General features: G+C 37.4%; 7 protein-coding genes and 1 non-coding gene across 8 annotated transcripts; 6 read left to right on the top strand and 2 right to left on the bottom strand.

The window, feature by feature from the left end:
- Nucleotides 1-8,039: 8,039 nt before the first annotated feature.
- Nucleotides 8,040-8,891, bottom strand: LOC113707083 (uncharacterized). The gene has a single exon (XM_027229245.2). The coding sequence runs from the start codon at nt 8,889-8,891 to the stop codon at nt 8,040-8,042; it is 852 nt and encodes a 283-aa protein (XP_027085046.2).
- A 5,146-nt stretch (nt 8,892-14,037) lies between these two features.
- LOC113707081 (carboxylesterase 1) lies at nt 14,038-15,057 on the top strand. Its single transcript, XM_027229242.1, has one exon. The coding sequence runs from the start codon at nt 14,038-14,040 to the stop codon at nt 15,055-15,057; it is 1,020 nt and encodes a 339-aa protein (XP_027085043.1).
- A 4,749-nt stretch (nt 15,058-19,806) lies between these two features.
- LOC113707080 (carboxylesterase 1-like) lies at nt 19,807-20,802 on the top strand. The gene has a single exon (XM_027229241.2). It carries the CDS (start codon nt 19,807-19,809, stop codon nt 20,800-20,802), a length of 996 nt encoding a protein of 331 aa, XP_027085042.2.
- A 2,044-nt stretch (nt 20,803-22,846) lies between these two features.
- On the top strand, nt 22,847-24,032 carry LOC113707079 (carboxylesterase 1-like). The gene has a single exon (XM_027229240.2). The coding sequence runs from the start codon at nt 22,930-22,932 to the stop codon at nt 23,932-23,934; it is 1,005 nt and encodes a 334-aa protein (XP_027085041.1). The 5' UTR covers nt 22,847-22,929; the 3' UTR covers nt 23,935-24,032.
- A 6,066-nt stretch (nt 24,033-30,098) lies between these two features.
- LOC113707078 (carboxylesterase 20-like) lies at nt 30,099-31,154 on the top strand. The gene has a single exon (XM_027229239.1). The coding sequence runs from the start codon at nt 30,099-30,101 to the stop codon at nt 31,152-31,154; it is 1,056 nt and encodes a 351-aa protein (XP_027085040.1).
- Nucleotides 31,155-33,605: 2,451 nt separating this feature from the next.
- Nucleotides 33,606-33,712, bottom strand: LOC113707567 (small nucleolar RNA R71). The gene has a single exon (XR_003452290.1). It is a non-coding gene; the product is annotated as a small nucleolar RNA R71 (small nucleolar RNA).
- A 10,019-nt stretch (nt 33,713-43,731) lies between these two features.
- LOC113707073 (carboxylesterase 1-like) lies at nt 43,732-44,094 on the top strand. Its single transcript, XM_027229233.1, has one exon. It carries the CDS (start codon nt 43,732-43,734, stop codon nt 44,092-44,094), a length of 363 nt encoding a protein of 120 aa, XP_027085034.1.
- Nucleotides 44,095-47,206: 3,112 nt separating this feature from the next.
- Nucleotides 47,207-51,238, top strand: LOC140013764 (uncharacterized). Its single transcript, XM_072063856.1, has 7 exons — nt 47,207-47,593; nt 47,762-48,250; nt 48,446-48,795; nt 49,902-49,984; nt 50,104-50,219; nt 50,315-50,496; nt 50,608-51,238. Exons 1-7 carry the CDS (start codon nt 47,207-47,209, stop codon nt 51,236-51,238), a joined length of 2,238 nt encoding a protein of 745 aa, XP_071919957.1.
- The last annotated feature ends 1,436 nt before the right edge of the window (nt 51,239-52,674 follow it).

Below are 52,674 nucleotides of genomic sequence, written 5' to 3'. Positions count from 1 at the left end.
AACTAAAGCTACGGTGATAAGAAAAAAATTCCTTTTTTTTTTTTTTTTTGAATCCTTACCTTTCCCGCGAACGTGACGCGGGCACGTCAAGAGGGTCAAAGAGCTCTCTGACCGTGAGCTTTTTGTTCGTCATGACACGGGCACGTCATGAGGGCAGGATAGCTCTCTGACTGTGAGCACTCCCTGCGAGATGACGCGGGTGCGGCGAGTCAGATAGACACCTACCACTCACCAAAAACGAAAATTTTAAGCCCGAAACCAATCAAACTCAAGGAAATAACAGTGAGATTATCACACAGAGCCAAACAAACAAGTAAAAGAGATTGGGTTGCCTCCCAATGAGCGCCTTTGTTTAATGTCTTTGACTAGACATGGTAAAGTGTCACTGATTAGGATACGGTGGTGCGTCTAGGCATATTGTTTCTACTTCTTCACTTGGAAAACCTTCGTAATAATGCTTGAGACGGTGTCCATTCACCACAAACTTTTTATCTGTCTTAGCACTCCGGGCCTCAACTGCACCATAGGGAAAAACATGAGTAACAATAAAAGGTCCAATCCAACGGGAACGTAGCTTACCGGGAAATAGTTTGAGCCTGGATTGGTACAAGAGGACCTTCTGACCAACCTCAAAATTTTTTCTAGAAATTTGCTGATCATGAAATGTCCGGTTTCTCTCCTTATAAATTAAAGCTTTTTCGTAGGTTTCGTTCCAGATCTCCTCCAGTTCTTGCAAATCCAACTTCCGTTGGGCACCGGTCTCCTCTAGGTTCATGTTGCAATGTTTTATCGCCCAAAAAGCCTTGTGCTCAAACTCCACTGGAAGATGACACGGCTTCCCAAATACCAACCTGTACGGTGACATCCCTATAGGGGTCTTGTATGCCGTCCGATAGACCCAGAGTGCGTCCTCCAACCGTTGACTCCAATCTTTCCTATCGGGGCGCACCATTTTCTCCAAAATGGATTTGATTTCCAGGTTCGATACCTCCGCTTGACCATTGGTCTGAGAGTGATACGACGTTGAGACCCTGTGGAGTACACCATACTTGCGAAACAACGCAGCTATGGTTTTGTTGCAGAAGTGTGTTCCCCTGTCGCTGACAATAGCTTTTGGCATTCCAAATCGCACAAAAATATTAGACCTGATAAAATTTGCAACTACTTTTGAATCATTAGTCCGAGTGGCCTTAGCCTCCACCCATTTAGACACATAATCAACTGCCAGCAAAATATATATAAAACCAAATGAAGTAGGAAAAGACCCCATGAAATCTATACCCCAGACATCAAAAATTTCAATAAAAATCAACGGGATCTGGGGCATATGATCTCTACGGGCTATATTACATACCTTTTGACAGCGATCACCTGACTTACAGAACACATAGGCATCCTTAAATAATGAAAGCCAATAAAATCCACTTTTTAAAATCTTATGAGCAGTTCTCTTGGGTCCAAAATGACCTCCACATGCAAAAGTATGACAAAAAGCTAAAATCGATTGAAATTCCACTTCACTTACATATCGCCTCATTACTTGATCTGCACATCTCTTCCACAAGTACGGATCATCCCAGATAAAATACTTGGTGTCGCTCTTCAATTTATCCATCTTTGATTTTGGCCAACCTGCAGGAAAATTACCCGTTACTAGATAATTGACTAAATCGGCATACCAAAGCAATTGAGAATTTAAGGAAAATAAATGCTCTTCAGGGAATGCATCTTTCAACGGCTCGCTCTCCTTCCCAACTGGTATGCGACTCAAATGGTCTGCTACTAGATTCTCTGAGCCTTTTTTATCCCTTACCTCTAAGTCAAATTCCTGTAGTAGCAATATCCACCTGATGAGCCTCGATTTGGCATCTTTCTTGGTCATTAGGTACCTTAATGCTGCGTGGTCAGAAAATACAATTACTTTAGCACCTAGCAAATATGACCTGAATTTCTCTAAAGCAAAAATTACTGCTAGGAGCTCCTTCTCAGTAGTGGAGTAATTCAGTTGAGCTCCAGACAATGCTCGGGACGCATAGTAGATGACGTGGGCTGCCGTTCCCATTCTTTGCCCCGGCACAGCCCCTACAGCATGATCACTGGCATCGCACATGATCTCAAATGGTAGACTCCAGTCAGGGGGCTGGATGATTGGGGGTGAGGTCAACAATTCTTTCAACTTGTCGAAGACTTTCTCACATTTGTCATTGAATTTTAAGGTCACATCCTTTTGTAGGAGTTGGAACAACGGGGCTCCAATTTTTAAAAAATCCTTGATAAACGTTCGATAAAAACCTGCATGTCCAAGAGAAGAACGCACCTCCCACACATTCGCAGGGTAAGGTAATGCAGATATAATATCTATTTTAGCCTTGTCAATCTCGATGCCCTTAGACGATACAATATGACCCAGGACTATCCCGTGTTCAACCATAAAATGACATTTTTTCCAATTAAGCACAAGATTAGTCTCTATACACCTCATTAGGATCAATTTCAGGTTATCTAGACATGTATCAAAACTATCACCATACACACTGAAATCATCTATAAAAACTTCAATAATTTTCTCCACATATTCAGAAAAAATACTTACCATACACCTCTGGAATGTTGCAGGTGCATTGTACAACCCGAATGGCATTCGTCTATAGGCAAAGGTCCCGAACGGGCACGTGAAGGTTGTCTTCTCTTGATCCTCTGGTGCAATTGCTATCTGAAAATATTCTGAAAATCCATCCAAAAAGCAATAGTAAGCTCTACAAGCCAATCGTTCAACCATTTGGTCAATGAAAGGGAGAGGGAAATGGTCCTTTTTGGTGACGGCGTTTAGCCTACGGTAGTCAATACACTGCCTCCATCCAGTGGGTTTGCGCACTGGCACGAGTTCATCCGTTTGGTTGGCTTCCACAGTCACTCCTGCTTTCTTTGGGACTACCTGGATCGGACTCAACCAAGAGCTATCTGATATTGCAAAAATGATCCCCACATCTAGCAATTTTAGAATTTCTTTCTTTACAACTTCCATCATTAGGGGGTTGAGCCTCCTTTGAGCCTGCCAAACAGGTTTAACATTCTCTTCTAGTCTAATCCGGTGCATACAGATGGCCGGGCTGATCCCCTTAATGTCTACGATTGTCCAACCTATCGCCTCTTTATGCTCTCTAAGGATCCGGATCAGTTTCTCCTCCTGGATTTTTGATAGTGCCGATGAGATAATCACCGAGAGTGTCTCATTGTCACCCAAATATGCATACTTCAGGTGCTCTGGTAAGGGTTTCAACTCCAAAACAGGCGCCTGCACCACCGATGGCAATACCCTCTGGTAAGGTTCGGGAATGAATATAGGTGAAACTTCGTACCTTTTTGTGGAGGTTGGCAATGAGTCTAGTGCTCCTATCGTACATTTTAAATCTTCACTCCACTCCACCTCAGGAGTTGTCTCCAACTCGAGGTGCTTGGTCAAAGCCACCTCCAACTCATCCCTGCCAACAGTTTCAAACACTTCCTACACCGCAGGGTCAATAGCACTCACAGAGAAAACAGAGCTAAAGTTGGAGTTTGAGGGATATTTCATAGTATCAAAGATATTAAAGTGCACAATTTCCCCATCAAACTCCATGGATAAGGTATCCTTATTAACATCAATTTTTGTTTGTACTGTACTCATAAAGGGTCTATCTAATAACAAAGGTGAGGGATCGGGGGAGTAGGAGTGGGCAAAAAAAATCTGAAAATCCGAAAAATCGATCGACTCGCTCCGACCCGCCCCGAAAATTAGGTTATCCGACCCTATTTTTATCAGCGGAGCAGATAGGGTCGGGTACCCGTAAAATTCGGATACGGATACGGATCACAAAATCTAAAACCCGCGGGTACCCGACCCGGGGGTATATTTTACAAATATTAAAAAATATAGGGGCAAATTTATAATATTTTAAAGTTATTAACCCTAAGTTCCTAACATATCTCAGTCGACACTCCAGCCTTCAGTCTTCACTTCAGCGCCGCCGCAACTTCTTCACCTTCAGTCTTCAGACTTCACTCTTCAATCCTAGTTCCAAACACTCTTCAGCTTTCAGGCTTCTGGACCTTCAATTTCTCAAGTCCTAAACACTCAAGTTGGACAAGTGCAACGCCAACGCCGATCTTCATATAAAGGTAATTTCTCAGTCCCAAATTAGTTTTTTTGTGTCGATGATTTGATGAACCCAGATGATAAAATGTTTTCTTTTACCGGTCCTTCCAACTTGGTAAAAGTTTTCTAAAGTGAATTTGGGAAGTGTTAACATGATTGCACCTACATTTGTCACAGAAAAGCTTCATATCATTACTATTACATAATTTACATTCACTAATAAAAGGAAACTAGTGTTAAAGAGCTACCAAAAAATAGACACTGGAAATGCAAAACAAAAATTAAGACTCAGATACTTAAAAGTGAAAATGTTGCTTGATTCTCATGCTTTGAATTTCACGATTGCCCTTTCTGCAACTCATGCGATGGCTCTGAGGAAGTGATCTGGAGCTGTTAACTCATGTTTTGATAGGTTTCTGATTTTGGCAACGATGTGGAGTTGGAATTTTTCTTGAGGAATGTGTGGATATTGATTAGGAACAACTTTTATTTTGAATAAATTTGTTTGGTTAAAAGCTAAAGCAGCCGATGGACATCTAATATATGTATCAGTGCCTCCTCTGTATTTGATTGGGAGCAAAAAGAAAGGATCCCTGCACTCAAATAGGGAGTAAATTACTGCCTTCAAAATGCCATTCTTTATGGAGTAGTGATATCATTTTTACTTGATTCTCTACTGTCATGCTTTCTTAATTCTTTAGAACTAGCACAAGAAAATATGTTCTTCCTATTCTCTTTCATTGATTTTATTCCTCTTCTCTTTTTTTTTTTAAAAAATAATTAACTGGCATTATTAGTATGATGATGAGTACTATTATTATACGTTGAAGGTATGCGTCCAGTTCCATTTGCCATTTGGTATGCCGGGAATCAATTGGTAGTTGTGTCCTTGTGGAAAAAAAAAATAAAAATAAAATAATGGAGGGAAAAGAATATTCAGCTCAATTCATGTTTTAGTTTTTGTACATTTAAGAATCAACCTAGTGCCGAATTGGAATTGGTTTTTGCGTTGAATGACTACAATTTAATGGAGCATCAGTGCTGATATGCACTAAACAAATGTAGGAGTATTATTATTATGCATAGCTCTGCAACTCACTAGAAAATCTTTTTAGTTGGGATTTGATTGGATTCTCTTTTAATTTGCTTTGAAAAAATGGGCTTGCAATTTTAGTTCAAGAATCAGGGGTGGATGCATGGCATTGACCAATCTTGCTTTAGCTTCTCAAGCCATTATTTGAGACTTTGACTTCTGCTTGCTTTGCTTGAATTTTTCAGATGTCAAGTACAGGGGATAATACAGCTACAACAGCTACAAGCCCAAGTGTTGATCATTCATCATCAGATCCAAAAATTGTTGCTAAAGCCTCTGAAACTGATACATGTCAAGTACCACCTCTTCCAACATCCGAGACAAAAGTGTCTAGCAAGAGTAATAGGTCTTGGGTTTGGGAGCATTACGTAGTTGTTACAGGTACGGAAACAAAAGACAAGAAAGCTACTTGTAAATATTGTGAACAACTGATTGCTTGTGCAAGCAAAAATGGTACTACTTCTTTGAGTAATCACCTTCATAGGTGTAAAAAATATCCGTATAATAGCACGGATAAGAGGCAAAAGACGCTGGAGTTTAAACCAAAAGAGGGAGGGGGAAAAGCATTAACAACCCATATGTTTGATCAAGAAGCATGTAGGAGAATGTTGGCTAGGATGGTGATTATAGATGAACTGCCTTTTAAATTTGTGGAAAGGGAGGGATTTCTGGATTTTTGTCTAGTTATGCAGCCACGGTTTGAAATGCCATCACGTAGAACTATAACTACAGACTGCCATAAGCTTTTTTTAGATGAGAAGAAAAGTTTGAAAGCATATCCTCCCGCATTTGTCTCACCACTGATGCTTGGACATCCATTCAAAATCTGAATTATTTGTGTTTGACAGCTCACTTCATTGATGATAAATGAAAATTGCACAAAAAGATTTTAAGTTTCTGTCCTATTACAAGTCATGCGGGTGAAGTTATTGGTCGGACAGTAGAAAAATGCTTGCTTGATTGGAAAATTAGTAAAGTTTTGACTGTTACGGTAGACAATGCTAGCTCAAATGACACTTGTTTGCAATATTTGAGAAGAAGGCTTATTAATTGGAAATGTATTGTCTTAAATGGAGAATACTTGCATATGAGATGTGCTGCCCATGTTTTGAATTTGACGGTTAGGGAGGGATTGAAAGACTTGGAAGACTCTATTGTTAGGATTCGATCAGCTGTGAGATATGTTAGGTCTTCACCTGCTAGAGCTCAAAGATTCAAATCTTGCATAGAAAAAGAAAGAATCGAAAGTAAAAACCTTGTATGCCTTGATGTTGAAACTAGGTGGAATTCCACATTTTTAATGTTAGAGGCTGCTCTAAAATTTCAAAAGGCATTTGAGTTGCTAGAAACTGTGGATAACAAATATGTCGAAGAGTTGACTCCCCAAAGTGAGAATGATACTCGTAAGAGTTCTAAGATGAGGGGTGTGCCAACTGAGATGGATTGGGAGTATGCAAAAGATTTGTTGCCTTTTCTTCAAATTTTTTATGATTCTACTGTGAAAATGTCGGGCTCACGTTATGTGACAGGAAATGTATATATGAATGAAATTTTTGGCATTGGTGGTCTTCTTAATTCATTTCAAGAAAGTGATGACTTTGGTTTGTCAACTATGGCTGGAAATATGAAGAAAAAATATGACAAATATTGGGGTAATGTTGAAAGGATTAACATATTGATTCTGATTGCTGTTGTTCTTGATCCCCGGCATAAACTAAGTTATGTTCAATGGGCTATTGATGAGGCATATGATCCTAAGAATGCTGAAATTTTAAAAGTTAAGGTGGAAAAGGTGTTACATTCTCTATTTGACTTTTATTCTGCTGAAAAATCACCTTATAGGAAAGTGATAAGTCAAAATCAGTTTAGGGAAATGGATAAAATGGATGTTGATACAATTACAGTTAAAGGGGCATCAGATTACATGCATGCAAAGTATTCTCAAAAAGCTGATACATTGGATAGCACTCACAATAAAACGGAATTGGACATCTATTTGATGGAAATGAAGGAAGATTTTCACTGTCCAAACTTTCATATATTGGATTGGTGGAAAAATAATGCTCATAGGTTCCAAGTTCTTGCTGCAATTGCTAGAGATGTATTAGCTATTCCAGTGTCTACTGTTGCCTCGGAGTCTGCTTTTAGTACGGGAGGCCGTGTGTTGGATTCTTTCTGAAGCTCTTTAACTCCAAGAATGGTGGAGGCTATAATTTGTGGACAAGATTGGCTTCGCAAGGGTATTTAACCAATTGATTTGGAAGAAAGTATAACTGAGCTTGAGGAAATGGAATCGGGTAATACTATTCATATCTTGTTATCATTGCATTCAAAATTTTCTTATTCATTTGAGCTTCAACTTGTGCTAATATGTTTCTTGGTTGTTTTTATTTTTTGAAATTTTTTTTTAGGTTTGACAGAGGAGCATTCTATTATTAATATTGAAGATTGATGATTCTTGAAGATTGTACTCCTTAATGTGTTGTAGAAGGTTAAGGTGATTGTAGCTGGAATTGGGAAATTTTGTTGTATTTCTAACTTTATGGCTTGGTGTGGAACTAAATAATTTGAATACTGCTATTGTCTTTGTCTCTGTCTTGGGCTGGACGTACGGCAGGTTCATCTTCTAAGATGAAATTGCAAATTTGTTTGTTTTTGCTATTGTCTTTGTCTTTGCATTCATACAGGAATTTGCATTCTTTAATAGGGGCGGGTACCCTATGACCCGCCCCTATTTTTCGGGTATCCGAAGATCGGGTACCCGAGGGCAAGCGGAGCGGATTAGGGTCAAAAAAGTAATGACCCGACATGTTAGGGTCGGGTCAGCCATTTGACGTTCGGGGCGGGTACCCGACCCGTGCCCACCCCTACGGGGGAGTGATCATCATCCATATCAAGTACATAAAAATCAGATGGAAACACCAAATCATTAACTTTCACCAACACATCTTCAACCAACCCATCAGGGTATGCATTGGTTCGATCAGCTAATTGAATAATTTTCTCAGTTTCTTTTAATGGATCTAGCTTTAGAGAAGCATATATAGATTTAGGCATGACATTAATTGATGCTCCCAGATCCAACATGGCCCTTCTAATCACAGTGTTACCTATCCTACAAGGGATAGTAAACATACCTGGGTCCCCGCACTTGGGTGGAAGCTTTCTCTGCAGGACTGCTGACACATTCTCCCCAACAATGACTCTCTCATCTCCCCTCAACCTCTTTCGGTTGACACACAAGTCCCTTAGAAATTTGGCATATTTTGGTACTTGTTTGATCGCGTCTAACATGGGGATATTTATCTCAAGCTTGCGAAAAACCTCCAAAATCTCCTTCTCCTTATCCTGTTTCTTTGATTTTTCCAACCTGTTAGGAAAAGGAGGCGGGTTAGTTTTAACTGTAATTATTGGGTCTGAAAGTACCTTTGGGTCTGCACCATTGCTGTCCTCCCTCTCAAACTCATTTTCGATCTTTTCCTCATCCTTATCCTTAGGGATCACAGGTTCAGACCCCTGAATTTCCTTCCCGCTCCTTAGGGTCATTGCGCTCACGTTCTTCGGATTTAGTTCAGGCTGAGACGGCAATTTACCTTGGTTCTGGAAATCCAAACGGTTGATTGTTGTGGCCATTTGACTTATCTGATTCCTTATGTCCTGCATTTCGGAGTCCGTCCTTTGCTGATTTTACATAATGGTTGCCTCCGTCCTTTGCTGATTTTGCGTAATGGTTGCCATCATTTGTTTCATCATCTCCTCCAAAGATGGACCAGAGCTTGGGGGCGGAGGTGGTCGGGGTTGGTACTGCTGCTGGTACCCTGGTTGCTTATTTGGCACGAAATTAGACTGCCTGTTCGGTGCAAAGTTGGGCTGCCTATTTCCTCCGTAACTGAGGTTGGGATGATCTCTCCACCCGAGATTGTAGGTACTTGAGTAAGGGTCGTACTGCTTTCTTGGCGCGGGCGCGTGGCCAGTCATGTTCACCTGTTCTGCAGTTTCTTCCTGAGGCATTGGGCACATGTCTGCAGAGTGACCCATACCAGTGCAAATCCCGCACACCCTGGCTTGAGATGCATTCCCTACAGCCAGTTGCCTAACAAACGAGGTCAACTCAGTTAGCTGCTGCTGCATAGAGGATGTCTCTACCTCATTTACCTTACGTATTGGGACGTCCTCTCTCGAATTGAATTGTTGTGAATTCTCTGCCATCCCCTCTATTAACTCCCGTGCTTCCTGAGAGGTTTTGTTCACCAGTGCCCCTCCACTTGCAGCATCAATTATGCTCCTGTCTCTGAAAAGGAGCCCCTCATAAAAATACTGCATGAGCAACTGCTCACTTATTTGGTGTTGGGGGCACATTCTGCACAACTTCTTGAACCATTCCCAATACTCATAGAGTGACTCTCCTGGGTGCTGCTTGATCTCGCAAATTTCTTTTCTCAGACTTGCAGCCCTGGACGCAGAAAAATATTTATCTAAAAATTTTTTTTTCAACTGGTTCCATGTGGTGATGCTACATGGTGGTAGGTAGTATAACCAGTCCTTTGCAGAATCCTTCAAGGAAAAGGGGAATGCCCTCATTTTTATCTGCTCTTCTGTAATGCCCGGGGGTTTCATACTATTGCACACGACATCAAACTCCTGCAGATGCTTATACGGTTCTTCACCTGGTAAAGCATGAAAAGAGGGTAAAAGATGAATCAGACCAGATTTTAACTCAAATGGAGTGTTATCATTTAAAGTGGGGAAAGTAATGCATAGAGGCTGCTGATTTAAATCAGGAGCAGCCAACTCCCTTAATGTTCGTGCATTAGCCATGGGGATTTCTTCTTGCTCCGAGTCACTCGAAATGTCACCAAATGAATCTGTTGGTTCAACTTCTGACTCAGGTCTCTGAGATGTAGCACTAGAGTGCTCCTCTCTGAGCTGTCTGGTCTCTTTTCTTGTCCTACGCGCAGTCTTCTCTAGTTCAGGGTCAAAAATCAAACCACCTGTACGAGAAGACCGAGGCATACACTAGAAAAATATCAAAAAATTAGAACAAAAATGAATTTAAAAAGAAACAACTAATAACGCCAGTCCCCGGCAACGGCGCCAAAAATTGATAGGGTGTCGAAACCTGTGCAATAATAAAATTAAGCCTAATTGCCAGTTAAAATGACCAAAACCCAATTCCAAGTACTGGAGCATGGACTCTAGGTTTGCAATGGGTTACTTGATTCACCCTGTTTCCGAAGAGTTTGCTTGATCCGATATACCCGAATGGAATGGTTATTTTTTTTCACAAATAATTATGAATTTGTAGACAGGGCAAGTAGGGTCGTATCCACAGGGACTGGGTATATTTGTTTCTTAAGAAATCCAGAGTAACACAGGGGAGTGATTTTGTAGGAACGACGACAACTAAATAAATTCAAATAAGAAAATAAAAATAAATAACTAGAAATTAAACCACAATTCACTGAACTTAGAATAACAATAATTAAAGGCCTAACTCAATTAAAGCAAGGAAACAATTAAAAATAAAATAAAGTAGGCAACTAAAAATCAAATGGCAATTCACCAAAATCAAGGTAATATTAATTAAAGATCTAGCCAAGAAATAACTTCAGCAATGGTTCACCTAATTGATCATCGATACAAAGCCAATTCCAATTATTTATCAATAAATAGGTTATAACTACCAAACAAGCGATGGCAGTCAGCCCCTCCTTACTGTGTCGGTGATCAAGGTACGCCCGTTAATCACTGTTCTAATTGAAAAATAATCCTAGGTACGCCCGTAGAATTCAATTCCCCAATTGCCTTATGTATTAGAGGAGCTCTATTCTAACCAAATAACACACTACCAGGGTTATTTCAAATTAGCCCGCGTATCCCCCTGACTCGAATCTAATCGTGCCAGTTGTCACTATTTCAGGACAATTAAACAATTACGGATTTAATGCCCTAATTGACATTAGATTACCAAATCAATTAATTATCTGGATCCAAGACAACCAATTAATTGAACAATCATAAGCACTGCAATCAAGGAATATGCGAATACCAATAAATAAAAGGGACAGATTAAATTAAATCGATCTCACAATTTTTAGGTAACTCAAAGCATCCGTCGTTTCTTGACTAGAGTGAGGGGATTAGCTCATATTGGATGAACTAAGCCCGCGGGAAATTTCAGCAAAAGTCACGGCCATTGTCTGCATTTCAAGAGCCGCAATTCGTCGAACAATCAGAGAGCAAAATAAAAGTCACAAGTAACAAGTGAAGCTCTTCATTGTTCTTAGCATCCGTAGAGCAAAGCCACTCAAAAGGTACACGAAGGAAAAGTCAAAGAAAGTAGGCTCCAATTCTTTGCTCCTGACATGCGTGGAGACCAAAGCTACTAAGAAGTCCAAGAGAAGTCAAAAGAAACAATTCCTTTTTGTTCCTGCCATGCGCAGGAAAAGGTTCTAATCAAAACGTCTAAAAGGCAAAACTAATGCTAAGCTGCGAACCCCTTTTTTTCTGCACAATTTTCCTCTTATATCCTGATGCTCCGTGCGGCGGCTACTAGGCGGAAGAACACTTTAGTCAAAATGATCGAAAAGGGCTCTTGTCCCTTCTTCCAAAAATGCCCTTGCAAGCCTTCTATTTAATTTCTTTCCCGATGACTGTCAAAATGACAGTAATTGCGGTAGTTTTGATCTACTCCCTGAAATAAGTGTAAATTAAAAAAAATGAGTAGAATCCAGCAATTAATCCATATCAAGTCAGGTAATAAGGGAAATTAATAATAAAATAAATGAATAAATTGCAACCTATCATATACAATCCACCACAATCGAACCACGAGTTCAGAATATATTATTGATGTATTTTGAATGGAGACCAATAATTAAGCAAAACTAGGAATTGGTATATTGGAGACCAATAGTTGCGTAGTTGCTGTGTTGTTGCGCTATGAAAGGGATTTGCACATTTACTTGAATGTGAACCGTCTAACGCGATTTCCAGCCGTCAGACATACCCTACAATGCCAGTATTGCATTTCCCTAGTCAAATCTGAAGACTCGCCTAGTCCACAATGATACAATTGATCATTGCTACTAAAGCATCTGCTTCCTCTTAGGAAAATATTAAATCGAATGGGCCATCAGGTCTTATCTTGGAGTCTTCTATCCTAGCACTTTCATGACGTACAATTCTTCAAACTTGAGCACCTTCATAGCTACAATTCTTCAAACTTTGGCTATTTCCTAGCACTTTCGTATTTTATATATTGGGATATTACCTACTCATATATCATAGAATAATTGATCAATTAAAGCATTCATGTATTCTATATGATCTTTTTTTTTTTTTTGGTGGTAATATATATCATCTTCATTAATTACATCTAATTCCCTAGGCACTGAACCATGGCTGATCAGATTGCACAAGTTGAAGCAAGCCATCCTCCTAGTGAAGATCTCTATGGTGCTCTGGGCTTCAGCCGGAATCCTGATGGCTCCATCCTGATTGCACAAGTTTGTTTTTAAAACAGTTTTTACTAACTAAAAGAACCTAGAATTCTTGCCCCTGAAGTATATGTTGTTCTCAACACACTTAACTTTATATAACTCTTTTGACAAATTGTAGTTTTCATTGAAGTGTTAAATCTCGTTCTCTCCACTTAGGTAGGCACAATGTCCAATTTTACTATTTATCTTGTACTTGAATTTACATATATGCATTGGATCTGCAAGTTTTTACATAAACCAATTAGATATTTTTTTTAGCATTTATTACTATTTTATATCGTGTCAGAGTAGCCAACAATCTATGCTAGTCAAGTAGTCATTTCATCATTCTCAGGGGTTTGGGGGGTCTTTATCTCTTAGTAGCGGGGCACCCTGTGGGGTTTTCTATCCCACATCGGTATTGGAGGGGTTGGGGTTTAGGTTTATAAGTCCCTCACAGGACTCCACAAGTTAACGGTTTTTGGAGTTACCGTTTTGGAATTTGATGCACACCCCTAACACTGATTTACATACTTAAGCATTTTTAATCTAACTATTGTGCTTGCTATGGTATTTCCTACTTTTAATCAACTTTTCAGAATTAAAAAAAAACATTATTTGTCAAATGAAATATTGAAAATCTAAAAGATTTTCAACAACTTTTCAGAATTAAAAAAAAAAACATTATTTGTCAAATGAAATATTGAAAACCTAAAAGATTTTCAACGTATACAAGCCACCACAATTGAACCATGAGTTCAGAATATATTATTGATGTATTTTGGATGGAGACCAATATTTAAGCAAAACTAGGAATTGGTATATTGGAGACCAATAGTTGCGTAGTTGTTGTGTTGTTGTGCTATGAAAGGGATTTGCACATTTACTTGAATGCGAACCGTCTAACGCGGTTTCACGCCGTCAGGCATACCCTACAATGCCGGTATTGCATTTCCCTAGTCAAATCTGAAGACTCGCCTAGTCCACAATGATACAATTGATCATTGCTACTAAAGCATCCGCTTCCTGTTAGGTAAACATTAAATCGAATGGGCCATCAGGTCTTATCTTGTAGTTTTCTATCCTAGCACTTTCATGACGTACAATTCTTCAAACTTTAGCACCTTCAATTCATAGCCACAATTCTTCAAACTTTGGCTATTTCCTAGCACTTTCGTATTTTATATATTGGGATATTACCTACTCAGATATCATAGAATAATTGATCAATTAAAGCATTCATGTATTCTATATGATCTTCTATTTTTTTTTTTGTGGTAATATATATCATCTTCATCAATTACATCTAATTCCCTAGGCACTGAACCATGGCTGATCAGATTGCACAAGTTGAAGCAAGCCATCCTCCTGAAGATCTCTATGGTGCTCAGGGCTTCATCCCTCTGGGCTTCATCCGGAATCCTGATGGCTCCATCACGCGTGAAGGCGTTGATCCCATCAACCCCGTCTCCTCCTACGATAGCAGTCCTATTCTTCTTGTCAAGGACATCCCAGTAAACCCATCTAAAAACACCTGGGTTCGTGTATTCCTACCTAAAGAACCAATTAAATCCTCCCCGGACAAAAAACTTCCTCTCCTGATTTATATCCATGGTGGAGGACTTATAAAGTGCAGCGCAGCCCACCCCTTTTTTGATGATATTTATAGTATTTTTGCCGCTGATATTCCGGCAGTGATCTTAACCATCGAGTATCGTCTTGCTCCGGAGCATAGGGTGCCGGCAGCCTATGAAGATTGCTTGGAAGTTCTGCAGTGGATCAAGAATTCCCAAGACGAATGGTTGACACAACATGCGGATTTATCAAACAGTTTCATCTTCGGCAACAGCGCCGGAGGAAACATTGCCTATCATGTTTGTTTGATTGCATCTTCATGTGTTGATGATCTTAAGCCTTTGAATATCAAAGGAGTGATTTTGCATCAACCATTTTTGGGTGGCGTCAAGAGGACAGAATCAGAGCTGAGGGGGGTTAATGACAAGATTTTACCACAAGCTGTTGTTGACATTACGTGGGAGCTAGCATTGCCCGTTGGAGCTGATCGAGATCACGAATTTTGTAATCCGATGCTCAGCGTCAAATTAGGCCAATTTGATGCGATTAAAGGTCTAGGATGGAAGATTTTGGTGGCTGGCTATGAAGGTGATCCATTGTCTGATCGTCAAGTCGAACTTGCCAAAATCTTGGAAGAGAATGGTGTGGAAGTGGTGGCTAAGTTTGATAAAGGGGGTTATCACGGTATTGAATTTTATGAGCTTCCAAAAATGAAAATTCTTTGTGATGTTGTCAAAAAGTTTGTAGAATCCTTCGCAAATGTAACTGCGTAGACAGATTACAAGGTTTCTTCGAGATGTGTGATCTTCCTAATCGACTAAGATGATTAATCTTGTACCTTTCATGAGTTTAAACTAATAATATCCATAAAGTCTTGTCATTAATCTTGTGTATGATTGTCCTGGTCTTTATTATCTAACAAAAGTATCTTTACATGCCTAAAATGTTTGGTAAGATGCAACAGTCAAAATACAAAAATAATGGAAAGCTATACATCGGATCAGACAATTAGAGATGTGACATCATTTGCATAGCAAATTTTCTTATTGATTTAAGTTCAAAATAGGACAAGTTATCTTTTAGGTCCCTGAACTTTTACTAGATACTGTACTTAGAGTTTAATTTATCATAATTTGCGTTTTTGTCCTCAAACTTCAACAAAATGGATGAATTCTGTATGTTGAAGTTCAGAAAAATATTATTCAAAGTTTTAACCCAAATCTTTTCTCAATCCAAGAGGCCATGGATGTCAACTAGTAAACCACATATTCGCATGAATTTCCGTCTAAACTAACCTTGTAATATGGGCATGCATCCGGTGCCATATTTGATCTTATGCCTTCAGTAAATTTATCAAAATTAAATTGCCTGTTATTTACTCAATTGCGCCATGTTATTTCGTGTTGTAATATATTATGTACATCATCCTTTTTGTTTCTTATCCTTATATAGTAAATTCAATGATGGATCATAAAATAACTCGAGCCGCCTTGCTAAGGGTGCGTTTAATAAGACTGAAGTCTGAAATCTGAAGTCTGAAATTTGAATTCGTTAAGTTATTAAGTCGTAAATCTGATATATTTGAGTATCTATCACATTAAGTGATAAATGAATAGTTTATCATTTATTTTTTGCGAGCAAGTTTTGTCTACGAAATTCAGTACCACTTAATTAATTCAAATGTTCAATTTTTCATATCAAACGCGTCTAAATATATTAAGATTTAAATTTATTAAATTTAAGTGTTGAATTGAGTTATCAAACAAGACCTAACACAATGTATTTCATTTGTCAATGTTCTTCAAGAGCCTTGTATTTCATTCAAAATTGAGAATTCGTAAATTTACTACTGAATTGCCTTCATTCACCCCTAAAATAACCTTTTTTTTTAAGGATCATGTGAAGTGAGCGAGACTAATTTTGGAATTCATTAAGTTTCAAAAGTTAAATTGAAGACTAAAAAAGTTTTTGGTACAAAGGGCTTCTAAAATTTTTTATCCTTCATATATTATTTTGGTAGAAAGGCAGCATCAGCAAATTTGAACCTCGGCATATTATCATTATAATGTGTCTGTCAGCATATACTAGTGTTATAAGCATCATGATCAATGGCAGAGTCAGCATTTTTTGGTTAGGCGGCAAACCAACTTATGGGTAGAAAAATTGTTATTCAATGAGTATCATTTCTAGAATTATTCGTCGTATCGTATTTGTTTTTGGCAAATGACATTAGCATTCTAATCAAATAAGCTCCCAACACGATATTCAAGGGATCGGTTTGCATTAGCAAGGTTGGTTGATGGCAATGGCTGGTGGCTGGTAGCTATGGAAACAAGAAAAGACAAGAAGAAACTAGAAATTGTAGAGAGGTAGTGCTGTAATCTTAGTAATAATTTAGGGGCACACTTGTTTACTCAATATAAAAGAGAGGTGGAGTGTTTGAGCCTTTTTATGGAGTGTCAATATCATTTGATTTCTTCTTTTAATTAATTACATAGTCTTAAACATTTAATTGTCATTCAAAGTAAGAAAATTTGAACTTTCTTGATCATCTAGATCATCCTTAGCAGAAGATGATTTTAATAAAACAATGCTAGCAGTAAAGTCTACAAAAAGGGAGATATTCAATGAAAACCTCCCATACGATAAAGGAGGTTATCATGGTATTGATTACACAACCTCCCATATGAATCACAATGAGGGAGATATTCGAGTCCAACTCCAAATGTAACTCATCAATCCGACCTATGTAATTTCCTTTCTCCAGAGACTTACGACATGCAATTGATTTTAATTTTAGATTCTTACTTTTAAGAATTTTTTTTATAAAAAAATGTACTGTAACGATTTGATGTATGTGAGGTAAAAAAGTATACGAAAAGCGTAATTTTTTTTTAATGAAAATAACAATCCAAATAAGACTGTTAAAGAAGTAATTAAGAAGGTAAGTTTGCCTTTAAAACAGCTTTTACTAACTAAAAGAACCTATATGTGGTTCTCCAATCTCCACACACTTACTTACATTGAAAACTTTATGTAACTCTTTTGACAAATTGTAGTTTTCATTCAAGTGTTAAATCTCGTTCTCTCCACTTAGATAGGCACAATGTCCAATTTTACTATTTGTCTTGTACTTGTTTGAATTTACATATGCATTTTTTTTTTTCCGAAGCAGGCATCAGCAAATCGACCCAAAGGCAACCTAAGCGGGACCCACGTAGCACACACGTCCAGCCAATTGGACAAGACGGTGCACCCATGGAACTTAAGTTCAGGGTAAATACCCCACAATCTACCGATGTGGGATGGTGACCCAACCCCCTCTCGCACAACATGCACCACCCATGGTGAGTAGTTTTTTTTTCCGAAGCGGAAAGAAACACACACACTCCCAAATAATATCAAACACGCAGCAGCAGGCATCAGCAAACCGACCCAAAGGCAATCTAAGCGGGACCCACGTAGCACACACGTCCAGCCAATTGGACAAGACGGTGCACCCATGGAACTTAAGTTCAGGGTAAATACCCCACAATCTACCGATGTGGGATGGGAATTTACATATGCATTGGATCTGCAAGTTTTTACATAAACCAATTAGATATTGCTTTTTTTTTTTAGCATTTATTACTATTTTATATCGTGTCAGAGTAGCCAACAATCTATGCTAGTCAAGTAGTCATTTCATACTATTTATACGTCCCCGTGAACTGTACCATGGTTTGTAGTTTTATACTTCAGCCTTGAAATGTTCATTCGGTAGGTCCAAAGCCCTTTCAATGTCAACAATGTTAATGTATCGGGGATAGGGATGCCACAGTTTAGGTTTGAACCAGAAAATTGAATCGGTGATTTGTTGAATTGGAATCCAAATTAGAAACGTAACCATAATTATGATTAAAGGTTCATGTTTAGATTCAACAAATTTGAATCCAAATCGGAGCCGACGGTTTAGGATTAGTTCAAATAATCTAAAACAACACTTGTTACCTAAATCTATTTGACCAATTTAACGTTTAATATCAATAGTTAACACCTAATACCAACAGTTCAAATTCTAATCTAGCAACCCATTGTCCCATCTAATTGGTTAGTCTAAGCTCCATGATTAATCTAAGTTTAAGACCAATCCATAATAATCACCAATAAGGTATTCTTTTATAAAATTTGCGTCATTTTTTCTTTTTTCTTGCACATGATAATACAATAAAAATTCTTATTTTTTTTTACATTCATTATCATACTTTCTTATAATCAATTTTATAATAATAAGTGTTTAATCATAATTAAAAGAATCGAAATTGCAACTGAAAGAAATCGAAACTGCAATTAGAATAAAATTGAAACCGAAATCGGACCGAAACGAAAGATTCAAAATTGTTACTGTAATCATCCACCTTTCCGAAAAATAAGGACCGATTCAGATGCCATACACCTTTCAGAAGAATTGAAAGTGTCGGTTTTTATTTTAGAATTGACGGTTCTGCAGCCATGGTCATGTCTACCCGAGGAGACGAGAGCATTTTGCATTTGTTCAACCAGTTTAACGGATTTAGCCAATCAACGAGACATGCCATACATAGTTTTTCATGCCATTTTCTCTTCTTACCAAGTAGAGCTGTAAACGAACCGAATCGAACCGAGTATCTCATGTTTGAGTTCTGTTCGTTAAGCAGTTCGAACAACGTTCGTGTTCGTTCGTTAATTTTCGAACTCCAAACTTGTGTTCGTGTTCAGTTCGTTAAGTAAAATTCGTGTTCGAGTTCGAGTTCGTGTTCGGCTAGTTTAACATAAACGAACCGTTCGCGAACATGTTCGAAATGCTCGAATCCAAATTATTTTATGCTTTAAATATGCCATGCAAATTATTAATCATTCTTAAAAATAATAAAAGTACTAAGTGACTAAATTCTATTATTCATTAACTATATAACTAACATTAACATAAAAACAACAAATAAAACAAAGAAATTTGCCCTCCAAATGTAAAAGTCCAGCCATAAAATTAACCCTAAAATTTGTCAAATGATAATTATGTCTATGTTCACGAACGTTCGTTAAAACTCGCGAACATACTCGTGTTCGCGAACGTTCGTTTAGCATGCTCGCGAACGTTCGTTAAAACTCGCGAACATGTTCGTGTTCGCTCGATTATTAATCGAACAAAAAAATTCGTTCGAACTCGGTTCGTTTAAAATTTCGAACGAGCTTTTCACGAACACGAACGAGCCGAAACGAACCGAGCTAACGAACAGTTCGGTTCGTTTAACAGCTCTATAATACCAAGCAAATGAAGGGAAAACAGTTTTGCATTTATAAATAGATTTCTAAAATCTCACCTAACATCATACAACATTAAATGGTCATTTACGAACACAGGAATCTCCTGAATTCGGCCGGCCACAATTTTATTCTTGTACTCTTCCAAGTCTCTGCAGTATTAAATGCCCACAACTAGTTGATAAATCCAAGCAAAGGCCAAGCGGAAACAATTTCAATTTCTTGGCAGTTGGGACCAAAACATGGCCGATAAGATTACCGAATTTCCACCTGGGAATCCTCAGACCGATCCCTATGGTTTTCTTGGCTTCGTCAGGAACCCAGATGGCTCAGTCGCACGTATTCTTGATATGCCAAAAACCCCCGTCTCATCATTCGATAAGAGTCCAGTTCTCCTTGTTAAGGACATCCCAGTAAACCAATCTAAAAACACTTTTGTTCGTATTTTCCTACCCCGGAAAGCAATTGAATCCTCTCCAGGCACGAAACTTCCCCTCCTGATTTTCATTCATGGTGGAGGCTTCGTCATTTGCAGCGCAGCCACGCCTTACTTCGAGAGTTTATACAACAGTTTTACTGTTGATATCCCAGTTGTGATGGTATCCATCGAGTATCGTCTAGCTCCAGAGCATAGGCTGCCGGCAGCTTATGAAGATTGTATGGAAGTTATGCAATGGATCAAGAGCCCCCAAGATGAATGGTTGACAAAATATGCTGATTTATCAAACAGTTTCCTCATGGGGAGTAGTGCAGGAGGAAACATTGCCTATCATGTCGGTCTGAGTGCATCTTCATGTGTTGATGATCTTAAGCCTTTGGAGATCAAAGGGCTGATTTTGCACCAACCATTTTTTGGTGGCACTAAAAGGACAGAATCAGAGTTGAGGGCTGATAATGACAAGATTTTACCACCCTGCGTGACTGATGTCATGTGGGAGCTATCATTGCCGGTTGGCGTTGACCGTAACCATGAGTTCTGTAATCCATTATTGAGCATCAAATCAGACCGATTTGATCAGATTAGGGCTTTGGGATGGAAGATTTTGGTGACTGGATATGAGGGTGATTCTTTGTTGGATCATCAAATTAATTTTGTGGAAGCGTTGCAAGAGAAGGGTGTGGCTTTGGTGGCTAAGTTTGCTGAAGGAGGTTATCACGGCGCTGACACATTTGAGCTTCCTAGAGTTTATGCTCTGTGTGAGCTTGTCAAAGAGTTTGTCCAATCCATTGTTTGTTAATTAGAGAACTGTGTTTGTCTCTCTGGTAATAGTCATCCTAAGAAATATGTAGATTATTTCGTTTAATCATGTATGCTCCCACATTGTCCTTTTCTCTATTTTGGCATGTCTCGAAATTGTGAATATCACAACAGTATTTGGGGATGAAGTTGAAGTGTTGATGGACTGGTAATGCTGTTCATTTGGTGTTTGGGCTTCCGAATTGGTCCTACCTATTGAAGAGATGTACCACTTGCGCCCACCATTGTTATTTAAGTATAATTCTTTTTGGGATAATTTCAGAAACCTCCCCTAAGGTTTTTGACTATTTCACTTAGTTTTGTTGAAATTTTAAAAATTACACTTATCTCCCTTAATTTGACACTTTGGTAACCAAACCTTAAAATAAGGACAAAAATTTAATGAATACCCTAAAATGCCCTTATCTTATAAATTTAATTCATTCTTCTAAACAATTGTAAAGTAATTTGACACAATTATTTAAAAAAAAAGGAGTCTCAAGTTTTTCATGCTAATATTTGTTATTTAATAATCAACTATAAAAATAAATCTTTTTCTATGGTAAACTAATTTTTATAGTGTTTTATTGGGAATATAGATTCTTTTTAATATAGAGAAGAAAGTATTATCTTGTGTTTGTAAGTTTATGGACTATTTTTTTAATAAAAGTTTACGAACTAGTTTAGTGATGGAACTACCATAGTTTGTACTGATTTTCGGTCATTTATTTTTAATTATTATTGACTTATTCTTGATTTTGATAAAAAAAAAAAAGCTACAAAAAAATTGGATGATATCAAAAGTCATAAAAAATTACTAGTTTAACGTTTGATCTGGATAGATATTAGTGAAAATATTGATAGTTCTTCTATACTTCTAATGAAATATAAGAGAAATGAATAAGAAGAAAAAAGAAAAAATTATAAAATACATCCTTTGTATAAACATGGCAACAAGAGTGTTTTATTAAAATATTAAAGTTAGTATTGTCATTTTAAATTGTTAAGGTAGGTAGGTGTAATTTTGAAAACCTTAAGGGAGGTTTCTGAAATTCTCCCATTCTTTTTATGTTTAAAGATCTACAAATGAAAAGTGTGGATTTAAAGTAGATAAAGTTAGATTTGGCTTTTTTGTTTAAAGGTGTTCCATATTTGTGTTTATTATTTAAGCATATTTTAAAATCGTTTTTTGTAAGCGACCTCTTTATAATAGCAATCATTTCTATATATTTTCATGAAAGCTTGGTGCTTGGTAGATGTTAAAAACTTCGAAGTCTGAACCCGAAGAACTGTAGAATTTAACTTTAGAACATGCTAATTATTTTTCATGTTTTTTAGTAATATTTTTGGCAGTAAGTGAAAAGGCCGGTAAAGTAATTAAGCAAAAGCAACCACTGCTCCGTCTAAGCATTCTAGACCCTATTTAATAATCCAATTCAATACTTAAATTTAATGAATTTAGATCTTAATATATTCAGATCATTTGATAACCAAAAATTGAACATCTGAATTAATTAAGTGACACTGAATTTCTTAGGCAAAACTTGCTCCTAAAATTAAGTGATAAACTATTCACTTATCATTGAATATGATATGCATTCAAATGCATTATATTTAATACTTAATAATTCAATAATTTAATGGATTTAGATTTCAAATTTTAGATTTCAAATTTCATTTTTATCAAACGCATCCTTACTCTCCTATTTATCATGTTGAATTTAACACAAAATCCTCTTATAAAAATTCAGCCAGCTAGCTGGACAATATTATGTGCTGTTACACAAGACAAATTGTCTAGCCCAATTAAACAAGAAAAAACATAACCCAAGACAAGTCATACATCATTTTCTATTCAAGACTTGCACATTTTTTATTGTCTTATTTCTGGCAACCCACCGAAGCATGTACTATAACGTATAAACAACATGTATCAATATATGAACTTCCCACGAAACAACGAAATGTGGCCTTCGATATTTGTGACTTTCTTTACACTTCAAGTCTTCAATTATCTTTGCCCTTATAAATGTTAGCTCCACATCCACAAAGCTACTCGCTTAACCAAAAGGCAGTAAAAGTCTTTATCAAAATTTCAAAACCCAATTTTCTTGGCACGAATTAACCAATGGCTGATCAAACTGCGGCAGTTTTTGTACTAGCTGATCCTAATGCTGATCCCTATGGCTATCTGGGCTTGGTCCGGAACGCTGATGGCTCAGTCACCCGTCAATTTGAGTATCCAGAAACACCTGTCTCTTCCTATGATGGCAGTTCCAGTCTTCTTGTTAAAGACATCTCCATTAACCAAGCCAAAAACAATGGGGTCCGCATATTCCTTCCAAAAGAATTAGTTGACTCATCTCCGAGCAGGACACTTCCTCTCCTGATCTACATTCGTGGTGGAGGATTTGTAATTTGCAGTGCGGCCACGCACTTTCTTGACGTTTTCTATAGAACTTTTACCACTGAAATCCCAGTTATCCTCGTATCAATCGAGTATCGAAATGCACCGGAGCATAAGCTGCCGGCAGCCTATGAAGATTGCCTCCAAGCTTTGCACTGGATCAAGAATTCTCAAGACGAGTGGTTGACAAAGTATGCAGATTTATCAAACAGTTTCCTCATGGGCACTAGTGCAGGAGGAAACATAGCCTATCATGTTGGTCTTAGTGCACCTCCTTCTGCTGATGATCTTCAGCCTTTGAACATTAAAGGCGTGATTTTGCACCAACCATTCTTTGGTGGCAACAAGAGGACGGATTCGGAGTTAAGGGCTGTAAATGACAAGATTTTACCACCATGTGTTAGTGACATCATGTGGGAACTTTCATTGCCCGTAGGCGCTGACCGAGACCATGGATTTTGCAATCCAGTATTGAGCATCAAACCCGGACAATTCGATCATATTAAAGATTTGGGATGGAAGATTTTGGTGACTGGCTATGATGGTGATCCATTGTTTGATCGTCAAGTTGAGCTTGTAAAGATGTTGGAAGACGAGGGTGTACCTTTAGCGGCTAAGTTTGCACAAGGAGGCTATCATGGTATTGATGGTTTTGAGCCTCCTAAACTTAAGGTCCTGTGTCAGGTTGTCAAAGAGTTTATGATCTCCTTTGTAACAGCAGCTTAGAAAACTAATGTTAGCAACGATGTTTAATCTTGTACTTCTCAAAATACTGTTTAATTTCTTTTGTCAATTTTCATAAATGAAAATTTATTGTTGATTAATTTTGTGATGTTCTTGGCACGAGGGCTGTGGTGCATGAAATCGTTATTGGTTCATAATGAATGGTATAAGAATTAATAATGATTAACTTGATTTATGAACGTCATTTAATTACTATGGGCATGGATGCTACGGTGGATTGGTTTTCTGTTTGGAGGCAATTGGTGGTATCCGGTGCTTGACTTGAAAACTTCACTAAACCAAAATTAAGAAACTATAATTTAAATTGATAGACTATGCATTAAGCTTTATATAAAATGCTTGTGGGAGAGGATTATATTTTTAGGATTATAGAGGTTTTGGGTTCTAATATCCTGTTTCATCCCCAGTTCTGAAATCTCACCTCTTTTTTGCTGAAAGAAAAATTTTTAAACAAGATTAAATCTTCAACCAAATGCTGCTTTCAAAAACCTTAAAAAGGCCATGGATTACTGATAGGGTGTGAAATTGTCATTTAAGTTATGATCATTTTTTCTTTTATTCTAGCCAAATATTGTATTAATTGATAGATTCTACTTATATTTGGTATTTGGTGCTAATTGTAGGAAGGTGGAGTAAAAAAGTGAAAAAAATGGGATTTTTCAAGAGTTTTCTAATTCAAGATGGAGTCTACGTGGATTATTGACGAAAGATTAGGAAATTATCATTTTTTTAGATATTATATTAGGAAACAATTAGCATTAGTCGGAGAAGTTTCCTTTTGCAATTAAAATTCAATTTTTGGTTGGCTAATAGACGGCCGAAATATTAGGACTTGATAGAAACCGAATAAGTATGAGAAGATTCATTCGGATTGTGAACAAGAAAAGAAAGGGCCGCTTGGCTTTTCTCTTCGTCTTTTCCTTTCGCTATTTTTCTTTTTTTCCTTTTGGTTAAATGTTTATGCAATTTCCTTCAATAGAATTGCGTGGGATTTTCTCAACAGAGATGAATTAGATTTCTATTTCTAGTCGAAGGCCAACTTGAAAACGCGATTCCAAACATTTGTGAGATCAAATTAATTTTATGCATTTCTTTTATTCACTGGTATTCATACGTTTTCTAGTTTAACTTCTTATGGTTGTTTTGTTATTTGAATGTCAAGAGCCTGATATTCGAATTAACCTAATAATCTACTGCTAAATTAATCGATTAAATCCGTAATTATTTAATCGATTAATACCAGTGACAACTAGCATGATTGGTCCTATGTTAGGAAAATATACGATCTAATTTAAACAAACCCCTATAGTTTGTTTGTTGGTTAGGATTGGACTTTTCTAATTCTTAATGCAGTCGAAGAAGTAAATCCTTTAGTCGTACATAGGGTTACTTCTTGGTTAGGAAAATAGTTAACTGTTATAACTTGACTATCGAAAAAGTAAGGAAAAGTTGGTTGTTTATCGCGTGTATGATAACTATAACCAATTTATTAATGAGTAATTGAATTATCTTTGCATCGATGATCAATTGAATGAATCATGTCTGAAAAGTTGCACTTTTGACCAGAGTCGTATCTATTGTTGATTAATTCCTATTTATTTTCTTGAGTTGCTTTTATTTAGTTAATTAATTATTTTTATAAAAACCCCAATCTCTGGACTCTAAAAGAAATAAATTATTTTCAGTCCCTATGAATTCGACCATACTCACCACTATATATAAAATTTATATTTTTATTGAGTAGGTAATTATTATTACACAAGTTCGACACCTGTCAATTACCATACTTATGTTTTGGGTTGAGCAATTTCGATCATCTATTTTAGGGTCCATTTGTAATTTGATTTATATAGCGTAAGAAAACCTATTTCATGCAAACTCGTGGCATTTAAAGTAAAAAAATTAAAAGCTCGTAGCATTTTGTATCCAAGTGGAGCCCTTCTTCACAAGCACATTTTTCCTTCACGCATACTCCCCATCTCTCTCCTGCATGCACATATTCTGTATTCGAATATAGTTAGAATTCAAAAAAAATCTAACATAGTAATTTAACAAACAAAGTAATAATATCAATATTAAATAAATAATATTCATAGAATAGAACACTTAAATTCAGCATTCAAGTTTAGCTGATTATCAGATGGATATAATAGATATGACATTGTAAATTCAATATTCATTTGAATTAATGAATTTGATGAAGAATTTAAAATCCATCTAAATGGCGCTAGTTGTTTGGATTGTTTAATAGGCATTTAACCATCCAATATATCAATTATTAAAATATATTTTAAATACTAGAATAATTTGTAATTTTCAAATTCAAATACTTAATCAATAATATAAATAACTAGAGGGATTCGAGAGGATTTAAACCCTTGATCTGATCCCTCAATCCAAACACAACCTAAATGTTTTAGCACTTAAATTTCAATCTTCAGTTTTCATAGTCTAGTTTTCAGTTTCCAATGTTGATATAATAATCCCGTAAGCTGCAACCAAACAACACTATATCATTCGCATTAGGGCAAAATACACTTTATCCCCACGTGGTTTAGCACTTTTTCATATAATCTCCCATGATTTTTAAAACTATACAGAACTCCGTTATAATTTAGATTAAAGTGTGAAAATAATGGAATTTGCATTCATAATGAAGTCAACTAAAATATCAAAAGTATCCCTATGTAAAGTTGAAATTATTTATTAATTACAGGAGTTTATATGATAAATCACTAAATTATAAGGAGATTATATGGTAAAACATAAAATCGTATAAGGTCAAAGTGTCATATATGTTATGTTTATATATTTTGATAACTTCAAGCATTTTAGTTTTTAAATAAGGGTAATTTCAATATTTTCATGGGTTTCATTACAAATGATCATTTCTATTATTTTAACACTTTAATCCAAATTATGAGAGGGTTATATATAGCTTTCGAACTATAGGGGAGTTATGTGAAAAATTGTTAAACCACAGGGGTAAGATGTATTTTATCCTTTGCATTATTCTGATGGATTACAAAATGAGATAATTTCAGAAACCTCCCCTGAGGGTTTCATTAAATATCACCTAGCTCCTTTGAACTTTTCAAAATCTCACTTAGAGTCCTTGGAGTGATAGTGGGACCATATGCCAATATCAAAGGTGAAGAATTGTCAATAATACTCTCATATTTAAATTTTATAAACTTGTTTTTCTTTCTCTAAATTTCTTGCTTTTCTTTAACAATGTTTATACATACATATATTCATATATATATATATATATATATATATATATATATATATATATATATATAGATATATATAGACCTGTCAACGGGTCGAATCCGAGCCGGAATTCATTATTCCGGACCCGGACCCATTATACTATACTGGTTCCATATCCGGCCCGTTTACTTGACGGGTCTTCTACTCTATGTTTCGGATCCGGATCCGACGGATATACCCGAATCCGGATTCGGGTCCGGGTCTACCCGAAAAAATAGCTGAAACCTATTTTACAACAAAATTAGAAAAAGTACTACTTTGTTTTTATTAAGAAAGGTCAATTTAATTTTGTCCAACAAGTATTATTTCAATGTTGTCACTTGGTTAAAGTCTTAACTGGACTATATTGCATGTGTTAATTAACATATTCTAAATATAATGTTTAGCATTGATAAATACTTTTTGTAAGATTCAAATTCATGCTTTTGCAACAGGTGTTGTTTATGCCAAAGGCTCTGCATGTCCGTGGATAATATTTAGTTGTTTGGGCCTTTGGGGTATAGAAGTAAATTTGGGGTATAAATTTGGGATATATTATTGGTATATATATATCTATTTTATATTCGGATACGGGTCAAATACGGGCCGGAATGATGTATTCCATATCCGATCTCTTTTTTTGTTTGACAAAACGGATCCGGATTCGGGTCCGGGTAATGGAATTATATCCCTACCGGACCCGTAAAAAATTGACGGATCCGGGTCTAGACTCGGACCATTGACAGGCCTATATATAGACACACACATATACATACATATATATATATATATATATATATATGTATATCTATAATTGAATTGCAAATGCCAATGTAATATTCAATGCATTTGGAGAAGGATAGCTGTAGGTTCTTTTTTTCCTGTTTATTGTGTTTCACAACTATATTTATTTATTTATTTGTTCCTATTCATTTAGAGCGTTAGAGAAATGAAGTAATTGAAGCTTCGAATTGCGATTTTTCAAAATTTGACTTTTATTTTTAGAATAAAAAATTTCATATTTCACACCTATAAAAAAGTCGGTCTATTTTGAGTAAATTCTCTATATGACGTTGAAATTGAATTTCATCTATTATTGAGTTTCTTTGCTCAAATGTATGACTTTTACATGCTAATTGCCTTCAACATTATGGAGGGTTTTATTTGTAAAAATGCTTTAAAAATAGTATTTGCTTTTACAATTTCTCTTTACAATTTCTTTTTACATCCTTATCAACTTTCATCCCCTTATTGTTAATATGATACCAATTTAGTAATTTTTTTTCTTGGTTTGTAAAATATTCATTTTTTATAGCCTAAGGGTATTAAGGGCACTAAAATACTCTCTCTCTTCAAACATGAATTTTCTAGTATTACTTTTGGTTAGAAGGGTTGACAATGTTACCCAAATGTCAATTTGAAGGGTGCTAAGTGAGATTTTGAAAACCTCAAGGGAGCTAAGTGATATTTTATGAAACCTCAGGGGAGGTTTCTGAAATTATCCCTTACAAAATTTGATATCACATCACGCATTACATATAATATCAGTAATTACCTTTTGCCACATTAATTTCACATTTAAACAATCGCCAGGCTGCGGGCGCTAGGCCCCCTGTTCTATCATCATAAGACAAAGCACTGAGCATCGAACGGTGTCAGAGCACAGCAAGTGGTTCCTCGGACCGCAATCATACTCATTTCTGGGGCCACAGTGATGCTCAAAGCTTAAAGACTAAAGTGAGATGAAACTTTTATGATTTTTTGTGAAATTTTTATTTTATTTTTTGTTTTCTATTATATAGTGTTATTTTAATTTGTTGCATTTGAATTTTTTTATCCTTCTATTAGATATTAGAATTTAAGGAAACAAAAAAAATTCAAAAATAAGATGTTTGTGAATAATAAATGACAATATAATGAAAGGTGAGACAATGTTGGAGTAAGGTCTATCGAGTCGAGTTGAATTCGAGTTGTACCATATTCAAACTCGAACTCTACCACTATCAGTGCTATTTGAACTTAAAATTGAACTCGAATTCGAACGAGTATATAAATTTGGACTTAAACTCGAATCGACATAATAGAAATTAAGATCGGACTCGCCTTGTTTGAGTTTGCATAAATTGCAAGCCATATCAAACTCGAGCTACACGAGCTCGAGTTTTTCTTCTCTTGTTTTTAAGATTTTATATTTTAGATTTATCAGATTATTATTTTATCATTCATCATTTTTATTACTGAATATTACTTCATGAAAATTTATTAAAATGTTGACCCATAATAGTCATTCTATAATTAAAATATATAATATATAAATAATAGAAATACTTGATTAAACTGGTTGAGTGTTCGAGTACTTACTTTTTTCAACTTCAGTAATGACTTTTTGTTAAAGAATTAAACCTAATTCCAGATTATCTTCCAAAAGTCGACAACTCTTGAAGGCAACCCAGGAACTTAACTACCTAACCCAAACCCCCTCCTGAGTGTTCGAGTAATTACTACTGATGCTTGAATTCAACTAGTTACGCAGAATGAGTAGATTGAGTTTGCTAAGTTGTTGACCAAGCGGCTCGCGTCGTCCATACCCCTATGTTGGACAAAAAATCCTCTATGCAATTAAATTGAACGCAAAGGTAGTTGGCTGGATATATCCAAGTATAAACCAATTAAAAGAAAGAAGAAAATTGGACCCATCAAGAAGATAATTCAGACGTCATTTTCTTGCGCTTTTATGAGCTTCTTGTGTCTGCTTTTTCAACCTAGCTCATGACGTACTAAATTATGTTGATAAACAACGTGCGGCAACGTATGAATTTCAAGGAACTAGCGAAATGACCCTTTAACCTTGCTTTCTGTGCACTTCCAAGTCTTCAAATACCGTCAAACTCATGTATGCTGGCTCCAAAGCTGACACCAAAAGGCAGTCAAAATTCTCATCTCTTATGGCTGATCCAATTGCAGCAATTTCATTCGCTGATCCTCATGCTGATCCCTATGGCCATATGGGCTTAGTCCGGAACCCCGACGGCTCAGTCACGCGTCAATTTGAACATCCAAAAACACCCGTCTCCTCCTATGATGGCAGCCCTATCCTTCTCGTCAAAGATGTCCCCATTAACCAATCCAAGAACACTGGTGCCCGTATATTCCTACCGAAAGAAGCACTCGAATCCTTCCCAGGCAGGAAACTTCCGCTCCTGATTTACTTTCACAGTGGAGGATTCGTGATTTGCAGCGTGGCCACGACCGGTTTTGATGATTTTCATAGAGCTTTAGCTACTGAGGTCCCGTTTGTAGTCGTGTCAATCGAGCATCGTCTTGCTCCGGAGCACAGGCTGCCGGCAGCCTACGAAGATTGCTTGGAAGCTTTGCACTGGATCAAGAATTCACAAGACGAATGGTTGGAAAAGTATGCAGATTTATCAAACAGTTTCCTCATGGGCAGCAGTTCAGGGGGAAACATTGCCTATCATGTTGGTTTGAGTGCATCTTCATGTGTTGATGATCTTAAGCCTTTGAATATTAAAGGGTTGATTTTGCACCAAGCATTTTTTGGTGGCAACAAGAGGACAGAATCGGAGTTGAGGGCTCTGAATGACACGTTTATACCGCCCTGTGTTACTGATGTCTTGTGGGAACTTTCATTGCCCGTAGGTGCTGACCGAGATCATGAATTTTCTAATCCAGTTTTGAGCATCAAACCTGGACAATTCGATCAGATTAAAGCTTTAGGATGGAAGATTTTAATGGCAGGATATGAAAATGATGCATTGTTTGATCGCCAATTTGAGATTGCCAAAATGTTAGAAGGCAAGGGTGTTCCCGTGGTGACTAATTTTGTTGAAGGAGGTTATCATGGAATTGACATGTTTGAGTCTGCCAAAACTAAAGTCCTTTGTGAGGTTGTGAAGGAGTTTATAATCTCCTTTGTGACAACAGCTTAGACAATTATGTCAGAGGTTTTTACCAGGATGAGTATTTATCCAAATGAACAATGATGTTAAATCTTTGTACTTCTCAACATGTTGCTCAATTTCTTGCAAGTTTCATAAATGGAAATCAATAATGTTGATTAATTATGTAATGTTCTTGGCACCTAGTCTTGTCACATACTGGTTCAGAATGGTTTAAGAATTAATAATGCTTAACTCGATAAAAACTCATTTAGTACTGTCATATATGCCATGGATGCCACAGTATCGGTCTTCTTCTGATCTGATTGAAGGTAATTGGTGATTTTTACGTGTTATTATCTATATATATATATATATATATGTGAAGTTTGTAGTGTCTCTTAAAACTAATTCTACAATTAAGAGAAATTAAAACTTTTTTATTAAGAGAAATTTAAAAAAAAATAAAATCTAACAATACTATTGATAGTGAGATAATTGTGCAGTTTATTTGATGGTATTTGCTCTCAATTTTGGCCACTTATTTGTGAAGTAATGGGTTTCTGCTCATAATTGGTGTTTGTGCCAGTTGCAAGCAATTGATGTCGAAAGTGATGAAAAGAGGTCAATTTCCAAAAGACTATTCATTTCAGAGTGTGCCCACATCAGAGATTGCAAAGTGACGTCCAAGAGACGGACTGCGGGACTTATCCCTAGGAGCTTGCTACTATTATTGGAAAGTGTATTTCGAAGTTGCATGGGATTAGGAGACATCTTCAGGAAACCTTTTGGCAACAAAGTAAGGAGAAAAATAAGGAAAAAGGATTCCTTACAAAAAAAAAAAAAAACAAGCACTTGTTTAGCAAAAGTGGAGGCGGTGGCGAAACTATAAATAGGACAGCAATATACTAGGATTAGGTATCTTTTGTCTTTGGAGCTTTGTCTTCTCCTTTTGAACGAAAACTAGGGACCAGTGGTTGTACCGTTTTTCTTACTTTTTTCATCAACTAAATTCAATTCCATTAAAACTGTCAATTGCATCATCGTTATAAGGCAAGGCTAGCCGCCTTTATCTAGTTGAAGAATAATCAAGACCCGGTGCATGGACAATTGTGAGGTCTTTTTAATTGTTCTAAATTCGGCATTCGTGAGTATTTAATTATCCTTTGTTTCAATAGTCTATTATTGTTTGGGTTTATTAGATTAATGTGGCTAGTTATTCTATTGTCTGAATAGTATACTGCCAATTAGGACAAGGGGTGCGTGTCACTTGATTGTTTTAAATTAGTGACAAATGGCACAATTTCATTGCCTCGCAAGCAGTCTAATCTGTGTCGTAGGAATAGTTAATCTAGTTTAAATGAACTCACATGTATGTTTGTTAACTAGAATTGGGTCTTTCTAATTCCTAAAGTTGTGAATAGATTAAATCTTTCGAGTATCTCTGGGGTTATCTATTTTACAAGGGAGTAGTTTAAGAGTGTCTCTGGACTACCGTAAAATTAAAGAGAGATTGGTAGTTTGGCAGTTGCTAAATTGCTAGAACTAATTTATTTGCGAGCTTGTGAATTATTCTTGGTATCTATGATCAATTGCGTGAACCGGTGCCGAAATTATTTCCTGGACTAGGTTGTGTTAATTAATTGTTTATTATATTCTTTAGCTACTGCACTTTCTTGTCATTGAAAATTCAGTACTCTTACATCTTCAATTTGATCTTTTTGTCTTCCTTTCTAAAACCTCCCAAATTCTCTGTGTGTAATAAATCTACCGGTTCCCTAAGAAGATGGCCCTACTCACTACTATACTCGTTTAGTTTTGGGAGTAGGTCTTGATATAAATTTTATTTTTGATAGTTTGACAGCCACCAAATTTTGGCGCCGTTGCCGGGGAGTTGTTGTTTGAAGTGATTTATTGCGTAGGCTTGTTTAGCTTCTATTTTATGCCTCGATCATCCCGTACAGGAAGACTTGAATTTAACCCAGAGATCGAGAAAACAGCAAAGAGGTTGACGAAGGAGACTAAGTGGCAAAAACAACAAGCTTCAGCCGCAATACCTTCTGGACTTGAACGAACCTCGGACTTAAGTGATTCATCAGTTGAACTGGAAACAAACTTGCCTGGACCCAACGAAACAATGGCAGTCTAAAGGACTTTGAGGGAGCTGGCAATCCCGAATGTTAACCAACAGCCTCTGTGCATCACGTATCCTGACACTAAGAAGGCTTTTGAATTAAAATCTGGGTTGATTCATTTATTGCCTACTTTTCGTGGTATTGTAGGTGAGAATCCACACAAGTACTTGAAGGAATTCTATGTAATATGTTCAACCATGAAACTTCAGGGAGTTACGAAAGAACAAATCAAGCCGCGTGCATTTCATTTCTCCTTAGCGACAAGGCGAAGGACTGGTTGTTTTACTTGTCATCGGGGTCCATTACTACTTGGGAAGGATTGAAATGGCAATTCCTTGAGAAATTCTTTCCAACCTCTAGGGCCATCAACATCAGAAAGGAGATATGTGGAGTTAGGCAGGCCAATGGAGAAATTCTCTATGAATACTGGAAGCGGTTCAAATAGCTGCGTGTCAACTGCCCTCACCATTAGATCCCTGACCAGTTGTTGATCCAGTATTTTTACGAGGGACTGTTAACTATGGATAGAAGCATGGTGGATGCAGCGAGTGGTGGTGCCTTAGTAAATAAGACAACAGATGAAGCCAAACGGCTGATCTCGAACATGGCCGAGAACTTTCAGCAGTTTGGAGTCAGATCTGAGGGAGTGACTAGAAGAGTAAATAAAGTAAATCATTCTGACCTTGCAAATAGATTAACGGAACTTACTACGTTGGTTCGTCAAATAGCGATAGGACAAGTACAAGTAGCTAAAGCATGTGGGATATGTGTTGCACCTGAACATGCGACCGATATATGCCTGACCCTTCAAGAAAACCCTCACGAGCAAGCCAGCCCCATGGGAGGTCTGCCTGGACCTCCCTAAAGAAGAAATGACCCGTATGCACCCATACACAACCCAGGGTGGCGGAGCTACGTACCCCAATTTCAGTTATGCTCCAAGACCCTCGGATTTTCAACAACCATTCTAGTAGTGACTATCAGTTCAGCAACCATCCGCGTCTGATTCGGGGATGTTCCTTGAAGATATGATCAAATCACTAGCCAATACCACTTGTCAAATGCAGCAAGACTCGCAGAGATTTCAACAGGAGACTCGCGCTAGCATTCGAAATTTGGAGACGCAAATGTCACAACTGGCGTCTTCAATGAGCAGCTTTGAGAATGGTAAAGGAAAGCTACTATCTCAGGTAATTCCCAATCCCAAGGAGAATACAATTGCAATACTTCTACGAACTGGCAAGGAGGTGCAATCCTCAAAATCGGAAGCAGCGAGAGGGGAAGATGAACAAGTGTATGGGGAGTTTGAGAAAGAAAAGGTAAGCACCCCGCCAGATGTTCCTAAAATCGATGAAATTAACCCACATTTTCCTGATAGGTTGGCTATAGCCAAGAAAGAGGAGTCAGAGCAGGAGACTTTGGACACCTTTCGAAAAGTGGAAATCAACATTCTTTTGCTTGATGCGATTCGGTAATTACCAAAATATGTAAAGTTTCTAAAGGGTTGTGCGCTAACCGGTACAAGTTGAATGTTCAAGATAAAATAAAGGTCGGTGAGAATGTGTCAGCAGTCCTTCAAAGGAAATTGCCACAAAAATGCAGGGATCCAGGTATGTTCACTATACCATGCATCATAGGCCAGAAAAGGATAGAAAAAGGTATGTTTGACCTCGAGGTATCTATTAACGTCATGCCTTTGTCAATATTTAGGCTCTTAAATTTAGGACCTCTAAAAGATACAAGGGTAATAATTTAACTAACCGATAGGTCAAATGTTTACCCTGAGGGTGTAGTGGAAGACATGCTAGTGAAAGTTAACGAGTTTATCTTTCCCACTGACTTCTACATTGTTGACATGAATGATGATGACTCAGCTAACTTAGCTAACTCAGCTGTACTTCTTCTGGATAGACCATTCATGAGTACGGCCAGAACCAAGATAGATGTGCATGAAGGTACCCTTTCTGTAAAATTTGACGAGGAGACAATTATTTTAAACATTTTTTATGCAATGAAATATTCGGATGATATTGAGTCTGTTAATTATGTTTGTCTCACTAATTCAATTGTGCAAGATGACTTTGAGCAGAATTTTATGAAGGACAAGTTGAAATTCGTGTTACAACAGAGCAAGACGAATGAGGAAGTAGAAAACATGGATGATGAGGATACTGTAGAAACAATTATGTCATTTCATTCACTTCCTACATTTTTGGCAGGTCAGTAGACTCATTTTTACCATTGTTTACTTCTAATGAGAGAATTTTGCCCTCTGTTGAACAGGCACCGGAGTTGGAATTGAAAGAATTACCAAAGAATTTAAAGTATGCTTACTTGAGAGATCATGACACTCTGCCGGTCATCATTACAAGTTATCTGACAGTAGTACAAGAAGAAAAACTCTTACAAGTTTTTCGGGAGTTTAAACTAGCAATTAGACGGATGTTGACAGATATTAAAGGTATAAATACATCCGTTTGCATGCACCATATTCTACTTGGGTCAGATGCAAAATCGGTAAGGGAACGTTAGAGGAAGCTTAATCCAGCCATGAAAGAGGTGGTAATGAAGGAGATTCTCAAGCTATTGGAGTTAGAAATTATTTTTTCTATCTCCGATAGTGAGTGGGTAAGTCCAGTGCATGTTGTCCCTAAAAAAATCGGCATTACACTTGTGCGGAATGAGAAGAATGAGTTGGTACCAATGAACTCCAAAATAGGTGGAGAATGTGTATAGACTTCAAAAAGTTGAATGCTGCCACAAGGAAAGACCATTTTTCATTACCGTTTATCGATGAGATGCCCGAGAGATTGACAGGTAAGTATTTCTTTTGCTTTCTTGATGGATACTCTGGGTACTATCAAATTATTGTTGCCCAAAAGGACCAACACAAAATCACTTTCATTTGCCCGTTTGGCACTTTTGCTTATCGGCGTTTGCCTTTCGGGTTGTGTAATGCTCCAAGAATATTCAAAGATGCATGATGAGTTTTGTTTTCTGACATGATTGAAAATTATATAGAAATATTCATGGATGATTTCACTATTTATGGTGATTCTTTTGATTAATGCTTGCATCATTTAACAAAGTTTGGCAGCGATGTCATTTTATGGTTAAGGAGGGTATAGTTTTGGGCCATGTTGTTTCGTCTAGGGGTATTGAAATTGATAAAGTAAAGGTTGATTTGATTACTAGCTTACCTTATCCCACAAATGTCAAGGAGATTCGTAGTTTTCTTGGGCATACAGGTTTTTACAGGTGATTTATCAAGGATTTCTCATGAATTGCACAGTCATTGTCTCGACTACTTCAAAAGAAGGCACCATTTGATTTTGGAGATGCTTGCAAAGTGTCCTTTGATAAACTAAAAAGCATGTTGACCACGACACCAATCATTCAACCTCTGGATTGGAGCCTGCCGTTCGAGCTTATGTCTGATGCCAGTCAGTATGCTGTGGGAGTTGTACTCGGTCAGAGAAATGAGAAGTGTAGCCATGTCATTTATTATGCATCAAAAATGCTATCGCCAGCGCAATACAACTACACCACCACGGAGGAGGAGCTCTTAACGATTGTTTTCGCTTTTGAGAAATTTCGATCGTATTTGTTGAGATTGAAAGTAACAATTTTCTCTGATCATACAGCCTTGAAATACCTCTCGACGAAGAAGAAGTCCAAGCCAAGACTCATTTGTTGGATACTCCTGTTGCAAGAATATGATTGGAAAATCAAAGATCGAAAATGAGTGGATAATTCAGTGACAAGCCATTTGAGCCGATAATTCGAGAAGAAGAGGAAGTGCCCATATCCGAGGTATTTCTAGACGAACACTTATTTCAACTTAGAGGTAAGGAACCTTGATAAGCTGATATTGTCAACTTTCTGGTTAGTCACAAATTTTAAAATGGTATGAATAATAATAAGAAGGATAAAATAATACAGAACTTTCGATATTACATTTGGGATAAGCCCTATTTGTGAAAAATAGATTCGGACCAGATCATTTATCGATGTGTTTCCAATGAAGAAATTCCCTTTATACTTACTCATTGTCATAGTTATATCTATGGTGGTCACTTTGATTCTAAAAGAACTGCTCGAAAAATATTTGATTGTAATTTTTATTGGCAAATTCTGTTTCGTGATGCTTTCTTGTTTTGCAAAAAAGATATGAAAAATGCCAAAAGTTTGGGAGTTTATTTCACTGGGATGAAATGCTTCAGGTGCCTATGTTATTCTGTGAAATCTTTGATGTCTAGGGTATGGATTTCATGGGACTGTTTTCCAGTTTTTTTGGTTGTTTTTATATTATTTTACCCGTAGACTATGTGTCGAAATAGGTAGAAACAAAGGCTACCCGAACTAATGATTCACGAGTTGGTGCAGGATTTCTTATGTCCAACATTTTTAGTAGGTTTGGTGTGCCAAGCGCAATCATCAGTGATCAAAGTACTCATTTCTGCAATCATACCATTGAAGCACTGATGCGTAAGTATAGAGTTCACCATCGAGTGGGTACTACCTACTACCCGCAAACCAACGGGTAAGTTGAAATCTCTAATCGCGAGATTAAGAATATTTTGAAGAAAACAGTCAACCTAAATCGCAAGGATTGGAGTACCCGATAGGATGATGCATTGTGGGCATATCGCACGGCGTATAAAACGCCAATCGAAATGTCTTCATACAGGTTAGTTTATGGTAAGATGTGTAATTTACCTGTTGCACCTGAGTATCGTGCGTTTTGGACAGTTAAGTAGTACAATTTGAACGCGGATAGAGATGGCAAGGAAAGGAAGTTCCAATTTCAAGAGTTGGAAAAAATCCGTTTGGAGGCTTACGACAATGCCCAACTTTACAAGAACCCACAAAATTCATCCATGATAAACTATTGTATAATAAGCAATTCTCTATAGGTCAAAAGGTACTTCTATTCAACTCTCGGTTGAAATTTATGCGAGAAAAGTTGCGGTCCCGATAAATTGGACCGTATGTTGTTGTCCACGTTTTTTCCAATGGTGCAGTTGAATTAACAGTTTAGAGACTAACAAATGTTTTAAAGTTAATGGTCGTCGTCTCAAGCCGTTTATTGATGTTTCAGAAATTGGCACTGTGGAGGAGGTTAATTTGCTTGACCCCGTTTCAACATAAATTGTTAAAGTACTTTTGGTTTGGCCATAGACGTTAAATAGAGGCACTACTTGGAAGGTAATCCAAGAGTTTCAATTTTTTTGTCATTTTTTGTGTTTTACTTCATGTTTTTGAGTGTTCAAATTCAGGTTGTTTTGGGGTTCTATTGACAGAAATCTCTATTATAGGTCATGGGTATGTTCTGTGCCGTTTTATTTTGGATTAGAGGCAAAATTCTGGGGCAGAAAACTTTCCGTTCCAGGGCTTGCCTACACCTTGTATTAAATTCAAATGGGCGTTTTTAAAAAGTGATAAACAGAGGACTTATACTTTCAAGGCGTGCTCACACCGCACTGCGAATTGCATCGGCCCCGTTACAATGAAGGAGGCCGACGACTTCGGCTTCCAAGGCGTGCCCATGCCTTAATGAGCATCGCGGCATATAAAAACGAAAAAAGTCAATAGTGATTGGACCCACTTTGAACCCTACTTTTCTACTCTTTCCTTTCTTGTCTTTTCTTTCTTTTCTTCCTATAGTCGCCCCTGGTCTTCTCCTCTTTTCGCTGCAATATTCGACCATCGCCGCCACTGTTCGTTTGCTCCCGTACGTCTCTCCCTCTCCCTCTTGCGCCCACGGCCGTCCGTCGCTAGCATCCGCTGCGGCCGACCGCTCTACCATCTACTGCCGTCCCAGTGCACCGCTGCCAACGTCGCTGTTCCACTGCAGCCTCCACGCACATCGCCGCACACCACTGCCACTGCGGTTCGCCCTGTCTCACTCTCCCTCATGCACGTCGCCTCCGCACCCACGATGCAACCCACTGCCGTTGCACAAGCAGTGTTTCTCATTTTCCCACACGTGACCCACGGACATCTGCCGTCGCCATCTCCAACCGCCGTACCAACCTTCTTGGAATTCGCTTGCCGTGGCTGATCTCCGCGGCTTTACACAGTGGTACTCCTATCTACTCTCTTTTTTGCCAACTGGTGACTAGAATTTGGAGTTTCTCCTATTTAATTTCATCCTCTCATTGGGCTTGGGATATTTGTTGGTTGTGATTGGGTGCATTTGACTATTGGCTGCATTTCGGAGGGTCCCGTGTCTGCCCTTTATTATCTTCATTTGCCTTGGTGACGCCAGTGGGGTATCTTTGTTTCTCCTCCATCAATTGTTTGTTGACTGTTGACTGTGGGGATTGTTATTTGTGGTCCCTTGTCTCCATTTGGTGTTTTCTTGTCGGCTCTGTGCCTTTGTTATTGACATCTTTGCCCTTACATGGCTCCGGAAAAACCTAATCTATCTGAGTCATCAGGTTCCAAGCCTCATAAGAGGCGGGCCCCGATTCAACCCCCCATTAGGTTCCGTTTGGATCTATGTAGGAGTACTTTGTTTCCTGAGGTGTGGGAAGAACCTCTAAATGACCTCACGCATGAACAGAAGGAGCGATTGAGCTCCCTGGTGGTACATCCATTTGTCCCTTGCAAGTGTTTCCATCCCCCGACTCTGGACCAGTTGAACATTGTTAGCAAAGTGGAGCAGTTGTTCTCTGCCATTGGGTGGGAACGGTTTCTGGTTATTGACTACCCCTCATACGAGGAGTTCTGTTATGAGTTTTATGTCACTTTCGAATTTGAGAAATCTGATTTTCTGGCATTAGATACACCGGGGGTGGTCAAATATAGGTTGTGGGGTACCCACAAGCACATTCTATTAATGAGTTCAACATGATCCTGGGCTTTGTGAGTGAGGACACTCTCTCCTCCGACACGTATATCAATAGGGCGTGCGACTTCACCAAACCCTTGCGAGCAATTATATCGAGATCTGGAGGAAGTGGTCCACGAATACTCAACTCTACGACCCGAGTTAGTCCAAGGCCTCCTATCTTGAGGATCCAGTACTGAAGGTCATTCATAGGTTTCTAGCCTATAACTTTTCCGGCCGAAAAGATTCCTCTGGCACTCTCGCCAAAGCTAAATTTTATTTCCTCTGGTGCATGCGTAATAAGGTCTAGGTCAACTTTGGTTGTTCGGTAGTCTCTTAGTTGTAGTCCGTCCTCCGCAAGCGCCATAAGCCCTTGATTATGGGCTCACTCATCACATACTCGGCCGTCCACTTGGGAGTGTTTGACCTGGATAAGGACCATAAGCTCACCAGGGCTCGCGAGCTTGAGTCTTTGGACCTGTGCAATTTGGAACGGATAGGCGTCATTCGCAAGGTGGGGGAGGCCTATCAGTTCACACCTCCTGGAAAGGGTGTGCCCCAACCCCGGGTTCCCCCCACTGTGTCCACCTCGGAGGCTGGTCAGGCAGGTCCTTCCTTCTCCGCTGCTCCATCCTCTTGGGACACCTAGTTCCATGCTCTGTAGGACTCGAAGTTGCGTGGGATTAGGAGACATCTTCAAGAAACCTTTTCGCAACAAAGCAAGGAGAAAAATATGGAAAAGGATTCCTTACAAAAAAAAAAAAAACAAACACTTGTTTAGCAAAAGTGAAGGTGGCGGCGAAACTATAAATAGGACAACAATAGACTAGGATTAGGTATCTTTTGTCTTTGGAGCATTGTCTTCTCCTTTTGAACGAAAACTAGGGACCAGCGGTTGTACCGTTTTTCTTACTTTTTTCATGAACTAAATTCTATTCCATTAAAACTGTCAATTGCATCATCGTTATGAGGCAAGGCTAGCCGCCTTTATTTAGTTGAGGAATGATCAAGACCCGGTGCATAGACAATTGTGAGGTCTTTTTAATTATTCTAAATTCGGCATTCGTGAGTATTTAATTATTCTTTGTTTCAATAGCCTATTATTGTTTGGGTTTATTGGATTAATGTGGCCAGTTATTCAATTGTCTGAATAGTATACTGCCAATTAGGACAAGGGGTGCGTATCACTTGATTGTCTTAAATTAGTGGCAAATGGCACAATTTCATTGCCTCGCAAGCAGTCTAATCTATGTCGTAAGAATAGTTAATCTAGTTTAAATGAACCCGCATGTGTGTTTGTTAATTAGAATTGGGTCTTTCTAATTCCTAAAACTGTGAATAGATTAAATCTTTCGAGCGTCTCTAGGGTTATCTATTTTACAAGGGAGTAGTTTAAGAGCGTCTTTGGACTACCGTAAAATTAAGGAGATATTGGTAGTTTGACGGTTGCTAAATTGCTAGAACCAATTTATTTGCGAGCGTGTGAATTATTCTTGGCATCTATAATCAATTGCGTGAATCGGTGCCGAAATTATTTCCTTGACTAGGTTGTGTCAATTAATTGTTTATTATATTCTTTAACTACTGCACTTTCTTGCAATTGGAAATTTAGTACTCTTATATCTTTAATTTGTTCTTTTTGTCTTCCTTTCTAAAACCCCCCAAATTCTCTGTGTGTAATAAATCTATCAGTTCCCTGAAAAACGACCCTACTCAGCACTATACTCGTTTAGTTTTGAGAGTAAGTCTTAATATAAATTTTATTTTTGATAGTTTGACAGCCACCAACTATACTGATGGTCAAATATAGAGGTGGCAAGACTTCCAAGTTTATCCATGCCTAAAAATATGAAAAAGATGTCAACATATTCTTAAAGTGCATTATAACAATATTGTGCCCTTACCCAAAAAAATTTTTTTTTGGGGAGGGGGGGAGGGGGGGTTCTTCACAACTAGTGTTATATGCCAGTATTCTTTTTTTTTTTTTCGAAAATGATAGATGTTTTTATTAATAAAATCTTATAGTATTTGAGCAACGATCCAAAAAACTATTGTTATATGCCAGTATTCGTAGGATAGAAATGTATTAGTCGGTATTGAAAGTTTCTAGTTGTAGTCGAGTCAAAAACTAAAAATTCCAAGACCAATAATTGCATGATTGACAGTAGATAATTCGTTTTTTCAGAAATTGATAATTGCATGATTGATAGTTGTAGTAGAGAAGGATGTCGTTATTGCTGGCTATACAGGGAGTAACATAAGTGAAGAGGCAAAATCAGAAAAAAAAAAGAGAGACAAAATCAGATCTTAGATATAATTTATATAACCCAAAATTGACCCAACCATGGAGATGAAATATATAAATCAAGGGACCTCCGATGTCTATTCTACAAAATTATTGAAATCGATTCTTTGTACTGAAGATTTAGTTTTACAAATGTCTTCAAAATGCTTGCTATTCTCACAAGCCAATAACACTTTTTCATACGTATTAAATGGTTCCATCAATCTCCTATCATTTATATCTTGAATTAATAAAAGCAACTATTGTTTTTGTTGCTTTGGAAGATTAAATAAACCCACGTGTTTACATGAAAAGAAAATTTGCTAGCAAAATGCTTTTTAGAGCGTTTTTATCATTATTTTGATTACTTTCTCACAAGATAGCAAAAAAAGAAAAAAAGAAAATGGAAGTGATGGATTACGTCCCATGAAATATATATAAATATATATATGGGATAATTTCAAAAACCTCTCCGGAGGTTTACGACAATGTCATTTGACACCTCTAAACTTTAAGAAATCTCACATATGTCCCTTACTTTTCAACTTTTTATAACTTTATCAGCCCATTTTAAAAGATACTATGATTTAAGAGCTCATTTTGGGAGAGATAAAATATTTATATTCCAAAATTACACTTTTTTGTGGACCTTTAGTTTTCATCCTTAAGAATTACAATATATTAATTAGGTTGAAAGACCTTTTGTAATTTTTGAAGTCATCAGTCTAGACAAGGGAATGCAAAAGAAAAAATTATTATAATTAGAAAAAAATAATATTTTGTGCCTTGAAAGTACCTCAAATTCGTTTCTAAATGTATTGTTAATAATTTATTTTTCTCTTGTTCTCAAGCCATCAATTTGGAAAAAAAAGTTAGAATACTTAAAAAATTCTGAATTCATCTAAAAATACATTGAAATAAAGAAAGTTCGTGTTATGTTTTCAAAAAAACCTCAAATGAGTTTGTAAATATAATTTTAGAAAGTTGTGTCTGTCTATGATAGTCAAGTCTGTCCAAAAAAAAAAAATTAGAAAGTTCGAAATTCTTAAATTTTTAAAACTACTCAAAGTTCAGGGGTATAAAGTGATATTGCCACAAATCTCAGGGGAAGTTTTTGAAATTATCCCTTTTTTAGCAAAAGGTTAGACTTTTTTTGATGGGACAAATTCTGCATTGCATTCCTGAACTTAAACCAGTTTCTCACTTTGTATTCTAAATTTAAATTTTGAAAACTTTGCACCTTAAACTCTTAATTTTGAATACTTTATATTGTAAACTCTCAAGTTTTGAAGATTGCCTCCAAGCTTTGCACTGGATCAAGAATTCTCAAGAGAGTGGTTGACAAAGTATGCAGATTTATCAAACAGTTTCCTCATGGGCACTAGTGCAGGAGGAAACATAGCCTATCATGTTGGTCTTAGTGCACCTTCTTCTGCTGATGATCTTCAGCCTTTGAACATTAAAGGCGTGATTTTGCACCAACCATTCTTTGGTGGCAACAAGAGGACGGATTCGGAGTTGAGGGCTGTAAATGACAAGATTGTACCACCCTGTGTTAGTGACATCATGTGGGAACTTTCATTGCCCGTAGGCGCTGACCGAGATCATGGATTTTGCAATCCAGTATTGAGCATCAAACCCGGACAATTCGATCATATTAAAGATTTGGGACGGAAGATTTTGGTGACTGGCTATGATGGTGATCCATTGTTTGATCGTCAAGTTGAGCTTGTATAGATGTTGGAGGACGAGGGTGTACCTTTAGTGGCTAAGTTTGCACAAGGAGGCTATCATGGTATTGATGGTTTTGAGCTTCCTAAACTTAAGGTCCTGTGTCAGGTTGTCAAAGAGATTATAATCTCCTTTGTAACAACAGCTTAGAAAACTAATGTTGCTTTGTGATTTACTTGGATGAGGAATAATTTCTTGTTTAATTTCTTGTGTCAATTTTCATAAATGAAAATTTATTGTTGATTAATTTTGTGATGTTCTTGGCACCAGAGCTGTGGGCATGGATGCTACGGTAGATTGGTTTTCTCATTGGAGGCAATTGGTGGTATCGGGTGCTTGACTTGAAAACTTCACTAAATCAAAATTAAGAAATTAGAATTTAAATTGATAGACTATGCATTAAGCTTTATATAAAATGTTTATGTGACAGGATTATATTTCGAGGATTGAGGATTCTAGAGGTTTTGGGTTCTAATATCATGTTCCATCCTCACTTCTAAAATTCTACCTCTTTCCTGCTGAAAAAAAATTACAAAAAAAAAAAAAATTCTTCAACCAAATGCTGCTTTCAAAAACCTTAAAAAGGCCGTGGATTACCATATTCATATGTTTTGGATTGCGCAATTTAGATCATCTATTTTTGGGTCCATTTGTAATTTGATTTATATAGTGTAAGAAAACCTGCTTCACGCAAATTCGTGGCATTTAAGAAACAAAAAAAAAAAAAATTAAAAGCTCGTAGCATTTTTTATGCAAGTGGAGCTCTTCTTCACAAGCACATTTTTTCTTCACGCATACTCCCCATGTCTCTCCTGCATACACATATTCTGTGTTCGAATAGAGTAGGAATTAAAAAAAAATCTAAAATAGTAATTTAACAAACAAAATAACAATATCAATATTAACTAAATAATATCCATAGAATAGAATACTTAAATTCAGCGCTCAAGTTTAGCTGATTGTCAGATGGATATAATAGATATGACATTGTAAATTCAATATTCGTTTGAATTGAGGAATTTGAAATCCATCTAAATGGCTTTAGTTGTTTGGATTGTTTAATAGGCATTTAACTATCCAATATACCAATTATTAAAATATATTTTAAATACTAGAATAATTTGTAATTTTCAAATTCAAATACTTAATAAATAATATAAATAACTAGAGGGATTCAAGAGGATTTCAAACCCTTGATTAGATCCCTCAATCCAAACGCAACCTAAATGTTTTGGCACTTAAATTTCAATCTTCAGTTTTCATATTCTAGTTTTCAGCTTCCAATGTTGATATAATAATCCCGTAAGCTGCAAACAAACAACACTATTTGATTGGATATGAGTTTATTTGGGTGATTTATTTGAGATAATTACTGTAACAATTTTTGTGATGTAATGTATGTGAGATGAAAAGGTGATTGAAATTTGTCAAACAAATTATTTTATCTCAAAACATTTCAATCTAAACACACCAATATATCATTAGCATTAGGGCAAAATACACTTTATCCCTCCGTGGTTTAGCACTTTTTTATATAACCCCACTATGATTTTAAAAATTATACATAATTCCATCATAACTTGGATTAAAGTATCAAAATGACGGAATTTGCATTCCATAATGAATTCAAGTAAAATATCAAAAGTACTTCTATGTAAAGTTGAAATTATTTATTAACTAAAGCGGGTTATGTATATATTTTAAGAATTATAAGGGGGTTATATGGTAAAATACTAAATTACAATGGGGTTATATGGTAAAATATAAAATCATATGGGGTCAGAGTATCATGTATATTATGTTTATATATTTTGATCACTTCATGCATTTTAGTTTTTAAATAAGGATAATTTTGATATTTTATGGATTCCGTTACAATGATTATTTCTATTATTTTGACACTTTAATCCAAATTATGAGATGGTTATATATAACTTTTGAAACTATACAGAGGTTATGTGAAAAATTGCTAAGCCACGGGGAGTAAGATCTATTTTATCCTTTGCATTATTGTGATGGATTACAAAATTTGTTATCACATCAAGCATTAAATATAATATCAGTAATCACCTTTTACCACTTTAATTTCACACTTAAATGACAACTTCTTCTTCTTCTTTTTTTGAATTTTTTCCCGTGTTTTGTTGCTGACAATACCATTTAAACAACCGCCAGGCTGCGGGCGCTAGGCCCCCTGTTCTATCATCATGTCAAGACAGAAGAACTAAGCCAAATTAGCAATGATTGTAACGGTGACGTTTGAGGAATAATTGTAATGCAACACTATCATTTTGAGAAATGTTAGTAATAAGAGGGGATAAGTAGAATGGTGTCGTATGAATGGCTGAGTTAGTTAGGAATAGGCACGTGGGATGTAACAGAAATTGGGTGGCGGTAGTTAGTTATCCTATTTGTACCAGTATGATTGGCAAAAGAGGTATCAGAGAATAACAATTGCATTTTCCTCTTCTCTTACTTTCTCTCTCTAGTTCCTCTACTCTCTGTACTTCTCCTCAATCTTCTCTCTCTCTCAGCTCTTTCGAGCTTCTCCTCCTTCTTCAATTTAGGGCTATGGTAGTAGAAGCCTGACAAGTGGTATCAGAGCTTGTCGAATCCTTGGAATTGAGCAGCAATGGCGGAGAGTACCAGGTTCAAGACTTTGGAAGAACATATCAAGAAACAAGATTCCAAGCTCCAGAAGGTGATAGAAGGTCTACAGGCTTCGCACCACCAACAACAGCAGCTTCGCGAGGAGTTGCGAGCAAAATTAGAGAAGAACAACAAAAGAATGGAAGGTCTGGTAACAAGAATGAAACAAGAGTTCAGCTCCTTCATGAAGATGATACTGGAAAAAAAGAAGCTGAATTATGAGCCTGGAAGAACCATGAGTGATCAACCACCACTGCTGCCGACACCACTACCTAGTTAGAGGCTGCAAGTTGGATTTGAAAGCAACAGGACTCGAAGAAGAGAGACAAACAAGGTCCTGATTCCAAATCCACCAAAAATTGACTTGCCTCTATTCTCTGGGGAAAATCCAAGGGAATGGATTCGAAAATGCAACAAGTATTGTGTAAATTACCAAATTCCTGAGGAACAGAAGGTGGAAGTGATCGAGATGTATCTGGAAGGGAAGGCAGACAGGTGGTTCCAGGGAGTTAAAGTGGAGAAACCTGAAATCACATGGCTGATGTTTGAAGAATTATTGTGTAGGAGGTTCGATAACAAGGCAAGTAAAGATGTTGTGGAGGAATTCAACAAATTGCACCAAATAGGAAAGGTTGAGGAGTATCAGGAGAAGTTTGAAGAACTCAAGGTTCTCATGACAGTGAAGAATCCACATCTGAGTGAAGAATATTTCGTATCAAGCTTCATCAGTGGACTGAAGAATGAAATCAAGACTATGATCAGAATGTTGAAGCCTACATCTCTATCTGAAACTTTTGAATTGGCAATTTTGCAGGAGAATGCGTTGAACCTGCAGTCCAGGAACCCTAAGGAGAACGTAATAACTAACTTAGAGAATAGGTTTGGGATCTCAAAAAGTTCATCTCAGTAGTTGAGTCACAATACACATTACAAAGTACCCCCTATTAGTTTATTCAGAAATACTCACTTCAAAGGCAAACCTGTTTCAACTACTAAAGCAGAACCATGAAGAATCTCAGCACAGGAAATACAATATAGAAGGAACAATAGCCTATGCTTCAAGTGTGGAGAGAAGTTTGGGCAGGGACATCAGTGCAAACTCGGCCACCTGAACTTCCTGATCAATGATGAGGAAGAGGACACTGAATTTGAAGATACACTGGGGGAGCAAGATGAAACCACAGGAAATCCAGGGCATTTCATGGAGATGTCCCTACACACACTGTCTAAGGCACTTAAAAGAAAAACAATTACATTAGTAGGAAGACTGGATGGGGAAGAAATGCTGATCCTGGTGGACACAGGCAGCTTTGATAGCTACATTAGCAGTGAGAAGGTAATCGCCTTTGACATTCATTATAAATTAGTAAATCCTTTTTCTGTGGTTATGGGGAATGGAGCCTGTGTAACCAGTAAGGCAATATGTCCTAAGGTGGTATGCGGGATTAATCAACATAGGTTCTGCTATGACCTCAAAGTAATGGATCTACATGGATGGGACATAGTATTGGAGGTGGACTGGATGACTCAGTTCAACCCTATCGCTTTTGATTTCCACAAGCTGACTATCTCTTTGCAATATCAATAAGAAGCAGTACACTTGCATGGTCAGGTTGAAGATTGTGACTTAGATTTAATCAGGAGAGGTGACCTGGGGACATTCATTGAATACAAGAGACAGTTGTGCATGTCCATGAGAGTAGGATAGGGTGATCAGGTGCAGGGAAATGACATTTTTGCAGGAGTCCAGGGTATTATTGAAGAATTCACAGATGCGTTTGCAGCACCCATTGAGTTACCACCAGTAAGGAGTATAGACCATGAGATACCACTAAAACCTGAATCTCAGCCCTTCAAGATGAAGCCTTATAGATACTCTCACTCTCAAAAGGAGGAAATTGAACAACAGGTTAAGGAGATGTTGCAGCATGGAATCATAACTCACAGTAACAGTAACAGTCCCTTTGCTTCTCCAGTTCTACTTGTTAAGAAGAAGGAAGGGACCTGGTGTTTTTGTATAGAGTACAGAAGACTGAATGAGATGACCATCAAGGACAGGTACCACCATACCCAATGTAGATGAACTAATCAATGAGCTAGCAGAATGCAAATATAAATCAAAGTTGGACCTTACTACAGGCTACCACCAGATCAGGGTCAAGCCTAAAGATACATACAAAACTGCTTTCCAAACACCTTGTAGTCATTATGAGTTTCTAGTAATGCCTTTTGGGCTGACAAACGCCCCAACCACATTTCAGGCTCTCATGAATCAGATATTTCAGCCTTACCTGAGAAAATTTGTTTTAATTTTTTTTATGATATATTGATCTATAGTCCTACATTAGAGCTACACTAGCAACATCTGAGAACAGTTTTATCAATTTTGAAGGAACATAATCTGTTTGCAAAACGTTCCAAGTGCTCATTTGCACAGTTAACAGTCGATTACCTTGGCCACATTATAACAGAAAAAGGGGTGTCAATAGACAGTTCCAAAATAGATAGTATTTTAAAATGGCCAAGTCCAAGGACAGTGAAAGAATTAAGGGGATTCCTGGGATTGACAGGGTACTATAGAAGCTTTATCAAGCATTGTGGCATCATTTGCAAGCCCCTGACTGAATTACTAAGAAAGGACAGCTTCGCATAGAGTTCAGAGGCTCAAGAGGCCTTTCTTGCACTGAAAAACATAATGTGCACTGCACTTGTTCTTAAACTACCAGACTTTCAGAAACCATTCACCATTGAGACTGATGCCAGTGGAGGGGGAATTGGGGCAGTGTTGATGTAAGAAGTACATCCCATAGCTTTCCTTAGCAAAGCATTGTCTCCAAAAAATCTGGGACTATTAGCCTATGAAAAGGAATTGCTGGCTTTGGTAATGGCAGTAACTAAGTGGAGACACTACTTGGTGGGGTATCACTTTATTATCAAGACTAATCATTAGTCACTAAAATATCTGTTGGATCAGAAACTTACAACTGCACTGCAACACAAGTGGTTCACCAAACTGTTGGGTCTAGATTATGAAATTCAATACAAAAGGGGGTGGAAAATAAGGTGGCAGATGCCTTGTCCAGATTACACGAAGGGGGCAGCCTCACCCCACTACTATAGGGTCATGTCTAGCATTGTCAACAGTTAAACCAAATTGGATACAGGAACTGCAGGAAAGCTACTCCTCAGATGCTCGCTGCAAGGATATCATCTCTTAGTTGCTCCTGGATCCTAACTCGCAACCAAGGTATGAGTTTAACAATGATTTGCTGAAGTACCATGGTAAAATCTATGTGGGGTCAACTACTGGTCTGAGGGCCAGGATTATACAGGCATTACACTCTTCTGCTGTGGGTGGCAACTCAGGTCAAAGGGGATATTGGCAGAGGATTAAATCTCTCTTCTATTGGCCAACAATGAAGCAGGAAGTTATTCAGTTCATACAGGCCTGTGATGTTTGTCAAAGATATAAATCTGAACATGTACATCTGCCTGGCCTGTTACAACCCTTGCCTGTCCCTCGTTTGGCATGGACACATGTGACAATGGATTTCATAGAGAGTTTACAAATTCTCAGGGTTATGATACCATCATAGTGGTTATTGACAGGCTGACCAAGGTGGGACACTTCATAGCACTAGCTCATCCATTTTCTGCCAAGCAAGTGGCTCAAGTCTTCCTAGACAGCATTTTTAGACTGCACGGGCTACTAGAGTCTATTGTCACTGATAGGGATAGTATCTTCACCAGTACATTTTGGCAAGAATTGTTCAAATTAGTGGGAACTAACTTGCATTATAGCTCAGCTTACCACCCTCAATCAGACAGGCAAAGCGAAAGATTGAACTAGTGTGTTGAATCTTATCTCAGGTGTATGACTAGAGAATTTCCAACTCATTGGAGCAGGTGGCTGGTAATGGCAGAATGGTGGTACAATTCTTCTTACCACTCCAGTTTGCAGCTGACTCCATTTGAGGCCTTATATGGCTATAAACCTGTTCCCTTGCCACTTGGTCCCTACTTAGACACTATTATACCTGCAGCAGCTCAGCTCCTTCAGGAAAAAGTGAGAATTTCTAGTAGTCTCAGAGATCACTTAACTAAGGCACAACAGAGAATGAAGTTCTTTGCTGATCAGCAGCGCACTGAACGATCTTTTGAGGTAGGAGACTGGGTCTTCCTCAAACTACAACCCTATAGGCAGCAGACAGTTGCTATCAGGAAATGCCTTAAACTTGCTGCCAGGTTCTACGGACCTTTCCAGGTTGAAGCCAAAATAGGAGCAGTGGCATACCGTCTCAGGTTACTTGTAGGGGCCAGAATTTACCCTGTGTTCCATGTTTCCCTGTTGAAGAAGAAGATTGGGCCAGTGCAACAAGTGTCTGAAGCATTGCCAGAATTTGACAGTATAGATCAGTGTCCCTTGCAACCAGAGACTGTGTTGCAAAGGAGAGCCATTATGCGCAATGGACAGCCAGTTATCCAGTTCTTAATCAAATGATGTCAACTGGGAACTGAGGAAGTGTCGTGGGAAGACAAGGAATTCATACAATCTCAATTTCCTCATTTTCAGTCTTGAGGACAAGACTTTTCTTTGTGCAGGAGGTAATGTCAGGACAGAAGAACTAAGCCAAATTAGCAATGATTGTAACGGTGATATTTGAGGAATAATTGTAATGCAACACTGTTGTTTTGAGAAATGTTAGTAATAAGAGGGGATAAGTAGAACGGTGTCGTATGAATGGTTGAGTTAGTTAGGAATAAGCACGTGGGATGTAACAGAAATTGGGTGGCGGTAGTTAGTTATCCTATTTGTACCAGTATGATTGGCAAAAGAGGTATAAGAGAATATCAATTGCATTTTCCTCTTCCCTTACTTTCTCTCTCTAGTTCCTCTACTCTCTGTACTTCTCCTCAATCTTCTCTCTCTCTCAGCTCTTCCGAGCTTCTCCTTCTTCTTCAATTTAGGGCTATGGTAGTAGAAGCGTGACATATCATAAGACAAAGCACCGAGCATCGAACTGTGTCAGAGCACCACAATTGGCTCCTCGGACCACAATCATGCTTGTTTCTGGAGGCCATAGTGATGCTCAAATTTTAAAGAGTAAAGTGAGATGAAATTTTTATGATTTTTCGTGAAATTTCTATTTTATTTTTTTTGTTTTCTATTATATAGTGTTATTTTAATTTTTTTTATCATTTTATTAGATATTAGAATTTAAGGAAACAAAAAAAAAATTCTAAAATCTGGTGTTTGTGAATGATAAATGACAATATAATGAAAGGTGAGACAATGTTGGACCGGGAGTCTATCGAGTCGAGTTGAGCCATATTCGAGCTCGAACTCAATCACTATCAGTGCTATTTGAACTTGAACTCGAGTTCGAACGAGTATTTGAACTCGAACTCGAACTCGACTCGACATAATAAAAATTAAGATCGAACTCGATTTGTTTGAGTTTGAGTAAACTACAAGCCATATCAAACTCGAGCTACGCGAGCTCGACTTTTTCTTCTCTTGTTTTTAATTTTTTACATTTTAGATTTATTAGATTATTATTTTATCATTCATCATTTTTTTACTAAATATTACTTCACGTAAATTTATTAAAATACGGATCCATAATACTCATTCCATAATTAAAATATATAATATATAAATAAAATAAATACTTGATTAAATTCGTTGAGTACTCGAGTAATTATTACCGATGCTCGAATTCAACTAGTTATATAGAATGAGTAGATCGAGTTTGCAAAATTTTTGACCAAGTCGCTCGCGTCGTCCACACCCCTATGTTGGACAAAAAATCTTCTATGCAATTAAATTGAACGCAAAGGTGGTTGGCTAGATATATACAAGTATAAACCAATTAAAAGAAAGAAGAAAATTGGACCCATCAAGAAGATAATTCAGACGTCATTTTCCTCTCAAAT

The sequence above is a fragment of the Coffea arabica genome, chromosome 8c, assembly GCF_036785885.1.
Source record: "Coffea arabica cultivar ET-39 chromosome 8c, Coffea Arabica ET-39 HiFi, whole genome shotgun sequence".
Taxonomy (NCBI): Eukaryota; Viridiplantae; Streptophyta; class Magnoliopsida; order Gentianales; family Rubiaceae; genus Coffea; species Coffea arabica.
The sequence above is the reverse complement of the archived record's forward strand: the minus strand, read 5'-3'. Positions and strand labels throughout refer to the sequence as shown.

What these genes read in the sequence shown, in the direction of transcription:
- LOC113707083 (XM_027229245.2), bottom strand. Translation starts at nt 8,891, where the DNA reads ATGCAGGACATAAGGAATCAGATAAGTCAAATGGCCACAACAATCAAC.
- LOC113707081 (XM_027229242.1), top strand. Translation starts at nt 14,038, where the DNA reads ATGGCTGATCAGATTGCACAAGTTGAAGCAAGCCATCCTCCTGAAGAT.
- LOC113707080 (XM_027229241.2), top strand. Translation starts at nt 19,807, where the DNA reads ATGGCCGATAAGATTACCGAATTTCCACCTGGGAATCCTCAGACCGAT.
- LOC113707079 (XM_027229240.2), top strand. Translation starts at nt 22,930, where the DNA reads ATGGCTGATCAAACTGCGGCAGTTTTTGTACTAGCTGATCCTAATGCT.
- LOC113707078 (XM_027229239.1), top strand. Translation starts at nt 30,099, where the DNA reads ATGTATGCTGGCTCCAAAGCTGACACCAAAAGGCAGTCAAAATTCTCA.
- LOC113707073 (XM_027229233.1), top strand. Translation starts at nt 43,732, where the DNA reads ATGGGCACTAGTGCAGGAGGAAACATAGCCTATCATGTTGGTCTTAGT.
- LOC140013764 (XM_072063856.1), top strand. Translation starts at nt 47,207, where the DNA reads ATGTATCTGGAAGGGAAGGCAGACAGGTGGTTCCAGGGAGTTAAAGTG. An exon ending in GATCCTAACTCGCAACCAAG is followed by an intron (nt 49,985 to 50,103) that starts GTATGAGTTTAA and finishes GTGGCAACTCAG; the next exon opens with GTCAAAGGGGATATTGGCAG. An exon ending in ATCTTCACCAGTACATTTTG is followed by an intron (nt 50,497 to 50,607) that starts GCAAGAATTGTT and finishes ATCTTATCTCAG; the next exon opens with GTGTATGACTAGAGAATTTC.